Consider the following 72,089-nt stretch of genomic DNA (forward strand, 5'->3'; position numbering starts at 1 on the left):
GTCTCTGGGCTTTGTGCATTACACATACAAGTACTTTGTCTTATTTAAAGATTTTATTTATTCAGTTTTTTCCCCCCAAAGCCCCAGTAGATAGTTGTATGTCATAGGTTCACATCCTTCTAGTTGCTGTACGTGGGACTTGGCCTCACGTTGGACGGAGAAGTGGTGCCTCGGGGCGCTCCCGGGATCCGAACCCGGGCCGCCAGCATCAGAGCGCGCGCACTTAACCGCTAAGCCACGGAGCCGGCCCACAAGTACTTTGTCTTGTATTTTAACTTGATTTTCTTCCTGTGACTTAGCCTCTTATCAGATTTTGGCTACATGCTCACCTTTGATGACTAATAATCATACTCTAAGGAAAAATCTGGTCTCGTTCTCCAGAAAAGAGCTATAAGTGGATGAGTAGTGGTAAGTCTATACCAGTAGGGACTTGCTCTAAATTATGGCATTAGTCACATTATGCTGCATTCTACTAAATCCCTGTCCACAACCCCTGGTCACACATTAACGCTGCTCAGCCACATAATGATTGAGATGTTTTCTGGTGTCAGTTTGGAAAACAGAGGCTCTTTTTTGAAGTACTGTGACCATCCAGTCCCGTCTCTGAAATGATACCTGGTGGGAAATTTACATCGCATTATAAAGGTCCCATCCATGATGCTTTAGCTTATATTTGCCCCTCTCACCAGGACACTTCCAGGAGGTACTCTATTAACCCTAACCAGAATTATCTCCTGTTCCATTGTAAACCCAATTTTCTGGATAGTTGCATTCAAGTAGGTACTTCTGTGCATTACAAATATAGTACTTTTCTTCAAAGACACATATGTGTGCGTGTTAATCAATTTATTTAATCAGCTAGGAATCCAGTAACATCAAGCAGGGCATAGAAGGTGACTGGAAGTCAAGCCATGAGGCCACCATCATGACTTCCTAGGAAAGAAGAAATTACAGTTTGAAAGGAAAGGCTATTTTGTCTTCTTATCGATGATTCTGATGCATTGTAGATGATGATGTTGCTTATATTGTCTATGTCATTGTCTTCCTTAGGCGTGTAAAAAAACATTTAAAAACGTAGTTGAGCTGATATTAATATGATATTGGTGAGAGTGTAAAAGAAAAGATAAAAGCAATTGTTGTAGAAAATAGTGGAGGAATTCTCACACAGAACTCATGTCACAGAACTCCATCTGTGTATGTGCATGGGTGTGGTCTATATGGAATTAGTCCACAGGTTACAATTAATTGTGAGTGATCCTGTATCAGGACTTATGCTGAGAATTTCTAAGGTACATATTCATGGCTACAAGACATAGAAAATTATATACTGTGTAAGTCTGTATCACTCACATCTATTAATCTTATTTATAATTATAAAAGACTGTGACTGCAAGATAATTTATTCATACTGGAATTCACCATGGTTAATCATATTTCACAGTTCAGTGTCTCAAAAAATTTCCTTCCTTTGTCCTTAAAGTAAAGAATCCCACTGTTATAGTCTAGATTAGTGTTATTTTTTGGATGTTTTAAACCCACACACTTATATAAGTCATAGCCTTTGCCACCCTTGAAGTCAACTGTTTTGCTATGCGATACTTAAAGCCATAACACCAAGAACAAAAAGTCTTAACCTACTAAAGAAACCAGGAGGTGTATGTATCATGTTTCTACTCACCCAACCAATGTTCTTAGTTGGGACAGTCATCTGTGAAAGAGAATGAAGAGGGAAGAAAATGATCATTGAAGTTGCTCAATATTTCTAAGGATTATTTAGTAACAGCCTTTATAAAAGATGATTGTATGAATAGGAAATTTGAACCAAGCATCATAGTGCTATGTTTTCATTTCAGATAAGTTTTATCCTCTAGGAATTTACCTGTTGTGATGACGTCTTCTATATTTTCCTTTGGAATACCCTTGTCCTCAGTCAGTTCCTTGAACTTCTGATAATCTTCTTCACTAATACTACGTTCTCTTGCTGCATTTTGTAGCATAAGTCAGAAGAGATGTCCATTAGAACTCTTCATAATTTCTAAAGTATGGCCTAGGTCACAACTATACTGTCTGATAAATCTCACCATCTTCAGTCCCCCAGCACGTTAATGCTACTCAACCACATAATTTTCAAGTGAGATGCCTGAATATGCAGATCAGGTCTTCCTATGGTAGTGTGTAGTGAAGTCCAAATATTTCAGATTTTATCACTTTCCAGTTCTTAGGACTACTAAGAAAATTAAAGACCATTCCTCCAGTGAGCTCGAGAATCTCCATATTGAATACAGTCTCCAAAATTACATCCGGGGAAGGTAATAGTTACGCCTGAGAGTTCAGAAATCCCTCCAAACTCTAACTGTTCCTTTCAACTCTATCTACATTTCAGAATCCACACTTTGGTATTCTCTAACCCTAACCAAATGAATGGGAAAAAATGATTTGAACTTTCCACCAAGTGCACTAGCCCCATCACCCATGCTGATAGGAAAAAAAACTGAACCTTCATCATCGTCAAAGACAAGGTTCAACCCCCATCCACATCAAATGTGGATATAAAATCAGAAGGGCTCGAATGTAGCTATCAACGGCCCTGTAGAGTTAGCCAGAGGTCAAAATGGTTGACTTGCCTGAGAACACTGTATTTGAGGAATAGAATATGATTTCGTGCTTATTTGCTGAGCAATGTTTCAAGTGTTAGGCATTGTTTTAACAATTGTGATAAAATAAAGTGTTTGTGGTTGAGACAAATGCAGTCATGAATGGAGACTGGTTAATCTGCTGAACTAAAATTTTAAATCTTGGTTCACTTTAGAGACAGAACCAGGCTATACCAATGTGTGGTATTTGGCAATAACCTAATGAACCACCCTGGATGTGTATTTATTGGATCTTCAGAATAAGTGTGTATAACTTTTACAAAAGCCATCTGATAGAACCCCATAATGGATGCATTTCTTCATTACCAGTAGACAACCTTTCAGCATCTCTGACCCAGTCAACATGAAATCCTAATTCTCACGTGTTAACACATTTCTGCACCAGTGTGCTTAATAAAAAGTAATGCATATACTTACTTATACCCTTAATATAAATAATATAAGTAATATTAACATGTTTAATTTGTATAGAATAAGCTATAATACATACAGAAGAGTTCGGTCACAAGCGTGGTCTTGCTTTCTGCACCATCATTTTCAGCATAAATTACCAAGATGTTACTTAATTTAAAAATAAATTGGAAATGATATTCACCCGAGACTGTGATAGGAAAAAAAAAATCAATACTCAATGTGATTAACTTTCTTCATTTTAATTTTGATATGTCTTATTTTTAGCATACTGTTATCAACCCTTCCTTCAACAGTAATCTTGTCTCACTACTATTTCTTGCAATGTGTTATAACCAGTTAAGACAGCTACTGAAGAAGCTTTTTAAGTATCCCTATCTTCTTAAGACAGGAAAGATTTCCAGTCTTCCAAACTTACCTAAACATTAAAGGACTTGCCTAAACATGAATAGTTTGTTAATGATACAGAAGTTCCTTATTGTAGTATCTATAGCAGCCTTCTCATACCAGTTCACAAGAACTGATTGTTAAATTTTTGGGAATTTTGTGACCCAATTGTAGAGCACAGTCATTATTAAAAAGTATAAAAACTTATACTTAAATAAGTCATGTTAAAGTAAAAGTTATTACATAATCAAAACATATCATTTCCTAGTCCAATAGGTAATAAAAGAGAGGTACTAATGAGTTTCTTGGAAAATATTGGACACATATATTCTGTAATTGTATGCCAATTAGATCTTGTTGTTGCATATTCATATTTAAAATAAAAAAAATTTATCAAACCTAGATTAGAACACCACATTGTACATTTTTTTCCCATAACAATCAAACATTTAGGCATTTGATCACTTAATATTTCAGTTTTGATTTTTTTATTATTTACAGTTATTTTAAACTATACAGATAGAAGTCTGTCCTAATGCCCTCATTGCTTTCAACTAACACTCGAATGATGTAGAAATTGGTTTAAATTTTTTGTTTTTATTTTAACTTCTCATACTTACTTTTGGGAATTAAATTAATCATATCATGCTTCTTAAACACTTTAATAGGCAACTTTTAATATTTAAAGAATTTAGTTATAGACAAATTTGATCATGTTGGTCAAATAAGAGATAGAAAAGTTTCAAAAGAATTAGTATAATTTTAAGCAGCTTTAAACACTTTACCACGTCTGAGGAACATATGAAGTCAATGTTCTAGGACCTGTCCTCAGATATCAGCAATAGCAACTTTCCAAACTTGTACCTTAGCCTGACTCGGTGTGACAGAATGAATGCTTAGAATATTCAAGGTCTTCTCCAACATTGCTTTTGTAATTAGTAACAGAATCAGTTGTAGGATTCAGATGTGTAGATGTCTTGGATAGAGCTAGGACCATGAATTTGAACACTTTCCATGGTTTGAAAACCTGCACTCATCTGAAAAGATCATGTACTCACAGGCGACCGTGTAACTGTCTTTTTCCGTTCTCGTTCCCACTGCTGTGTGCTTTTGGCACACCCTGTTAATCCTTAAAAACAAAAAAATAACACATTCTTTATTTCCCATCTGGATATTCTTTGACACTTGGGGAACTGCAAAAGTTGCAATGCACTTTAATTGCCAAAAGTAATAGATGATTTTCGTCTTAGCCTCATTTAGTCACTCCACACTATTTGGTGCTTTGTTTACTCTATTGCAGGGTTTCTCAGCCTCAACACTTAGGGACACGTGCGATTAGATAGATAATTCTTTGTGGTGGGGGCAATGTCCTGTGCACTGCAGGATGTGGAGCAGCATCCCTGGTCACCACCCACTAGATTCCAGTACCCTCTGCCCCTAATTGTGGCAACCAAAATTGTCCCCAGATACTGCCACGAAGCCATGGAGAAGGGAAGGCAGGATCTCACCCTACGTTGAGGATTGCCACTCTAATCCCACCATCATAAACAATCCCACCTTTACCTCTTTCGCCATTCCAAAATCATATCTCTGCCTCTACCATTAATGTTGATGCTCCTATAGATTCTGAAGTTCTCATTCTCTCTAAGCTAACTCTTCAACTTTCATGAATTCAGATTATACTTATATAGCAAGAAGATTCAAATAGAGCTAGATAGTGGTAGAAATAGAGACACAGGTAGACACATACACAAACATAGACATAGAAATAAGTATAAATATATATTCACCCACCATGCACAGATCTGATGTTTATAAATCCATTGTTCACATCTCAAATTTATAGCTCACATTCAACATTTATTATTATTTTCAGTACTTGTTTTTCTCTTTCTTATAAGTTATTCTCTACTTTGGTTTAGCGGTATCACCATTTTTACAGACAGACAAGTTCAAACTTTAGCATTTAACTTCAGAATTAAACTCTCTCTTCATATTCTCAATTTTTCTTAAAATGTTGATTTTACTCATCATCATATCTACTTATTTCATTGCTAAAATTTCCCCAAATTATTTTCCTGAATACAGTCTCTACTATATGAGTTACTAGACGACAGATAGACAGAAAATGAATTTTATTATTCCCTTATTTTAAAGCTTCATCCATGCTGATTTCCCACATGATAAACATAAAATTAATATTTTGACAGGTGAAATTCTCCAGCACGAAGTCCGAGTTTTGTTTTCAGTTTAGTGTTCTACAATCCACTTCTCACAGATAGTACATGATCGTGCTGAAATCCAACCTCCCCTGAACTCACAGTGACCTTTAATAGATCTGTGCCTCTCTGCACACTAGTTCTGCTCTGTCCCTGATTTTTGGTTTAAAATTTCATTCAGTGTTCAGTGAATAAATGTCATCGCCTGTGAGAACCATTTCTCACTCCAACTGACATAGGTGTTCATTTCTCTATGCTTTAGTATGATCTTTACCATCGAGGTTTTTTAAAATTTTTTTTAACATAGATATCTGTGACCCTGATTAAATTTTGAACTGTTAAGGCGAGACATATTTTTTTCTTTGTCAATCTTTTAATCTCTTCTTTAGCACAATGCCTCTAGTTGAGTAAACATTCTATAAATGTTTACTTGTTGCATGAAAGTCTTAATTTATTGATGGAAACTTGCCATCAGAAATGTCAGGTGGATAATCTTTTGTGTATAGCCCTTCACACTGAAGTGTACTGAAAAAGGAACTTTATATAACCTGCTTCCAATATATGTAAAAACTGCAGAATCAAGCACACAGATCCTAGGGATGTGACTGTCATCGCCATAATTTTCAGGTTTCAAGACAAGATTCCTTCCTTACTGCCTTCATCACTCTATTAGTAATGATATAATTCAGACAGAGCTGCTCAATCACTATGCTCTCTAAGAGAAAGTTACGTGCTAATCTCCAGGGTGGGTCACGCTGATGGCCAAGGATACGACACCAAACTGACAACACTGTTCTATGAATAAAGTTCAGAGATGCAAATTTTCGAAAATAATCCAGACACTTCACTGCAAATTTGAGACTGGACCATGTCAGAAGTCAACAGTTTTATTGCTTTACGTTTAGGTAAATTTTGCTTACTTCTGATACAAAGTAATGTAGACTTGGTCGCAGTTGTTGCTACATTCAATCCGACGGACATAACCCATCAGTGAGCCATTTTCGCGTATCTTCTCTATGTCATTGGACGCTATGGAAATGGTGTACCACTCTCCTGTAATCTAAAAAGGAAAGCTCCCATAAGATGTGTTAGTCAATCTTTTTTCTGTTTTCTGACAACCACCCATCATAATCATTGCTTCTGATTTACCTCAGAAGAAAAGATAAATCTGACCCTGTTAAGCAAAGTCGGATTCTACTCCCTACCTAGTAGAATGTTATGAAATGAAATAACAATCCATATTCAAACATAAATCATGGAATGGGGAACTTCTTGAAATAGCTAAAACGATGACATTAAATATCATGACAACTCATAGTAGCGTTTTGGCACATTAGATTTTTTTATCTATAGAAAAATAAAAAGAAAAAATATAAAGACATGAAAGACAGAAGGATTATTTCATGTTTATGTAGATGCATAGACTGAGGTGTATATAAAATCTGATGCACCCATATGAACTAAAGTATGAGAAATGCACACACATACACACCCCACCAAGACCTTCTCCCAGATCAGCCGACCCCTGGTACCAGTGATTTGTCGTCCTCAGACTGAGGTTCCTGGTCAGCCCAAACCAGACCAAGTACAAGAGTCAGCAGCAGAATCTTCATCTCGTTGGTGCTTGTCCTTCTCCCAGAGGAGCTGAGAGTGTGCCAGTTGTTGGAGAGAATCTGAATTTGCACAACTTTTTATACTAGTGGTCTGTTGACATGACACATAATGAACCAACTGTTGTTAATCATAAGACCTGGGTTATGTATAAATCTTCTTATGGTATCCTGTTTGGCAGTGATGAGCTTTTATGGCATTCTGTTATTTCAATAATGAGATTGTCTTTAACACTAGCTTACGTTGATCTGCAAATTTGACCTTTAGAATAAGTAAGAGATCACAATACATCTGAGGTATTTCAAGGATGGTACTATTTAGCCTCTTATATCCTGAGTTCCAAAATGGGACAAGCAGTCCAAGATCTGTATCCCCAACTCCTGTATGATTTCTTTAACATTGAGGAGGTGTGTTTGAACTTATGTCTAAAGCTAAAGATGTTACTGTCTGGTTTAACAAAATTAAAATGTGATATCTATGCCATGAAGCAGTTATTAAAATGTTCCTCAGAGGAGTCTATATTTAAGATTAATGAAATATTTTCAACAAGAACAAATTCTTGTCTATTACCCTACCTAAGAATCCATCTCAAATCTGTCTCTACAATTTCATTTTGCCATGAGTGTACAGCCTAATCTTACCAAAATTTATGAGATTTCTGCCTTGTGTATGGCTGCTGATATTGATCTCTGTGTTCTTTCAAGCCATCCTCCTGAACTGTCCACACAGTAGCCAATCTAGTTTAGAGAAACTACAAGAAACCAATTTCTAAATAAGACTGAGTCAGACAATTTGCTGTCAGGTTGACACCAGCCCTAACTATGGTGATCATAATAATAATGAGAAATAAATGGGTGGATAATGATTAAGAAGATAAAAACACAGAAATTGACTGAACCTATGTATCTGAATTGAGTTTTGTAACTCTATAGCTGAACTGAAAGATGATTTCTTTTAAAATCTTAGTTGAGGTATAAATGACAGACAACAAAACTTCAGCTATTTCAAGTGTGCAATTGATCAGCTTTGACAGGTGAACACAGCTGTGTCACCTCCCCAACCACTATGATGAACATGTCTCTCAGCTTCAAAATTATCCCTGTGCTCCTTGGTAATCCCTCCTTCTGTCCGTCTCAGCCATCGCTAACTTGAGTTTCTGACACAATGGATTAGTTGATATTCTCTAGAATTTTACAAAAATTAAAACTTAGTGTATATATGTGTGTGTGTGTGTGTGTGTTTTCTGGCTTCTTTCACTCAGCATAATTATTTTGATATTTATCTATACTATGGCTTGTATAGTACCTTCCCATTTACCACTGAGTAGTAGTATCTAGATGTATCACAGTTTTGTCCACTCAAATATGGATGAATGCCTATCATGGACAAGTCTTTGTAAAGACTGTGCAGTCCTCTCTTTTGGGTAGATACTCATGAGTGGAATTCCTGGTTCAAAGTGATCAAACAACTTTACTTCAATGGTGGCAGAAAATTCCAGTTGCTTCAAATCTTCTCCAATATTTCATGTGGTCAGTCATTTTCATATTAGACATTGTAATAAGTATGTCATGGTATCTGATTGCAGTTTTAATTTACATTGCCTGAATAAATAAAGATATGGAACATTCTTTTTAAGTGTTTATTTGCCATGTGCATCTTTTCTTTACTCAGTGTCTCCCCAAGTCATTTATTTAATATTGATTGGGCTGTTTGTTTTCTTATTATTGAGATTGGAGATTTCTTTGTATATTCTAGATACAAGTCCTATTTCAGATAGAAGATTTGCAAATATTTTCTTCGAGTCTGTGGCTTCTCTTTCCATTCCCTTAAGGGCGTCCCTCAAAGACCCAAATATCTTCCTTTTCATAAAGGTCAGGTTATTTATTTATTGTTTTCACTCAAGGATCATGATTTGGAATCTTATCTCAGAAATAATGGTGTAACCCAAGGTCATGGAATTTCTCCTATATTTTCTTCCAGAATTTGTGTAGCTTTAGATCTTACATACAGTCTATGAATCACTTTGAGTTTACTCTATGGGGCAAAGTATGGGTTGAAGTTTCTTTTTTTTTCCTTATTGTTTGCATATGGATATCTAATATTTCCAGCAAGTTTTGTTGAAAAGACTATTCTTTTCCACTGAGTTTCTTCCGTATATTTTTGAAAATCCATTGTCTATATGTTCCTGTCCCTTCCCAGGAACAGGTTTGTTTTGTTTGGTTTTATTTCATTTTCGCCGTTCCCTTACACACATTTTGGAAAATATTAAACAAAAGACAGTTGGGACATGAGAGTCATATGACTTCCTTTAGGAATAAAATAAAATAATGCTTACGTTCCAAAGACCAAGCATTCATGACAATCTCTCAGAATAACTACTAATCCATTTTCTTTGGGTGACAGTTTACGCAGACTTCCTCAGATTTTAGGTTTCCTAAGAGACCCCAGGCAAGTCATCTATTCCTCTGAGCAGATCATATCAGCACAAAATGTTGATCACCTCCTTCTTCCCTGAAGCAGGCTCTTTCATCCTTTGTACTAAGAGGACTTTTCCTGTAAATGCCCAATAACCTCATTGGAAGAAAAGCATATGAACAATTCACTTTCATTGTGCCATTTTCCTAACAGCTTTGTAAGAATCTGGTCTTCAATATATTATTTAATCATTGAATCAATTGTTTCTACAGGGAAACAAGAAAGAGTTATAATAGTTCCCCAATTTTTAGAAATTTGAAAGGAAAACACAAATTTCCTCCTCCTTCTGTACAACTGGCTATTTTCAATGACATCGAATCAGCCAAAGAACCTCTTCTTTTGTTTTTTTCTCCTACTTTCATGTATCTTTATTTGTTTCCCATTAATGTCTCAGATAGATACCCTACAAATATATTTTGATCATACCGTAAAAATTAACAAACAATGGTGCTCTCATGATTTCCACGTCAGCTGAGTGAAAACACCCACCATATTGACGCGGGGCATCTACCTGCTCCAGGGGCACCTCAGAGCCTCAGAACACTTCTCTTTGTTTGTTGTCTGCCGTTTGAGGAGAACTTGGCTGGAAGGAGTCTTCCCCATATTTCTTTAATTGGCCACTTGCCTTCCTACTCAGAGTGGACAAAGACTATTTGTTCAATGTTATTGTCTTTCTCATTTTTGTTTTCTTTTTTCTTGGTTCCAAGATTTATTTTTCTCTTTGTATCACTTATTACTTTGTGTATTGTCCTATGTAACCTCCTATTGCAAAGACTATAAAATAGAAAGGTCTCATGTCTCACAATGTCCTCATAAATTTTCCCCATCACTTCCCTGATTTGGATAGTTTTTAGTACGGGTATAATCCCAGCTAACATACTATTCTACCTATTTTCACCCTCTATATCTTTTCTTATATAACTCTAACATTCCAAGCTTTTTCCACTGGAGTCCTAGCAACACGTGTTTCCTGGGAATATATCCTAAGAACACCCCTTCTTAAGAAAATCATTCTAACTGCCAATCAAGGGGAAAATAAAGACTCATTATTCTAAGAGATTATCACAACATCTTGGTCTTTAGATCCTCTTTATCCTTTTATTTTATCCTTAAAGGAAGTCATATGACCTTCAAGTCCCAACTATCTTTCATTAATATTGGTCAAAATGTGAGTAACAGAGTGATAAATAAAAACAGTGCCCTCTGACACAAACGTGAACACCTGTAATCCAATAAATAATGTTTAAGGTAACCGATGTAGATCTTCCTGGTCTTTCCTTCTCAACGTTGTCCAGGGTTCTGTATCTGTGTAGGATATTTCTCCACTTTACAAGTTTTTGTTTGTTTTTTCTGCTGTCTCTGTGATCTTTGTTTTCACCTTCCTAGATCCCATCTCTCCTTTCTACAGAGTGCAGGGAAGATCTGACCCTGGGTACCAGAAGCACCCTGTTTCTTCGACATTTCTGACCAATGATCCAATGTACTTAGACTCTAAGATGAGATCATTATCCACAAGACTACTTTCTGAGATTCTATCCTGTCGAAATTCTCCAACACAGTGCCTGTCAAATACAAACATGCTCAGTGATCGCCAGAGGGTGCATTTGAAAATGCTGGTTCTGATGGAGCATGTGTAGAGCTGTGCCTGGATGTCTGCTTTTCTAACAAGCACCCAAGAGATGTCATTCCTTCTGGTCTTAAAACCACACTTTTCAGTAGCAAGGTTTAGAGCCATCTTTCCAAAGCTTGTCTACTTTTAAGAGTCCTCTTGGGTTCTGCTTCCCCAGAATGTAGATTTCTAGGCTTTATCCAGGGGGTTTGGTTTGACTAGATCTGGGCAAGGCTTTCTAAAACTGTCTATAGGGTATTAGCTCTAACCAGGGGTCACTGTGCCATCCAAAGAGACAACTGGAAATGTCTGATGACAACTTTGGCTGTCACCATGGGAACGAGGGGTGATATACCTTCCATCTAGTGGGTAGAGATTAACTATGTTGCTAAACATCCTACAACGCACAGGACAGCCCCTAATAATAAATTATTCATCCCCAAGTGCCGATCAGGCCAAGGTTGACAAATCCTGGTTAACATGTATTAACCTGTAACCTTCACGTAGAATAAAACCCCAAACCCTATAACAGCCTGCAAGTCCCTCCATGATCTGCTCTTTTCCGAACCCATTGGCAGCTACTCGACTCCTCTGTTCCTCTCTTTCAGCTATACTGGATCCTTCTGACTCAGACGCTTGCCCATCCCTACAGTATGCAAATCCCCCAACCCTCCATGACTCCTCTCCCCTTTTAACTCTATTCATTTTTTTTTTTTCCCTATAAGCAGTCTCTAAAGAGTAATTCCACAGTGTCATGGTCTTTGAACTTTTGGTGTTGACTGCATCCTCAGTGCCTAGAACTGGTTGATGGATGAGTCAGTGTGTCCCCCAGGATATATACATATTTTTTGATTGGGCAAGTTTAGGCCATGCTGCTGTATAATAAGGATATTTCTTGGTGAAAAGAAATACTAAAGTAGCTGCTAAGAACCTAGAATCCAGGGCCATGTTCAAGAGTCTTTCAACCTAACTCACTAGATTATGGCTGAAATAGAAGGGGTTCTTGTCAGCACAGTTAGTTGGGCAATGAAGCAAGCAAGGCTCTAGAAGGCAGGAGTGGGCTGGCCAAGGTGTGTTTAGAAGGAAGTAGTTGTCTAGCAGCATCCCCACTGTATGACTAGTTGTACCTGAGACACAGGAAGAAAGGGAAAGAGAATCATGATGGGTTCAATAAGACAAATGGGAATGTTTTTTAAAGAAGGAAGAAAGACACGCATATTGGTATTTAGGGCAGTCCTCCCCGGAAACGGATGAACAGGGCATTATTGAACATGTTCCTATTTGACAGGAACTATTTTAAATTAACAGAAAATGGGGATGATTCTATTAAATAATTGCCCATGTTGTATATTTCAGCATATCTTCCAAGGGTGCCTCATGAGTCTGACTCAGGAAAGGACCACCATTTTCCCATTAAATGTCATTGTTGTTTGAAAACACTCTGAGGTGGCAAACAGCCCAGACAAAGAACAGATAAACATGAAATGTGAATGGAAGAACCAACATTGGTACCTTATCTCAAATTTTCTCACTGGAAATCCTCACTCCTTGGAGCTTCCTTTCAGGTCATGCTTGCCTTTGAGAATAGCTTAAGATATCCATGTGGAGAGAAAAAGAAACACACACGAAAATCTGATGTTCCATGATCTTCCTAATTTTTTGGGAAACTTCTGCAAACTTTTAGGCATACAAATAGATATGGAGAGGACTACCTATGATATCCCACAAATGTCAGAGAGGGCAGCATCCAGAAAGAAAGTTCCCATTGTCTCTTTCACTGTTTACTTTGGTTTCATGTTCCTGTGTGGGTGTTTTTCAGTTGGTTTCTGTTTGTTTGTTCTTTGTTTTAATTTCAGACTGTATATTTGTTTTACTAACTGATGGGCCCTCTATTCCTGTGGTGATATTTTAGTCAGTCAGCCCCTGGACATAGTCCTTTATCAAAACCTTTATTATCAATTAAATAGGAACTGCTTTTTTCCATGCTCTTCTTGAGTTTTAATTCCTATTTTGAAGCAAAAGCCTGTGTCAGCAGCACTGAATCGCGTACCGGCCCTTATCAGGTTGTATGCCCTCAATGACAGGACAGGACTCAGTTCTCTGCAGAGTGACTTGATTTTTCTTGTTCTCTTACCGTAATACCCTAGAAAATATATTACAGTCCAATATACCATAAACTTGTCCAAGGACACATTATGAAGAGTGTGTGTTCTGTAAGATTCCTACTGTCCCGGCTTGGTCTGTGTTCAATGAACACTGATGCAGCACATGTGATGTGTCCACAACAGCCTAACCTCAACGTTCAGCAGGGAACAGACAGACTCAGTGCATGATTCAGTGAGGGATCTTCCAGAGAAAGGAGGCAGAATACAAACAAGCTAGCCAGTAGTTGCCAAATACATCACCTGTTTCTAATTCTGAGATGAAAAATAATCCCAGGTAGGACATGGAGTGTACTGGGAGGGGAGTCCAATTTCGAAAGGGGCTCTGTCTCCATAGGGAAGGGTTCTGAGCAAAGCTCTGACGATAGTTGGAAAAGTGACTTAAATTTGTACCTCCAGGCAGAAGATGGTGAGAAGTGAGAACAGAAAATACAGAGAAGTTTTGAAAGGACAATCTGGTTGTATTTATCAAAATTCCAAAATGCATTCACAAAATGCATCAATTTTAAAATATTGATACATATAAAAATCATTCACTCATTTGTTTTTTGTAACATTGAAATGTTTAAATATAAATTTAACAGTCTGGTAGTTATGACACCTTCAAAATGGAAAATGTAAGAAATTAAAATAATAAATTAGATCTCCATAAATCAACATATGAATAATCTCTAAAAAGATTACTATGTGAGCAAAACAGCAATATGATTCTCTTTATATTTTATTTCTGATGTTATGTCTGTGTAAAACAAAGACTGCACTAATATGTTACTAGGTCTGTTTGATAATGAAATTGCATGCATATGTATAATGTAGAATTTATACCAAGCAGTTGGAGCTACCTACTGCTGCTCGGGGCATAAGGAGCAGGTTGGCATGGGTGATATTTTCATACGAACACATGTGGTCATGTATGCACAGATGTCTTTGTCAGATTTGGGGATTTAAATATGCCAACCGCATAAAAGGAGTAGGACGGGCTTCATTCACCTTGTCAATCTGGAAACTTTGTCTAAGTTTCATGCTGTATCTTTGCATGTTTGGAAGGATTCACTGGTGAAATCCTCTGGACTTACAACTTCTTCATGGAAAATTCTCTGAGAGCAGTTTCAATTTCTTTAATAGATAAAGGACTGTAGAAATGTTCCGTTTCATCTTGTGTCTATTTTGGTACCATATCTTTCAAGAAATGTGTCCGTTTCATCCAAAATGTCAAATTTGTTGACATACCTTTGTCTACAGTTTTCTCATACTATACTCTTTATTTCAGTAGGATTTGTGGTGATAACCTCTTTTTTATTACTTATATTGGTCACACATACACACACACACACACATATAAAATTTTACAATGTTTTAAGTCTTTATGCCAGTTCTTACCATTGAACATTCCTTAAGATATTCAGGTTACGTTCACCTCCCACACTTTCTATTCTGTGGACTATGTGTATATCCACCCACCCAATCCAGGATTTCCAGACACACTCTGATGACCACAGTCAGACCTCGGAATGCATACATTCTTTTATGCCAGAGGGAAAATTCAATTGTTGCCCTTGACATCTCCATTACTTCCAGCTAAAGCCATAAATATCTTCATTATTGATGCCATTGACATTTGCAAACTGTAGTCCATTTGGAGGCCACATCTGTTCCAGTAACTAACATTATTTGTTCTGTTAAATATTGCTTAGCTCTACTTCCATTTTCCCAGTGCATGGACCATATCTCAGGACTTTGGCCCCAACTTTGGAATAAGGTCGCCATTCAGCGTGCTAGATGTCTTAGATGATAAACACCTTGTGTATCATGGATAGTTGATCAATATGCTCTGCCGCTTATGGTGGGAATGGCCATTCCTTAGAACTCCTAGTGTCTTCTGTTTTTGGAAAATACTGGAATGGCACACCACTTTAGATGTTGCATACTGTGTTTGCAGCTGCAGCTCCCTAACTGAACTCTCAGTAGTATTGATCCTCTAAGCACTCCACTGACCTTATAACTCTATGACTGGACCATGTCTTGGCTGCTGCCCCATCTTTGATTACTACTGACCCATTGTAAAGAAATACCAGTTTTTAGCTCAACTTCACAGGTGATGCAGATGTCATAGTACTGTTGTCCCCTCAATTATGATACAAGGCATAGAGTATCTCTGTGTAGATCTCAGCGAGTTGCAAACGTGTCCCTTTCTCTGTGATGATAAGAAGCCTCCTAGGGACTTTTTTTTTGACCAGACGCCTCATCTCTTGACAATAAAAATATCCGTAACCCTTTCCCCTTCCCCATGTGGGTTTATGCGCTTTGTCCCTCTCACATTGATACCTGTAAGATTTCTGTATTTAATCCTAATCAGAATTGTCTCTTATGGGAGATCAATCCTATTGAAGGCACATCTTTCTGGATAGCTGTATTTAAAGTGGATATTTGTGTATTTTTAAAATTAAGTGACTTTCTGCACCAACATGTCTAGTGTGCATATTAAATCAATTTATTTAAACACTCAGAGATCCAGTAACACCATACAGGACGTGAATGGTGACTGGAAGAGATGAAATGGGAAGGAGAGTACGTTTATAGAGAGAGAAAGATGATGTTCAACAGGAACAAAGAATGTTTTCTTCAGATTGTTGGTCTTGATTCCATAGAGAAGATGATGCACCTGGTCCCCAGTCACAGGTTCTGTAGGTGAGGGAAACAGGAGACAAGGTTGAGTCGACCGTATGACAGCGTGCCAGGGGTGAGCCTCAGGAAGTAGAGTGTCAAAGGTTAGGGGAGCTTTCAGTTCACCCAGGGGACTAATTGCACGTAGAACTTAATGTTCTCCATCTCTGTGGTATAACAGGATCCATTTGGAATTTTTCCAGGATTACACATGGTGCATTTTTTGTGGTTAGGACACATCCCAGGGGTTTCATGATTACATGATGCATGTTCATGGGGATGGCACACCTAAGAATGATTTATAGGATCCGAGTTACACTCCTCTCCTCTAAATCCCAAGGGTCTGTGCCTTCAAGACATTATATTCACCCAGAAAGCTAATGGTTTTTGGGGATTTTTTCCCATCTCTTCCCAACAGATGAAAAAAAAAAACAACAACTCATGCTTTAGCCTACTTCATTGTCATCTTCTGAGGCTATGACATTTTAGGAAATTATAGATCATTCTTTAATGAAATCATCTTATGAAGGTAAAAATAAACCAATGCATGTTTCAGGGAATCTGGTTGGAAGGCCTCTAATGTGGCGGTTATGATTATACAAAATTCAACATTGTGATTGTAGGAATGGTGAGTTCTCTTGGAGCCCAGTTGTCATGAAGTAGTCATGTATATGGACAACCACTCAGGAACGAGTGGAGAACTAACTATTTTCCAGTGGTCACCACCAACCTCTGGCCATTCCTGCTTCTCTCTAAATGAGTAACATTTCCATGGTTCTTGCATGATGATGCTTTGTCACCAAAACTGCTTCAGCATCAATCCACTCAACCAGTTTGCAATTTAATAGGGGTCAGGAGAAGCAAAATAACCTAATATAACAGAATAAAGTTCTCTAGTGACATAATTTAAGTTATTGGGACAAAAATAATTACTGAATAAATATGGCCCATGTGAAGTCACAATGTGTGTTTATTGAATCACTTGATACAGCAGCGCTGTTAACACATCATTCTTACTTACTACATTTCGGAGTGTTCAGGTCCTTGTTTTCAGTCAATTGTAGGACAGTCATCTGAGGATGAGAAAAGTAAGGAACAGGAGAAAGAGAGTCACTGATCAACACCATTTGTGAGTATTCTAAGACTTTCTTTTTCTTAAATAACAGATTTTATAGAAGATAATTCATGGAAAAGGAAATTTATAATGAATCAACTTGTTTCCTGATAGTATGTTTACATACCAGGTGAATGATATATTCAGGAATAAAATAAAGTCACATTACCAATATTGATGATATTCAAAGTGTTTTCTTCTGGAATCCCCTTTTCTCTAGTCAACTCCTTGAACTTCTCAATATCTTCCTCATTATTATCATTTTCTCTGCCTGAAAATCACCATGTATAAAGCAGAAATTTGCCCATTAGAACTAAGAATTTCGGGATCCATGAATGAGAAAAATGAATATGCAAATCAGTTCCTCGTGTGGAATAATTTAACAGAGTCTCAGATAGTTAACTTCACCATGTCACAGTGTCAGCTGCCTGACTCAGGTCCACGGAGGAATGAATCCCAGCCCAACTCTCCCACATCAGCAGGACTCCAGGGACACATCAGGAGCTCCATGAATTTTGGGCCCAAGGATCCAGAATAGCTCATCTGCTGCCTCTCTGACAACCTCTTGGAACCCATACCTGACATTCTTGCCTTGTGCTGGACCCAAATAACCTGGAAACTCGATTCTCACCTACAGAGATACTTCAGCCCTGCCGCACGTAGTAATGGGAGACAACTTTTTCTTTTAGTAGACCACAGGTCTACCCATATATTTTCCAAATAGAAACCCATTATCCTCAATGTTAAGGCACGTCCTCCATGCCCCTCTGTGACTATTCAGGGGTTGAAATTCTCAATTTCATGAGGACAATGCATTGGAAGGACTAAACATGATCAACGGAAGGACTAAACACGATCAAGGTTCATTCTAAAAGCTCAGGTCCAAGGCTTACAATGTATTTGAAAAACTGTCATAAAAAGAAGGAATTGAGGTCCACTTTATTCGCCATGGCTTGAAATTAGTCTACCTGTTAATAAAGTAGTTCTCATAAAACTCAGTTGTTATGATTTTAACAGATTGAAATTATTTTTAAAGGCCTGATGATCTGATATCTCCCGCCCCTACCAGCTCTTCTTTTCACTTTTCTTTGTAGATTATGTTCCAGGGTCCTTAACTTAATGAACACATAGACCTAGTCCTTGTGCCGTTAGTAATGAATGATGTCAATACACACTGATTATCAGAATAAAATTGTTGGCAATGGAAATGTTCTATGACAATGACTCTGGGGATATGGTCAGGATATAATACATACCAAATAATGCAATTATTTCGGTGATCAGGCCTTCTTCATCTTCATTGACAAAACATACTATTATAGCATTTTCTGAAAATTCAAGAATTCGGAAAATGGTTTTCCCTGCATCTGTGAGAGAGAGAGAAGGTATGTATGTGTTTATATACAGGTAAATAATTTATTGCTGCTTAGATTTATCATGGCCTACTTAGCTTATTAGTAACAGTGATTACTATATTGATTTTTGTTTCACTCCAACAGTACAGTGAATGTTAAAATGGATTTTGACAGGAACAAAAGTAGGGAAGAATTTTCCTTATTGCCCACTTCTTATTGATTTAAACACTTCCCATCTTCTAGTCTACTGATGTGTTTTCTAAAACACGTGTTCTAATGAAGCCAACCTTTCTTTAAACAACATGAGCTTGTTATTATATGGCATATTATCAATTTCAAGTTTAAAAATCCTTTGTCATTTCCCTTATACACGAAACGAATTGGTTTCGCTTTAAGATTGAAATCAATTTACCATTGACAACACTGTGTAATTGTGTTGAGTACCTACCCTGTGCCAGACAACTTCTAAACATTTCATGTAAATTATTGAATTTCCTCTGCCCCTTAATCTAGTTGTATTACTTAACATATTTATCACTGCCACGAACATAACATAAAATAATTTGGAATGAAATCAATTGTACTTGTAAGGATAAGCAGGTGGTGACAATCTAAACACTTGACTCAGATCCGACTTGGAGGCTGCACCTCCATCTCTCAGTGATGCCCATCCACTCCTTATGTTTATAGGAAAAGAATAAGTACTGATCTACTTTGCATTATCAATGAACCCTCTAGCATTCATTCTGGTCTAGCCATAAGACAGCAACTTGTTTGAATCACTCATCAGGATTTGATTTAAAACTGCACCAATTTGAGTTTCCCACTGCAATATCCTTAGTCTACCACACCAAAGACTAAGTAGCAGTTGTAAGAACATCAAAGTTTCATAGATAAATCTCGCCCAAGCCCACTGTAAGTCCTTGAGTCTCGGGTTACGTCGGGACAATTAAATCCCATTTTATGCATATTTTCAGATTCTTAGTACCAAATACGTTATAACAATATATTTCCAAAGGAGGGTTTTACAGAAGGTCTTGCTGTATAGGTTTATAAAGGTAATGCACGTTATGGAGACAACGAAAATAAATCTATCTTCTGAGCCTCACATTGCTGTGAAGGCCACTGCTGCTATTGTGCTTGTTACGGTTACATGATATTTTCTACCAAGCAGAAGCTGGGGACATTGCAATGCCTCGTTCCACAGAGGCCTGCACAACAAGGCCAGGTCACTTCCCTTCTCTCCCTCCTTGAGTTGCCGTGTCAAATCCATGTAAAAAAGACTACAAGAACGGAGGAAATTTTAGGAGATGGTAGAAAACATTCATGATTCAGACAAAGGATCAAATAACATAGGGACAGGCAAAATAAAAACATAATTAAAAAAAAAAAACTACTGGCAATATAAAAGGATAATTATTCATGAAAGTGTAGGACAAAGCATCAGATGCATATTTTACTTATTTGTGTGTTCATTGCATAGCCATTGTGCATTTTTTATGTTTGTCAAGGGCTGGAACCACAGGTTTACGTACATTTAAATTTTAATCAAATATTTATATGTTAGGCCATTTAAAATTTTGGAATGTTGTTTGAGGTCATTAAAGAACTTACAGATAATCTTTTCAGCAACATCTCCATTGCTTCTAACAGAAGCTGTGTATACGAAGAAATGTGCTTGTCGTTTAAATTATTGTGACTTGTTTCAGATTTAAGCAAATCAAACCATACCTTGAATGGATTAAGATGTTTTAAGATTAGTTTTTAAAATGTTATGATAAAGGAAAATGACATTGATATTTAAACTCAAGAAAGACCCGTTAGACGTTAGTTCCACAGATCGTTTTAAATTATCTCGAAACACTTTCATATACCTGAGAATCTTATGAGATAAAAGTTCTCAGCACACGCCCTGAAAATGAAGTACTTGGAAAATTTAGGGACTTTGCCTGGTCACACTTTTAATTATGAGTAGAACTAGAATTCAGATATATAGAGTTCTGAAAAGAATTTGAGCCCAAGGTGTCAACCCTAATATAACTTTATCAGTAAAATACTCATACTTACAACTACAAACGTAAACATTTTCTTTTGCTTTTGTTGCCACGGTATTCATTTTTGTGCATTGTCCATCGACCCTTAAAAAGAAAACATCTTGAAGTTGATCATTAAAAATAATGAAACATTGATCTATAATTAGGACTTTCTTTGTTTCACCCTCATCTGACTCTGTGTCAGGTATGATTCTAGTGCCTATAAAGACTGACTTTCGAAAGAGAAGACATATGTTGTCCATGATCAAAGAACTCTAGGTGGTTAGAATATCTTTGTCGACACAAGGGGTCAGAGCAGCAGACCCAAAGACCAGGGGCGAGACAAAACAGGTCATGTGGAAAGCCCGGAAAACATGGAGAAAGGCAAAATTTTAGAGAAGAAGGAGGGAATATACAAGCCCTAGCTTGAAATGTTTTCTCGAAACTGAGGGGAATAGCTATCAAGACAGACCTTAGTGTTTCTCACAGCCCTGGCAAAGATTTCTTAGATAATATAACAGACAAAAATGCACGACAAACACGAGAAAAAAATTATGGGTTGAATGCAATCAAAACAGAAAGTTCTTATGTGAAAACACTTAAAGAAAATTAAATCAATGTCATTAATTTAAATAAATCATCCAATATTATTAAATATGCACAAATACTATGATGTCGCAATTCCACTCCTACCCAAGAAAAATGAAAATACATGTCAACACAAAGATAGTACAGAGCTATTCACATCAAAGTTATTCAAAATAACCACAACGTGGAAACAGCATTGTCTAACAACCGGAAAATGCACAGTTTTCGTATATCCAAACTGGCAATGGAAAAAATGACTACTTGTATATGCAGCCACATGGATAAATTTCTAAAGTGTTATGCTAAGTGAGAGAAGCGTGGAAAAAGAGAGAGAGTGGAGAAAGATGCATAGAGTATAATTCCATCTCGTGAAGTTCTAGAGCAGGTGAGAATAAGCAGATCAGTTGTTGTCTAAGTCTAGACGGTAGACATTTAAGGGGGGGAAAGAAAGGGACCTTTCTGCGGTGATGAAAAAGGTCTATACTTGACTGTGGCAGTAGTGACAAAAGCTCCCACATATGTCAAAACTCATTGAACTACACCCTTCAAAAGTGTGCGCATAATTCCATGGAAATACACTGCAATAAGGATGATTTCAAAAAGAGTGGCCACAGGTAAAGTCAATTAAACATAGCACACAAAAATTGTGAATAGGACAAACAAAAAGACAATCCTGTATTCTTAAAAAAAATGGCAGAAAACTCACAAGTATATCTACTGGGATAAGATATTTTGATTATATGTAAACAAGTAGTTATATATTATATATAATATAACCAATTATATATATTTATGAAGCAATCTCTCCAAGCATAATCTTCTTAGTTTTTTTCTTAATGTTTTTAATCTTCAAACTATGTGTCTGTGTTTGCATGAGTGTGTGTAAGTGAAGGGAGAGAGTGAGAGATTCTTGAATCCCACTTATATATTTAGAATTTAGGTCTTCAAAACAGACTTCCTTCAATTTCTTATAACAAACGATTTTTTGTGCCTGTGCTTAATTTTTTTCTCCATAGGAAGAGTTGTACCCCCTTTCACTTGAATTCCAATCTCTCCCAAATTCCTAATATTCTCTCTTTACTTTTGGCCCTTTTCTCGCAACTTTCTTCCAGACAGTAAGTTTGCTCGGGTATTTGTAAGTATAGAAACGTTCCCTTCAAATGTTCTGTTTCCTCCTCGAGTTGTTTCTTTGCGAATTTTCTCTTTATACTGCCAAACTATTTTGACACGTTAAGTTGTGCTTACTTCTCGATGTGATTATATCTGGATTTGAAGGACTGCAAAAAATAAAAATTAACATTTGACTTTCCACATAGAATATAAATACATATTTTAATTATATGCGCAATGGATCTCTTAGCACAAAATGATGCTTTTAGATACCCTACATTTCACTGATTCAATAATTTCTCCTGCTTCGTGTTTTTATCTTAGGATTCTTCTGCTTAAACTTAAATGTTAGTGTGGAAATAATTGTTTTTCTGGGCAATTTCATCAACATATGTGATTACAGGTGTTAGTAATTTAGCAGTAATTTCAAATGTGTGTGAGTGTGTGTGTGTGTGTGTGTGTGTGTGTCTTTGTATGTCTGAGAGAGAGAGAGAGAGAGAGAGATTGATCTAAAATTCCAAAAGTATTCTCATTCAGCTTAAGGGCATGTCCATGGATTTATATGGTCATTTTGAAACTTCAGAATGAAATTTGAGAATCAAAACCTTGTTTCTTCCTTATTTCACGCGTTTATACGGGAAGCATAATCAGAAAGAAGGAGACTTTGACTGCTTCTGCGTACTTCAGTACGTACCCATTTCTAGTGGGGAAAGTTAAAAACTAATACTTTGACATTTAACGTCCCTCAGAACTCACTCTAAGTTTCTTTCTAAATCTCAACTTCTATAATTACCTCCATATGTTTTTTGAGTAGTGTTCTGTCCCTATTCATTATTTCCTGCGCACATTTTGTTAAATAACTGGGTATCTCTGATTATGCCAATATTTCTCCCTTTCCTACTTTTTTGTCTGAGAAGCCCATTCCACCTTCAAAAACATCTTATATATATCATGTTTCTTGTGTAACTTTTTAGATTCTTTCACTGCCATCATTTTTCATTGTTTGAAGAAAATGCACTCTTTCCACCTTTTATCACTTAACATAGTATCCTCTAGTAATTTATAAATATCCTCCAGTAAATTATAAAGTAGTTTGTACTATTGTTATAGAACTTCACACACAGTATTGTTATTAGTTTAAAATCAATATACCTGACTCTATTTTGACCAATGAAGACCCCCCTCAAAAAAAGTTTCTTCATCTTCTCATATTCAGGTTCTTTTGTGAATTAAGAACTCTTATAAAAATGTAGAAGTACACGTGTTTACATAAAATGTGCCTAATTTTAAGTATACATAAGAAAAGGAACTAAGTAAACACATTAGAATACACATATTAGAATGTTGGAGTGACTAATGATTGCAGGCCACTTCTCAACCATATGCAAAAACAAACTCAAAATGGATTGTAGACTCCAATGTAAAGCCTGAAACCATAAAACTCCTAGAAGAAAACACACGTAGTAAAGCTCTTTGACATCAACCTGAGCAAAAAATTTTTTGGATGTGTCTCTTCAGACAAGGGCAACAAAAGAAAATATAAACAAATGAGACTACATCAAACTAAAAAGCTTTTGTGCAGTCAAGGAAACCACCAACAACATAAAGAGGCAACCTACTGAATGGGAGAAGATATTTGCAAATGTTATATTCCACAAGGGGTTAATATCCAAAGTATATAAAGAAGTTATGCAACTCTATCAAAAAGCAAACAATTTGATTAGAAATTGGGCAGAGGGCCTGAATAGACATTTTTGCAAAGAAGGCATACAGATGGCCAACAGACACAGGAAAAGATGCTCAACGTCACTAACCATCAAGTGAAAGCAAATCAAAACCATAAGGAATGCATAGAAATCTATATACAAAAAACAAAGAATCTGATTAAAAAATGGGCAGAGGATCTGAACAGACATTTTTCTAAAGAAGGCACAAAGATGGCCCACAGACACATAAAAAGATGCTCATTGTCGCTCATTGTAAGTGAAATGCAAATCCAACCACATTCACACACCTGTCAGAATACATCTTACCAAAAAGAAAACAAATAGCAAGTGTCCGTGAGGATGTAGAGAAAAGGGAACCCTCATACACTCTTGGTGGGAATGTAAATTGGTACAACCACTATGGAAAACAGTATGGAGGTTTTTTAAAAAATTGAAGAAATAAATACCAAATAATCCAGCAATTGCACTTCTGGGAATTCATCCAAAGAAAACGAAAACACTAATTTGAAAAGATATACGCATCTGTTTGTTCATGGCGGCATTATTTACTATAGCCAAGACACGGAGACAACCTAATTGTCCATCCGTAGATGAATGGATAAAGAAGATATGGTATATATATCCAAAGGAATATTAGTCAAACATAAAAAAGAAGGTAACTCTATCACTTGCAACAACATGGATGGCTGTACAGGGTATTATGCTTGGTGAAATAAGTCATTGGAGTCCTTAATAAAATGCCTGCACTATGGTGAGCATTTCATATATAATCCTCTAAGCAATGAAGGCTCTAACGAATTTAGTGATGGTTAAAAATTACTATCAGTAAGTTCTTCAGGGTAGAGATCATTTTGTGTTATCCACCTGCTCACACTCTTCAGGATCACAGTTCCCCTAAATGTGAACCACCCTTTACAAATTCTCCATGAAAGATTCAGGCTAGTGGTAGGAACTGTAGGGTTTGAGGAATCTATGCCCTCTTGGCTGCTTTTGTCTTCTTTTCTTTAATGAGATGATTCCAGTGGACCTTCTGTGACTCTTTGCGCTCCAAGCAAATGCTCTAGGACATTCTCTAGAGGATGGTACTGGAACTGATGCGACCCTTCCAAAGACCCTTCTAAGCACACAACTCAGAGAGTCATGCTCTTGAACATAATCCAGATATTTCAACACAAACATAGAAGTCAGACAGACCCTCTCTCAGGGTCGAGCACTTATATGTGTGTTTGTTCTGTGTTATTTTTACTTACTTGACAAAAAAAGTGAAGCAGATTGTGTTACCCTCACTGTCAAAATCAAGTCTTCGGACAAAAGCCCTCCACGGTCCGTTCTCACTGATCTTCTCGATGTTACTGGATGCGGCGTAAATGGTTTTCCATTCTCCTGAAAACTGAAAGCAAAGTTCCCATCAGAAATTGTAGTCATGTGTTCTTTTCTGGCATCATCCACCCTGAGTTTTCTTTCCCTTTTTCATCAGCACAAAACTGTCTTTGTTAAATGAAGCAGGATTTATAAAATAATGTGAAAACCCAAGTCAATGGTAAATCAAGAAAGGGAGATATTTCTGAAATAGCTCGAGGTCTGTTGTCAAAGTAGAACTCTAATCCAACTGTTCTCTGCCTGGTTCTTCTTGTCTTATACAAGTACAGTAGAAACGCCTAAGGAGCCAATTCATAGATAATATAGACACTATGGAGACAATAGAAGACAAGTACAGCAGACATGTGGAAGGAGCCAATTAATAGAGCAATTCAGAGTTGGAGGTAGATGGCTAGGCTTAGGTGTACACAAATTTGGATACACGTATAAATAATCCAAAACGGACGCGCACACACACACCCCCCACCAAGACCTCCTCCCAGATCAGCCGACCCCTGGTACCAGTGAGTAATCGATGTCCGGCTGAGGTTCCTGGGCAGCACAGACCAGACCAAGCACAAGGGTCAGCAGCAGAATCTTCATTCCGTTGGTGCTTGTGGACCTTCTTCTGGAGGAGCTGAGAGTGTGCCAGTTGTTGGAGAGAATCTGAATTTGTGCCCTTTTTTATACTAGTGGCCTGTTGACACGACACATAATGAACCAACAGTTGTTAATAACAAGACCTTAATTATGTGTAAATCTTCTTATAATATCCTGTTTGGCAGTGATGAGCTTTTATGGCATCCTGTTCTTTGAATAATGAGGTTGTCTTTAGGAGAAGCTTAAGTTGATCTGCAAATATGACCTTTAGAACAAGCGACGGATCACAATACGTGTGAGGCATTGCAATGACGGTAATATTTATCCTCTTATATCTCGAGTTCCAAAATGGGACAAGCAGTCCAAGATCTGCATCTCAACTCAGACACAATTTCTTTAACATTGAGGAGGTGTGTTTGAACTTATTTCTAAAACTAAAGAAGATTAATGAAATATTTTCAACAAGAACAAATTCTTGTCTATTACCCTACCTAAGAATCCATCTCAAATCTGTCTCTACAATTTCATTTTGCCATGGGTGTACAGCCTAATCTTACCAAAATTTATGAGATTTCTGCCTTGTGTATGGCTGCTGATATTGATCTCTGTGTTCTTTCAAGCCATCCTCCTGAACTGTCCACACAGTAGCCAATCTAGTTTAGAGACACCACAAGAAACCAATCTCTAAATAAGACTCAGTCAGACAATTTGCTATCAGGTTGACACCAGCCCTAACTATGATGATCATAATAATAATGAGAAATAAATGGGTGGATAATGATTAAGAAGATAAAAACACAGAAATTTACTGAACCTCTGTATCTGAATTGAGTTTTATAACTCTATAGCTGAACTAAAAGATAATTTCTTTTAAAATCTTAGTTGAGGTATAAATGACAGACAACAAAACTTCAGCTATTTCAAGTGTGCAATTGATCAGCTTTGACAGGTGAACACAGCTGTGAAACCTCCCCAGTCACTATGATGAACATGTCTCGCAGCTTCAAAAGTACCCCTGCGCTCCTTGGTAATCCCTTCTCCTGTCCGTCTCAGCCATCCCTATCCTGTCCTGAGAAAGCGCTTTTCAGTTTCTGACAGAAGACGTTAGTTGATATTCTCTAGAATTTTACAAAAATTAAATCTTTGTGTGTGTGTGTGTGTGTGTGTGCGTGTGTGTTTTCTGGCTTCTTTCACTCGGCATAATTACTTTGATATTTATCTATACTATGGCTTGTATAGTACATTCCCATTTACCACTGAGTAGTAATATCTAGATGTATCACAGTTTTGTCCACTCAAATATGGATGGATTCGTATCATGGGCAAGTCTTTGTAAAGACTGTGCTGTCCTGTCTCTTGGGTAGATACTCATGAGTGGAATTCCTAGCTGAAAGTGCCAAGACAATTTTACGTCAACGGTGGAGGAGAATTCCAGTTGCTTCAAATCTTCTCCAATACTTCATGTGGTCAGTCATTTTCATTTTAGACATTGTAATAAGTATGTCGTGGCATCTGATTACAATTTTAATTTACATTTCCCGAATAAATATGTATATGGAACATTCCTTTTAAGTGTTTATTTGCCATATGGGTATTTTCTTTTGTAAGTGTCTCCCCAAATCGTTTATTCAATATTGATTGGGCTGTTTGTTTTCTTATTATTGAGTTTGGAGATTTCTTTATATATTCTAGATACAAGTCCTAATTTAGATAGAAATATCTTCTTCAAGTCTGCGACTTCTCTTTCCATTCCCTTAATAGTGTTCCTCAAAACGCCAAATGTCTTCCTTTTCATAAAGGTCAGGTTATTTATTTATTGTTTTCACTCAAGGATCACTCTTTGGAGTCTTATCTAAGAAATAATGGCTTAACCCAACGTCACAGACTTTTCTCTTATTTCTTCCTTCAGAATTTGTGTAGCTTTAGATTCTACATGGTCTAAGAATCACTTTGAGTTTACTATACGGGGCCAAGCATGGGTTCAAGTTCCTTTTTTTCTTATTGTTTGCATATGGACATCCAATATTTCCAGCAAGTGTTGTTGAAAAGATTATTCTTCTCCACTGAATATCTTCTGTATTCTTATTGAAAATCCATGGTCTATATATTCCTGTCCCTTCCCAAGGAGCAGGTTTGTTTTGTTTGTGTTTTTTTCATTTTCCCAATTCCCTTACACACATTTTGGGCAATATTAAACAAAAGACGGGTAGGACATGAGAGTCATATGACTTCCTTTAGGAATAAAATAAAATAATACACACAAAAATCTGACATTCCATGATCTTCCTAATTTTTTGGGAAACTTCTGCAAACTTTTAGGCATACAAATAGATATGGAGAGGACTAGCTATGATATCCCACAAAAGTCAGAGAGGGCAGCTTCCAGAAAGAAAGTTCCCATGTCTCTTTCACTGTTTACTTTGGTTTCATGTTCCTGTGTGGGTGTTTTTCAGTTGGTTTCTGTTTGTTCTTTGTTTTAATTTCAGACTGTATATTTGTTTTACTAACTGATGGGCCGTCTTTTCTTGTGGTGATATTTTAGTCAGTCAGCCTCTAGACATAGTCCTTTATCAAAACCTTTATTATCAGTTAAATAGGAATTGCTTTTCTCATCACCCACTTGAGTTTTACCTCGTGCCATGTTTGAAGCAAAAGCCCGTGTCAGCAACGCTGAGTCACATACCAGCCCTCCTCAGGGTGTATGCACTCAACGACAGGACAAGACTCAGCACTCTGCAGAATGACCAGATTTTTCTTGTTCTCTTCCAGTAATATGCTAGAAAATATATTACAGTCCAATATACCATAAAATTGTCCAAGGATGCATTATGAAGAAAGTGTGTTCTGTAAGATTCTTACTATCCAGGCTTGGTCTGTGTTCAGTGAACATTGATTCAGTGCATGTGATGTGTCCACAATAGCCTAACCTCAACATTCAGCAGGGAACAGACAGACTCAGTGCACGAGCCAGTGAGGGATCTTCCAGGGGAAGGAGGCAGAATACAAACAAGCTAGCCAGCAGTTGCCAAATACATCACCTGTTTCTAATTCTGGGATGAAAAATCAACCAAGGTAAGAACATGGAGTGTACCAGGAGGGGAATCCTATTTCAGAAGGGGCACTGTCTCCATAGGGAAGGGTTCTGAGCAAATCTCTGACTATAGTTAGAAAAGTAACTTAAATATATATCTCTGGGAGGAAAATGGTGAGAATTGAGAACAGAAGATACAGAGATGTTTTGAAAGGACAATCTGGTTGTATTTATCAAAATTCCAAAATGCATTCACAGAATGCATCAATTTTAAAATATTGATACATATAAAAATCATTCACTCATTTGTTTTTTGTAACATTGAAATATTCTAAAATAAATTGAACAGGCTGGTAGTTATGAGATGTTAAAAATGGAAAATATAAGAAATTAAAATAATAAATTTGATCTCCATAAATCAACATAAAAATAATCTTTAAAAAGATTATTATGTGAGCAAAACAGAAACATGATTCTCTTTTGTTTCTAATGTTATGTCTGCATAAAACAAAGACTGTACTAATACATTACTAGGTCTGTGTGATAATGAAATTGTGTCCATATGTACAATGTAGAATTTATACCAAGCAGTTGGGAGTACCTGCTGCTGCTCAGGGGCATAAGGAGCAGGTTGGCATGGGAGATATTTTTATATGAACTCATGCGCTCATGTATGCACAGATGTCTTTGTCAGATTTGGGGATTTAAGTATGCCGACTGCATAAAAGGAGTAGGACAGGCTTCCTTCATCTTGTCTTTCTGTAAAATTTGTCTAAGTTTCATGCTCTTTTTTTGCATGTTTGGAAGGATTCACTGGTGAAATCCTCTGGACTTACAACTTCTTCATGGAGAATGCTCTGAGGGCAGATTCAATTTCTTTAATAGATAAAGGACTGTAGAAATGTTCTGTTTCATCTTGTGTCAATTTTGGTACCATATCTTTCAAGAAATGTGTCCATTTCATCAAAAGCGTCAAATTTGTTGACATACCTTTGTTTACAGTTTTCTCATACTATTCTCTTTATTTCAGTAGGATTTGTGGTGATAACCTCTCTTTTCTTACATTGGTCACACATACACACACGCACACACACATGCATATAAAATTTTACAATGTTTTAAGTCTTTATGCCACTTCTTACCTTTGAATATTCCTTAGGATATTCAGGTTATGTTCACCTCCTACACTTTCTATTCTGTGGCCCATGTGTATATCCACCCACCCAATCCAGGATTTCCAGACACTCTGATGACCACAGTCAGACCTCGGAATGCATAAACTCTTTTATGCCAGAGGGAGAATTCAATCATTGCCCTTGACATCTCCATTACTTCCAGCTAAAGCCATAAAAATCTTCATTATTGATGCCATTGACATTCACAAACTGTAGTCCATTGGGAGGCCACGTCTGTTCCAGTAACTAAAACATTATTTGTTCTGTTAAATATTGCTTAGCTCTTCTTCTATTTTCCCAGTGCATGGACCACATCTCTGGACTTTGGCCCCAACTTTGGAATAAGGTCTCCATTCAGCATGCTAGATGTCTTAGATGATAAACACCTTGTGTATCATGGATAGCTGATCAATATGCTCTGCCACTTACGGTGGGAATGGCCATTCCTTAGAACTCCTAGTGTCTTCTGCTTTTGGAAACCTAATGGAATGGCACACCACTTTAGATGTTGCATACTGTGTTTGCAGCTGCAGCTCCCTAACTGAACTCTCAGTAGTATTGATCCTCTAAGCACTCCACTGACCTTATAACTAACTCTATGATTGGACCATGTCTTGGATGCTGCCCCATCTTTGATTACTACTGACCCATTGTAAAGAAATACCAGTTTTTAACTCAACTTCACAGGTGATGCAGATGTCATAGTACTGATGTCCCCTCAATTATGATACAAGGCATAGAGTATCTCTGTGTAAATCTCAGCGAGTTGCAAATGTGTCCCTTTCCCTGTGATGATAAGAAGCTTCCTAGGGACATTTTTTTGACTAGACTGCCTCATCTCGTGACAATAAAAATATCCGTAATGCTTTCCCCCTCCCCATGTGGGTTTATGCCCTTCGTCCCTCTCACCTTGACACCTCTGAGACTTCTGTATTTAATCCTAATCAGAATTGTCTCTTATGGGAGATCAATCCTATTGAAGGCACATCTTCCAGTATAGCTGTATTTAAAGTGGATATTTGTGTATTTTTAAAATTAAGTGACTTTCTGCACAAACATGTCTAGTGTGCATATTAAATCAATTTATTTAAACACTCAGAAATCCAGTAACACCATAGAGGATGTGACTGGTGACTGGAAGAGATGAAATGGGAAGGAGAGTACGTTTATAGAGAGAGAAAGATGATGTTCAACAGGAACAAAGAATGTTTTCTTCAGATTGTTGGTCTTGATTCCATAGAGAAGATGATGCGCCTGGTCCCCAGTCACAGGTTCTGTAGGTGAGGGAAACAGAAGACAAGGTTGAGTTGACTGTATGACAGCATGCCAGGGGTGAGCCTCAGGAAGTAGAGTGTCAAAGGTTAGGGGAGCTTTCAGATCACCCAGGAGACTAATTGCACGTAGAACTTAATGTTCTCCATCTCTATGGTATCAGAGAATCCTCTTGGAATTTTTCCAGGATGTACACACGGTGCACTTTTTGTGGGTAGGACACATCCCAGGGGTTTCATGATTACATGATGCATGTTCATAGGGATGGCACACCTAAGAATGATTTATGGGATCCGAGTTACACTCCTCTCCTCTAAATCCCAAGGGTCTGGGCCTTCAAGACATTATATTCACCCAGAAAGCTAATGATTTTGGGGGCTTTTTTCCCATCTCTTCCCAACAGATGAAAAAAAAAAAACTACTCATGCTTTAGCCTATTTCATTGTCATCTTCTGAGGCTATGACATTTTAGGAAATTATAGATCATTCTTTAATGAAATCATCTTATGAAGGTAAAAATAACCAAATGCATGTTTCAGGGAATCTTGTTGGAAGGCCTCTAATGTGGCAGTTATGATGATATAAAATTCAACATTGTGATTGTAGGAATGGTGAGTTCTATGGAGCCCAGTTGTCATGAAGTAGTCATGTATATGGACAACCACTCAGGAATGAGTGGAAAACTAATTATTGTCCAGTGGTCCCCACCAACCTCTGGCCATTCCTGCTTCTCTCTAAATGAGTAACATTTCCATGGTTCTTGCATGATGATGCTTTGTCACTAAAACTGCTTTAGCATTAATCCACTCAACCAGTTTGCAATTTAATAGAGGTCAGGAGAAGCAAAATAACCTAATATAACAGAATAAAGTTCTCTAGTGACATAATTTAAGTTATTGAGACAAAAATAATTACTGAATAAATATGGCCCATGTGAAGTCACAATGTGTGCTTATTGAATCACTTGATAAAGCCATGCCGTTAACACATCATTCTTACTTACAACGTTTTGGAGTGTTCAGGTCCTTGTTTTTAGTCATTTGTAGGACAGTCATCTGAGGGTGAAAAAAAAAAAGAACAGGAGAAAGAGAGCCACTGATCAATACCATTTGTCCGTATTCTAAGACTTTCTTTTTCTTAAATAACAGATTTTATAGAAGATAATTCATGGAAAAAGAAATTTAAAATGAATCAATTTGTTTCCTGATAGTATGTTTACACACCAGGTGAATGATATATTCAGGAAGAAAATAAATTCACATTACCAATATTGATGATATTCACAATGTTTTCTTCTGGAATCCCCCTTTGTCTAGTCAACTCCTTGAACTTCTCAATATCTTCCTCATTGATATCATTTCCTTTGCCTGAAAATCACCATGCATAAACCAGAAATTTGCCTGTTAGAATTCCCAGGAATTTCGGGATCCATGAATGAGAAAAATGAATGTGCAAATCAGTTCTTCGTGTGGAATAATTTAACGGAGTGTCACATAGTTAATATTCACCATGTCACAGTGTCAGCTGCCTGACTTAAGTCCATAGGAGGAATGAATCCCAGCCCAACTCTCCCACATCAGCAGGACTCCAAGGACATATCAGGACCTTCATGAATTTTGGGCCCAAGGATCCAGAATAGCTCATCTGAAGCCTCTCTGACAACCTCTTGGAACCCATACCTGACATTCTTACCTTGTGCTGGACCCAAATAACCTGGAAACTCGATTCTCACCTACAGAGAAACATCAGCCCTGCCGCACGTAGCAATGGAGGATAATTTTTTCTTTTAGTAAACCATCGGTCTACCCATATATTTTCCAAATAGAAACCTATTATCCCCAAGGCTAAAGTGCACCCTCTGCTCCCCTCTGTGACTATTCTGGGGTTGAAATTCTCAATTTCATGAGGACAATGCATTGGAAGGACTAAACATGGTCAATGGAAGGACTAAACATGATCAAGGTTCATTCTGAAAGCTCAGGTCCAAGGCTTACAATGTATTTGAAAAACTGTCATAAAAAGAAGGAATTGAGGTCAATTTGAATATAACCATGGCTTGAAATTAGTTCACCTGTTAAGTAAGTACTTCTCAAAAAACTCAATTGTTATAATTTACAGATTAAAATTATTTTTAAAGGCCTGATGATCTGATACTTCCCCCCCCACAAGCTCTTCTTTTCACCTTTCTTTGTAAATTCCGTTCCAGGGTCCTTCCTCAATAAACACACAGACCTAGACCTGTATCATTACTAATGAATGCTATCAATACATACTGATTTTCAGAATAAAAATGCTGACAATCGAAATGTTCTATGACAATGACAATGGGAATATGGTCAGGATATAATACATACCAAGCAATGCAATTATTTTGGTGACCAGGCCTTCTTCATCCACATTCAGAATATATCCTATGATGGCATTTTCTGACAAATCGAGAATTTTGAAACCATTTATACCTGCATCTGTGAGAGAGAGAGAGAAAATATATATGTATAGCCTCAGGTAATTAATTAATTGTTGATTAGATTTATCATGGCCTACTTAGCTTATTGGTAACAATGATTACTATATTGATTTTTGTTTCACTCCAACAGTACAGTGAATGTTAAAATGGATTTTGACAGGAAGAAAAATAGGGAAGAATTTTCCTTATGGCCCCCTTTTCATACAATTAAACATTTCCTGTCTTCTAGTCTACTGATGTGATTTCTAAAATACGTGTTCTAATGAAGCCAACCTTTCTTTAAACAACATGAGCTTGTTATTATATGGCATATTATCAATTTCAAGTTTAAAAATCCTTTGTCATTTCCCTTATCCAAGAAATGAATTGGTTTCTCTTTAGGATTCAAATCAATTTACCGTTGAAAACAGTGTGTAACTGTGTACTGAGTACCTACTGTGCCTGCACCAAGCAACTTCTAAACACTTCATGTAAATTACTGAATTTCCTCTGCCCCTTGATCTAGGTGTATTACTTAACAAATGTATAGCTGTCACAAACGTAACATAACTTAATTTGGAATGAAATCAATTGTACTTGTGAGGATAAGCAGGTGGTGACAAGCTAGACAGTTGATTCAGATCCCCCCTGGAGGCTGCACCTCCATCTCTCAGTGATGCCCATCCACTCCTTATGTTTATAGGGAAAAGAATGAGTGCAGATCTACTTTGCATTATCAATGAGCCCTCTAGCATTCATTCTCTCTTCTAACCATAACATAGCACCTCATTTCAATCACTCACCAGGATTTGATTTAAAACTTCACCAATTTGAGTTTCCCACTGAAATATCCTTAGTCTACCACACCAAAGACTAAGTAGCAGTTGTAAGTACATCAAAGTTTCATAGATAAATCTTGCCCAAGCCCACTGTAAGTCCTTGAGTCTCGGGTTACGTCGGGACAATTAAATCCCATTTTATGCATCTCTTCAGATTCTTAGTACCAAGTATGTTATAACAATATATTTACAAAGGAGGGTTTTACAGAAAGTCTAGCTAAATAGGTTTATAAAGGTAATGCATGTTATGGAGGCTACGAAAATAAATCTATCTTCTGAGCCTCACATTGCTGTGAAGGCCACTGTTGCTATTGTGCTTGTTACGGTTACACAATATTTTCTACCAAGCAGAAGCTGGGGACATTGCAATGCCTCGTTCCCCAGAGGCCTGCACAACAAGGCCAGGTCACTTCCCTTCTCTCCCTCCTTGAGTTGCCGTGTCAAATCCATGTAAAAATGACTACAAGAACGGAGATGATTCAGACAAAGGAACAAATAATATAGGGACAGGCAAAATGAAAACATGATTTACAAAAAAACTACTGGCAATATAAAAAGGAACGTGTAGGATAAAATGTCAGGCTTAAATTTTACTTATTTGTGTGTTTATTGCATAGCCGCTGTGCATTTCTTATGTTAGTCAAAGGTTGGAACCCCAGGTTTATGTACTTTTAAATTTTAATCAAATATTTAAACATTAGGCCATTTAGAATTGGGAATGTTGCATGATATCATTAAAAAGAATTTAGAGACATAAATCTTGACCAACATTTCCTTTGCTTCTAACAGAAGCTGTGTTTACGAAGAAACGTCCTTGGTGTTGAAATTACTGTGACTTGTTTGGGATTTAAGTAAATCACACCGTACCTTGAAAGGATTAAGATGTTTTAAGATTAGTTTTAAAAATATTCTGATAAAGCAAAATGATATTGATATTTCAACTCAAGATACACCCATTAGACATTAATTCCTAAGACCCTTTTACATTATCTCGAAACACATTCATATACCTGAGAACCTTATGAGATAAAAGTTCTCAGCACATGCTCTCAGTTAGTCGTTGAATAACACTCACTATTGGAAGGAGTCATCCACATCCTACGACTTAACACTTTGCACGTGACAAAATGAAGTGCTTGGAAAACTTAGGGACTTTGCCTGGTCACACCTCTAATTATTAGTAGAACTAGAATTCAGATATATGGAGTTCTGAAAAGATTTTGAGGCCAAGGTTTCAACCCTAATATAACTTTATCAGTAAAACACTCATACTTACAATCACTAATGTAAACATTTCCTTCTATTTTTGTTGCCACGGAATGTATTATTGTGCATTGTCCGTTGACCCTTAAAAAGAAAACATCTTAAGTTGATTGATAAAAATAATAAAAAATTGATCTATAATTAGGACTTTGTTTCAACCTCATCTGACCCTGTGTCAGGTATGATTCTAGTGCCTATAAACACTGACTTTCAAAAGAGAAGACATATGTTGTCCACGATCAAAGAACTCTAGGTGGTTAGAATGTCTTTGTCAACACGTAGACAAAGTCAGAGCGGCAGATCCAAAGACCAGCTGCGAGACAAAACAGGTCATGTTTAAAGCCAGGAAAACATGGAGAAAGGCAAAATTTTAGAGAAGAAGTGGGGAAAATACAAGCCCTTGCTTGAAATGTTTTCTCAATACTGAGGGGCATAGGTATCAAGACAGACCTTAGTGCTTCTCATAGCCCTGGCAAAGATCTCTTAGATAATGTAATAGACAAAAAAGCACAACAAATATGAGAAAAATATTATGAGTGGTATTTAATCGAAATAGAACTTCTTATGTGAAAATATTTTAAAGAAAATTAGATACCAAGTCACATGTACGTATACAAGCACACTGCACACACAGACACACAAAAGCAAACACAGAAATACACATGATGAGCATATATAATGTATGGAAATTATATACACACGATATATATAATTACGTATATATGTCTCATATATAATCAAGTCCTTTTATATTTCTGTGTGTGTCTCTGTGTGTATCTACATGACAAAGAACGTGTATTTGGAATATATGGAGTATGTATTCAACACATATATTCTAAGGGGAAATACCCCAACTAAAATTGAATGAATTATTGAATATTATTAAATATGCACAAATACTATGATGCAGCAATTCCACTCCTATCCAAGAAAAATGAAAATACATGTCAACACAAAGATAGTACAGAGCTATTCACATCAAAGTTATTCAAAATAACCACAACATGGAAACAACATTGTCTAACAACCAGAAAATGTACAGTTTTCATATATCCAAACTGGCAATGGAAAAGATGACTACTTGTATATGCAGCCACATGGATAAATTTCTAAAGTGTTATGCTGAGTGAGAGAAACAGTGTAAAAAGATGCGTAAAGTATAATTCCAGTGTGTGGTGTTCTGTAACAGGCGAGAATAAGCAGATCAGTTGTTGTCTATGTCTAGATGGTAGACACATAATGGCGGGTGGGGAAAGACACAGACCTTTCTGCGGTGATGGAAAACGTCTGTACTTGACTGTGGCAGTAGTGACACAAACTCATACATACGTCAAAACTCATTAACTACACCCTTCAAAAGTGTGCACATAATTCTGTGGAAATACAGTTCAATAAGATCGATTTCAAAAAGAGTGGCCACAGGTAAAGTCAATTAAACATAGGACACAAAAATTATTAATATGACGAACTAAAAGATAATCCTGTAGTCTTAAAAAAATGGTGGAAACTCACAAGTGTATCTACTGGGATAAGATATTTTGATTATATGTAAACAAGTAGTTATATATTATATATAATATATAACCAATTATATATATTTATAAAGCAATCTATCCAAGCATGATCCTCTTAGTTTTTTCTTAATGTTTCTAATCTTCAAACTCTGTGTCTGTGTTTGCATGAGTGTGTGTAAGTGAAGGGAGAGAGAGAGAGATTCTTGAATCCCACTTATATCTTTAGAAATTAGGTCTTTGGAAATAGAGTTCATTCAATTTCTTATAACAAATTATTTTTTGTGTCTGTGCTTAATTTTTTTTCCATAGGAAAAATTGTATCCCCTTTCACTTCAGTTCCGATTTCTTCCAAATTCCTAATGTTCTTTCTTTAATTTTGGCCCTTTTCTCACAACTTTCTTCCAGCTAGTAAGTTTGCTCATGTATTTGTAAGGATAGAAATGTTTCCTTCAAATCTCCTTTTCCTCTTATAGTTGCTTTCTCGCACGATTTCACTTTATACTGCCAAACTTTTTTGACATGTTAAGCTATGCTTACTTCTCAATGTGACTATTTCTGGATTTGAAGGACTGCAAAAAATAAATATCAACATTTGACTTTCCACGTACAACATAAATACATGTTTTAATCTTATGGGCAACAGATCTCTTAGCACGAAATGATGCTCTTAGATACCCTACATTTCATTGATTCAATAATTTCTCCTGCTTCGTGTTTTTATCCTAGGATTCTTCTGCTTAAACTTAAATGTTAGTGTGGAAATAACTGTTTTTCTGGGCAATATCATCAACATATGTGATTACAGGTGTTACTAATTTAGCAGTAATTTCAAGTGTGTGTGTGTGTGTGTGTGTGTCTTTGTATGTCTGTGAGAGAGAGAGAGAGAGAGAGAGATTGATCTATAATTCCAAAAGTATTCTCATTTGGCTTAAGGGCATTTCCATGGATTTATATGGTTAATTTGAAATTTCAGAATGAAATTTGAGAATCAAAACCTTGTTTCTTCCGTATTTCACGTGTTCATACCTGAAGCATAATCAGAAAGGAGACTTTGACTGCTTCTGCGTACTTCAGTACATACCCATTTCTAGTGGAGAAAGTTAAAAACTAATACTTTGACATTTAACATCCCTCAGAACTCACTCTAAGTTTCTTTCTAAATCTCAACTTCTATAATTACCTCCATATGTTTTTTGTGTAGTGTTCTGTCCCTATTCATTATTTCCTGAGCACATTTTGTTAAATAACTGGGTGTCTCTGATTATACCAATATTTCTCCCTTTCCTACTTCTTTGTCTGAGAAGCCCATTCCACCTTCAAAAGCATCTTATATATATCATGTTTCTTGTGTAACTTTTTAGATTCTTTCACTGCCATCATTTTTCATTGTTTGAAGAAAATGCCCTCTTTCCACCTTTTATCACTTAACTTAATATCCTCTAGTAATTTATAAATATCCTCTAGTAAATTCTAAAATTATTTATACCATTGTTATGGAATGTCACACACAGTATTGTTATTAGTTTAAAATCAATATACCTAACTCTATTTTGACCAATGAAGACCCTCCAACAAAAAAAGTTTCTTCATCTTCTCTTATTCAAGTTCTTTTTTTTAAATTAAGAATGTTTATAAGAATGTAGTAATACATATGTTTATATAAAATGTGCCTAATTTTAAGAATACATAAAAAAAGGAACTAAGTAAACACATTAGAATAAACACATTAGAATGTTGGAGCGACTAATGATTGTGAACCACTTCTTAACCATATATAAAAACAAACTCAAAATGGATTGAAGGCTCCAATGTAAAGCCTGAAACCATAAAACTCCTAGAAGAAAACACACGTAGTAAAGCTCTTTGACATCAATCTGAGCAAAACATTTTGGATATGTCTCTTCAGACAAGGGCAATGAAGGAAAAAATAAATGAGACTACATCAAACTAGAAAGCTTTTGTGAAGTGAAGGAAAGCATCAACAAAATAAAGAGGCTACCTACTCAATGGGAGAAGATATTTGCAAATGTTATATTCCTTAAGGGGTTAATATCCAAAGTATATAAAGAACTTATGCAACTCAGTACCAAAAAGCAAACAATTCAATTAGAAAATGGGCAGAGGGTCTGAATAGATATTTTTCCAAAGAAGGCATACAGATGGCCAACAGACACAGTAAAAGATGCTCAACATCACTAATCATCAAGTGAATGCAAACCAAAACCATAAGGCACTCATAGAAATCCATATAGAAAAAAAGAAAACAATCATTAAAAAATGGACAGAGGACCTGAATAGACACTTTTCCAAAGAAGGCATACAGATGGCCAACAGGCCCATAAAAAGATGCTTATTGTCGCTCATGGTAAACCAAATGGAAATCAAAACCAGATTCTCACACCTGTCAGAATACGTCTTACCAAAAAGAAAACAAATAGCAAGTGTCCGTGAGGACGTAGAGAAAAGGGAACCCCTGTACGCTCTTGGTGGGAATGTAAATTGGTACGGCCACTATGGAAAACAGTATGGAGCTTTTTTAAAAAATTGAAGAAATAAATACCAAATAATCCAGCAATTGCACTTCTGGGTATTCATCCTAAGAAAACAAAAACACTAATTTGAAAAGATATATGCGCCCGTTTGTTCATGGCAGCATTATTTACTATAGCCAAGACATGGAGATAACCCAGGTGTCCACCTGTAGATCAATGGATAAAGAAGATGTGGGGTATATAGGCAGTGGAATATTAGGCAATCATGAGAAAGAATGAAACCTTGCCATTTAACAACATGGATGGATCTAGAGGGTATTATGCTAAGTGAAATAAGTCATCAGAGTTCTTAATAAAATGCCTGCACTATGGTGAGCTTTCCATAAATAAGCTTTGAAACAACGAAGGCTTTAATGAATTTAGTAAGGGTTAAAAATTGCTATGAATAAGTTCTTCAGGGTAGAGATCATTTTGTGTTACCCACCTACTCATACTCTTGAGGATTACAGTTCCCCTAAATGTGAACCACCCTTTACAAATTCTCCGTGAAAGATTCAGGCTAGTGGAAGGAACTGTAGGGTTTGAGGAATCTATGCACTCGTGGCTGCTTTTGTCCTCTTTTCTTTAATGAGATGATTCCAGTGGACCTTCTGTGACTCTTTGCGCTCCAAGCAAATGCTCCAGGGCATTCCCTAGAGGGTGGTACTGGAACTAACATGACCCCTCCAAAGACCCTTCTAAGCACACAACTCAGACAGCCATGCTCTTGAACATAATCCAGATATTTCAACACAAACGTGGAAGTCAGACAGACCCTCTCTCAGGGTCGAGCACTTATATGTGTGTTTGTTCTGTGTTATTTTTACTTACTTGACCAAAAATGTGAAGGCGATTGTGTCACCCTCACTGTCAAAATCAAGTCTACGGACAAAAGCCCTGAACGGTCCGTTCTCACTGATCTTCTCGATGTTACTGGATGCGACGTAAAGGGTTTTCCATTCTCCTGAAACCTAAAAGCAAAGTTCCCATCAGAAATTTTAGTCATGCTCTTTTTTTCTGGCGTCATCCACCGTGAGTTTTCTTTCCTTTTTCATGAGCGCAAAACTGTCTTTGTTGAACAAAGCAGGATTTATAAAATAATGTGAAAACCCAAGTCAATGGTAAAACAAGAAAAGGATATATTTCTGAAATAGCTTCTGTTCTGTTATCAAATGCAGAACTCCAATCCAACAGTTCTCTGGCTGGTTCTCCTTGTCTTATACAAGTATAGTAGAAACACATAAGGATCCAATGAATGGACAATATAGACAATACAGAGACAATATAGGACAAGTACATTAGAAATGTGTAAGGAGCCAATTAATAGAGTGATTGTGAGTTTGAGGTAGATAGCTAGGCTTAGGTGCACATAAATTTGCATACATATGTAAATAGTCCAAAAGGGACACACACACACGCAGACACACACCCACACCCACACCCCACCAAGACCTCCTCCCAGATCAGCCGACCCCTAGTACCAGTGAGAAATTGGTTTCCGACTGAGGTTCCTGGGCAGCACAGACCAGACCAAGCACAAGAGTCAGCAGCAGAATCTTCATTTCGTTGGTGCTTGTCGACCTTCTTCTGGAGGAGCTGAGAGTGTGCCAGTTGTTGGAGAGAATCTGAATTTGTGCCCTTTTTTATACTAGTGGTCTGTTGACATGACACATAATGAACCAATGGTTGTTAATCATAAGACCTTGCTTACGTGTAAGTCTTATAATATCCTGATTGGCAGCGATGAGCTTTTATGGTATCCTGTTGTTTCAATAATGAGATTATCTTTAAGAGAAGCTTAAATTGATCTGCAAATTTGACCTTTAGAATAAGTGAGAGATCACAATACATCTGAGGTATTTCAAGGGCGGTAATATTTATCCTCTTTTATCCTGGGTTATAAAATGGGATGTGTGGTCCAAGATCTGTATCCCCAACTCGCGTATGATTTCTTTAACATTGGGGAGGTGTGTTTGCAATTATTTCTGAAACTAAAGATGTTACTGTGTGGTTTAACAATATTAAAATGTGGCATCTAGGCCATGAATCAGTTATCAAAACATTCTCCAGAGGAGTCTATATTTCAGATTAATGAAATATTTTCCAGAAGAACAAATTCTTGTCTATTGCCCTACTTAAGAATCCTTCCAAATCTAGCTCTACAATTTCATTTTGCCGTGAGTGTACAACCTAATCTCACTAAAATTTATGAGATTTCTGCCTTGTCTATGTCTGGTGTTATTGATCTCTGTGTTCTTTCAAGCCATCCTCTTGAACTGTCCACACAGTAGCCAACGGAGATTAGAGATAAAAAAGGAAACCAATTTCTAAATGACAATCAATTATTTGCCATGTGCATATTTTCTTTGTTAAGTGTCTCTGCAAACCATTTGTTCAATATCGATTGGGCTGTTTTTTTCTTATTATTGAGTTTGGAGATTTCTTTATATATTCTGGATACAAGTCCTATTTCAGATAGAAGATTTGCAAATATTTTCTCCCAGTTTGTGGCTTCTCTTTCCATTCCCTTAATAGTGTCCCTCAAATTCCCAAATATCTTCCTTTTGCTAAAGGTCAGGTTATATATTTATTGTTTGCACTCGAGGGTCGTGCTTTGGAGTCGTATCTAAGAAATAATGGCGTAACCCAAGGTCGTAGAGTTTTCTTCTATTTCTTCTTCTGGAATTTGTGTAGCTTTAGATTTTACATATAGTCCATGAATCACTTTGAGTTTACTATATAGGGAAAAGTATAGGTTGAAGTTCCTTTTTCTTTTTTGCATATGGACACCCAATATTTTCAGGAAATTTTGTTGAAAAGACTATTCTCTTCTACTGAATTTCTCTTGTACATTTATTGAAAATCCATTGTTTTTGTATTCTTGTCACTTTCCCAGGAGTAGGTTTTGTTTTGTTTGGTTTTATTTTATTATCCCCATTCTCTTACAGGTATTTTGGGCAATATTAAACAAAAGCTCTAACATGTTCTAACATAGGACGTGAAGGTCATATGACTCCCTTTAGGAATTAACTAAAATAAGATTTAGGCTCCAAACACCAATCATTCATGACAATCTTGCAGAATAACTACTAATCCGTTTTCCTTTGGATGACAGTTCAGCCAAACTTCTTCAGGTTTTAGGTTTCCTAAGAGACCCTAGGCAAGTCACCTATTCCTCTGAGGAGAAGATCATATCAGCACAAAACATTAATCGCCTCCTTCTTCCCTGAAGCAGGCTCTTTCATCCTTTGTACTAAGAGGACCTTCCATGTAAATGCCCAATAACCTCATCGGAATAAAAGCACATGAACAATTACTTTCATTGTTCCATTTTCCTAACAACTTTATGAGAAGCTGATCTTCAAGATATTATTTATTCATTGACTCAATAGTTTCTCCAAGGAAGCAAGAAAGAGTGATAGTAGTTCCCCAATTTTTAGAAATTTGATAGGAAAAAACAAGTTTCCTCCTATTTCTGTACAACTGGCTATTTTCAAGGACATTGATCAGCCAAAGATCCTCTTCTTTTGTTTTTTTTTCCTCTAATTTCCATGTATTTTTATTTTCTTTCCCAGTAATTTATTAGATAGATACCCTAAACGTGTATTTTGATCGTCCTGTAAAAATGAACAAACAATGATACTCTCAGGATTTCCACGTTAGCTGAGTGAAAACACCCACCGTACTCACACAGGGCATCTATCTGCTTCAGGGGCACCCCAGAGCCTCAGAACCCTTCTCTTTGTTTGGTGTCTGACCTTTAAGGAGAGTTTGGCTGGAAGGAGTCTTCCGCCTGTGTTTTCAATTGGCCACTTGTCTTCTTTCTCAGAAGGGACCAACACTGTTTGTTCTATGTTCTTGTCTTTCTTACTTTCTGTTTTCTTTTTTCTTGGTTCCAAGATTTTTTTTCTCTTTGTTTCACTGATTCCTCTGTGTATTGTGCTATTTAACTTCCTATTGCGAAAGCTGTGAAATGGAAAGTTTTCAAGTCTCATGATGTTCTCACAAATTTTCCCCATCACCTCCTTGATTTGGATAATTTTGAGCAGGTGTATAATCCCCACTAACACAGTGTTCTACTCATTTTCACCTGCTCCATCTCTTTTTACAGAACTCTAACATTCCCAGTTTTTCTACTGGAGTCCTAGCAACATGTGTTTCCTGGGAATGTATCCTAAGATCATTCCTTCTTAGGAAGATAATTCTAACTTCCAATCAAGTGAAAATTTCCAACCAACACTTGTTTCCTGGGAATGCATCCTAAAATCATTCTTAGGAGGAACATTCTAACTGATGATCAAGGGGAAATTAAAGAGTCATTATTCTAAGAGATTATCACAACAGCCTGGTCTTTAGATCCTGTTAATCCTTTTATTTTATTCTTAAAGGAAGTCAAATGACTTCAAATCCCAACTCTTTTTCATTAATCTTGGTCAAAATGTGGGTAAGAGAATGACAAATAAAAGCAAAGCCTTCTGACACAAACATGAACACCTGTAATCCAACAAATAATGCTTAATGTATCCAATGTATATCTTCCCGGTCTTTCCTCCTCCAAGTTGTCCAGGGTTCTGTATCTACGTAGGATATCTCTCCACTTTGCAGGTTTCTGTTTGGTTTTTCTGCTTTTTCTGTGATCTTTGTTTTCACTTTCCTAGATTCCACCACTGCCTTGTACATAGTGCAGGGTAGATCTGACGCTGGTCACCACAAGTTCCCTCTCCCCTCAATGATTCCTGACCAAAGATTCAATGACTTAGAATCTAAGATAAGATAATTAATCTCAAGACTATTTTTTGAGATCTTATCCTATTGAAATTCTCTAACACAGTGCTGTCAAATAGGAAAATATTCAGTGATCCCCAGAGGGCTTTGTTGAAAATGCTGTTCTGGTTCAGCATGGCTAGTATGGTGCCTGGAACTCTGCATTTCTTTCTTTTTTTTTAATTTTTTTGTTTATTGCAGTAACATTGGTTTATAACATTGTAAAAATTTCAGGTGTACATCATTATACTTCTATTTCTGCATAGATTACATCATGTTCACCACCAAAATACTAATTACAACCCATCACCACACACATGTACCGAATTATCCCTTTCACCCTCCTCCCTCCCACCTTTCCCTCTGGTAACCACCAATCCAATCTCTGTCTCTATGTGTTTGTTTATTGTTGTTATTATCTACTACTTAATGAAGGAAATCATACGGTATTTGACCTTGTCCCTCTGACTTATTTCACTTTGCATTATATCCTCAATGTCCATCCACGTTGTCACAAATGCCTGGATTTCATCATTTCTTATGGCTGAGTAGTATTCCATTGTGTATATATACCACAGCTTCTTTATCCATTCGTCCCTTGACAGGCACTAGGGTTGCTTCCAAGTCTTGGCTATTGTGAATAACACTGCAATGAACACAGGGGTGCATGTACCTTTACAAATTGGTGTTTTCAAGTTCTTTGGATAAATACAAAACAGTGGAATAGCTGGATCATATGGCAGTTCTATCCTTGATTTTTTGAGGAATCTCCATACTGTTTTCCATAGTGGCTGCACCAGTTTGCACTCCCACCAGTAGTGTATGAGAATTCCCTTCTCTCCACGTCCTCTCCAACACATGTTGTTTCCTGTCTTGTTAATTATAGCCATTCTGACGGGTGTGAGGTGATATCTCATTGTAGTTTTGATTTGCATTTCCCTGATAGTTAGTGATTTTGAACATCTTTTCATGTGTTTGTTGGCCATCTGTATATCTTCTTTGGAGAAATGTCTGTTCAGGTCTTTTGCCCATTTTTTAATTGGGTTGGTAGTTTTTTTGTTGTTGAGATGTATCAGTTCTTTATATATTTTGGAGATTAAGCTCTTATCAGATGTATGGTTTGCAAATATCTTCTCCCAATTGTTAGGTTGTCTTTTCGTTTTGTTGATGGTTTCCTTTGCTGTGGAGAAGCTTTTTAGTTTGATGTAGTCCCATTTGTTTATTTTTTCTATTGTTTCTCTTGCCCGGTCAGACATGGTGCTTGAAAAGATGTTGCTAAGACCGATGTTGAAGAGCGTACTGCCTATGTTTTCTTCTAGAAGTTTCATAGTTTCAGGTCTTACATTCAAGTCTTTAATCCATTTTGAGTTAATTTTTGTGTATGGTGTAAGGTAAGGGTCTACTTTCATTTTTTTGCATGTGGCTATCCAGTTTTCCCAACACCATTTGTTGAAGAGACTTTCTTTTCCCCATTGTATGTTCTTGGCTCCTTTGTCAAAGATTAGCTGTCCATAGATGTGTGGGCTTATTTCTGGGTTTTCGATTCTATGCCATTGATCTGTGTGTCTGTTTTTGTGCCAGTACCATGCTGTTTTGGTGACTATAGCTTTGTAGTATATTTTGAAATCAGGGAATGTGTTACCTCCAGCTTTGTTCTTTTTTCTCAGGATTCCTTTAGTTATTCGGGGTCTTTTGTTGTTCCATATAAATTTTAGGATTCTTTGTTCTATTTCTGTGAAAAATGTTGTTGCAACTTTGATAGGGATTGCACTGAATCTATAGATGGCTTTAGGAAGTGTGGACATCTTAACTATGTTAATTCTTCCAATCCAAGAGCACGGAATATCTTTCCATTTCTTTATGTCTTCTTCAATTTCTTTCAGAAATGTTTTATAATTTTCGATGTACAGATCTTTCACCTCTTTAAGTTTATTCCTAGGTATTTTATTCTTTTTGTTGCAATTGTAAATGGGATTGTATTCTTAATTTCTCTTTCTGCTACTTAGTTGTTAGTGTACAGAAATGCAACTGATTTTTGTATGTTGATTTTGTATCCTGCAACATTACCATATTCGTTTATTACTTCTAAAAGTTTTCTGGTGGATTCTTTACGGTTTTCTATATATAAAATCATGTCATCTGCAAATAGTGACAGTTTCACTTCTTTCTTTCCAATTTGGATCCCTTTTATTTTTTTTTTCTTGCCTGATTGCTCTGGCTAGGACTTCCAGTACTATGTTAAATAGGAGTGGTGACAGTGGGCATCCTTGTCTGGTTCCTGTTCTTAGAGGGATGGCTTTCAGTTTTTCACCATTGAGGATGATATTAGCTGTGGGTTTGTCATATATGGTCTTTATTACGTTGAGGTACTTTCCTTCTATACCCATTTTATTCAGAGTTTTTATCATAAATGGATGCTGTATCTTGTCAAATGTTTTCTCTGCATCTATTGAGATGATCATGTGATTTTTATTCTTCATTTTATTAATGTGGTGTATCACATTGATTGATTTGTGAATGTTAAACCATCCCTGCATACCTGGAATAAATACCACTTGATCATGGTATATAATCTTTTTAACATATTGTTGTATGCGATTTGCTAGTATTTTGTTGAGGATTTTTGCATCGATGTCTGATATGAGTACTGCTACCCCAGCTTTCTTTTCATTGCCATTTGCGTGGAGTATCTTTTTCCATCCCTTCACTTTCAGTTTGTGAGTGTCTTTAGGTCTGAAGTGTCTCTTGTATGCAGCATATATATAGGTCTTGTTTTTTTATCCAATCAGCCACCCTATGCCTTTTAATTGGAGCATTTAGTCCATTGACGTTTAAAGTAGCTATTGATAAGTATGTACTTACTGCCACTTTTTAACTTTTTTTTTTCTCAGTGTTTTAGTAGTCCTTCTCTGTTCTTTTCTTCTTCTATACAGAATTGATGGTCACTTTAGTTTGACCTCTGTCTGAAAGCTGTACTCTTTAACTCCCCTCCTCCCTCTTGTTTTTGATATCATATCTAATCTCTTTTTTGTGCATTTGTATCCATTATGTTCTTATCATGGAAATAGATAATTTTTCCTATTTGTGGTCTTCTCTGTTCCCCTTAAATCGGTCCCTTTAACATTTCTTGTAGCACTGGTTTCTTGGTGACAAACTCCTTTAATTTTTGCTTGTTTGGGAAATTTTGGATCTCTCCTTCCATTTTGAATGATAAACTTGCTGGGTAGAGTATTCTTGGCTGTAAGTTTTTTCCTTTTAGCACTTTAAATATATCATGCCATCCTCTTCTAGCCTGTAAGGTTTCTGCAGAGAAGTCAGCTGATAGCCTTATGGGGTTTCCTTTGTATGTAACTTGACATTCTCTTGTGGCTTTTAGGATTCTCTCTTTATCTTTAATTCTGGACATTTTGATTATGATGTGTCTTGGTGTGGGCCTCTTTGGGTTTATCTTGTTTGGGCTCTCTGTGCTTCCTGTACCTGGATGTCTGTTTCCTTCCTTAGGTTAGGGAACTTTTCATCTATTATTTCTTGAAATAGATTCTCTGCCCATTTGTCTCGCTCTTCTCCTTCCGGGACACCTATAACACGGATGTTATTGCTCTTGATGTTGTCCCAGAGGTCCCTTAGACTGTCCTCACTCTTTCTAATTCTTTTCTCTTTTACCTGTTCACCTTGGGTAATTTCTTCTAGTTTTTTGTCCAGCTCACAGATCCGTTCTTCTGTATCCTCTACTCTGCTTTTGAGTCCCTCTAATGAATTTTTCATTTCCAGTATTGCATTCTTCATTTCTGATTGATTATGTTTTATATCTTCCATTTCTTTGTTGACATTCTCACTGAGTTCATCTATTCTTCTCCCCAGATCAGTGAGCATCCTTAACACTCTTTGTTTGAACTCTCTGTCAGGTAGGTTGCTCATTTCTGTTTCACTTAGTTCCTTTTCTGGGGTTTTGTCCTGTTCCCTTACTTGGAATGTATTTTTTGCCTCCTCATTTTGCCTCTTTCCCTGTGTTTGTGTCTATGTTTTAGGTAGGTCAGCTACGTCTCCTGCTCTTGGATAGGTGACCTTATGTAAGTGATGCTTTAGGAGGCTTCCAGTGTGCTTCCCTCAGTTCTCAATGTTCCAGGGGTGACTCCTATGTGGGCTACGTGTGTCCTTCTGTTGTGGCCTGTTTGCTCTCCCTGTAGGTGCCCAGGGAGGCTGAGTTATGCTCCTGGCCAGCTGTTGTAATGCTCAGCTGCTTGTAGTTGTTGTGGGCCCTTCAGTCTCTTTATCAGGTGTAGGGAGCCCCAGCACAGTTGGCTGCAAGTTCTAATACCACATTTGTGTTGCAGTATTTCTTTTAAGTGAGTAGGCCCCCAGCGTGGCAGGTTGTTAGACTCAGGGCCTTACAATTGCTGTAAACCTCTAGCCTATTAGGTCTCTTGTCAGCTCTCTGAGGATTGCAGCTGGGTGGGGCTGGCCTCAGGCACAGGAGCACCCAATTGTTTCAGGCTTTAGAAGGTGGGGCAAACCCCCTATGTGGGTCTTTGAGAAACACCAGTCTTCTGCAGCTGACAAGCCCTGCCGCCCACAGGTCCACACACACAGTCAACACAGTCCTGCCCCATGTGTGCGCCCCGACCTCCCGAAGCTGACCCAGTCTCTCCACGGCGGGAGCCCCACACACTCCGCCACCACCCCACACTCTCCACCGGCTCCTTGTGCACACCCTGCCCCGCTAGAGTCGGCTCAGTTGCCAGGCTGCAGAGAATCCAGTCACCAATATATGCAGGCCCACACATTGCCTGAGGGCATGTTGTTGGGTGGGGCCAGTCTCTAGGGTGGGCTGCCTGCCCTGGCTGAGCTGGATTAAATCGGTGCTTTAGTGGGTGGGGCAGACCCCGGCCAGCAGGCCCCAGGGAGAACTCCAATGGCATCCGTGTCAGCACGCCCACACCGGGCCACAACAATGGCTGCCACCAATGTCCCAGTCCCTGGAGAGGTCTCACCCCTCACCGAGATGCACTCAGGGCCTATTAGGTGAGTCTCCTTTCACCACAGCTCTGTGCACCTTTCTTTCTGGTGATTTTAGGATGCTTTCTGAAACGGGTGAGTTTGGAGTGGGCTCTTTAAGAGCCGGTTTTAGTTTCTTTGTGAACCAGCTTTTCTGGGGGTACTCCCCAGTGTTTTAGTAGCAGGCAAAGTCAGATATTATGCCACTGGTCTTGACTGTACTGCGTCCACAAAATGCCCACAGCGGGGGCGTTCCCTGGCTCAGGGCCCCGCATCTCCAGGGAGGCTGCATACCTGTGGGCTGCTCCTGGCGGCCGTGCAGCTGGTGGCTTGTGAAGGCAGCGTTTTTCCTCTCCAGAAGGGAGTCTCTGCCTCTTCCACCTCAATCAGGATTGTCCGTTGTTGCAGGAGCTCCTCCCATCCAGTTTTCAGTTCTGTCTCAGGGGTAATTTTTCCACAAGTAGTTGCAAATTGGCTGTGTCCACGGGAGGAGGCGAGTTCCGAGTCTGCCTCCGCCACCATGTTGAGTTCGCCCCCCGAACTCTGCATTTCTAACAAGCACCCAAGAGATGTCGTTGCTTCTGGTCTTAAAAGCGCATTTTCAGTAGCAAGGATTAAAGCAGTCTTTCCAAAGCTTGTCCTGTTTTAAGAGTCCCTGGGGGTGCTGATTTCCCATGCAGATTTCTAGGTTTTAAGCAGAAACTTCAGTTTGACCAGATCTAGGAAAGGCTACCTAACACAGTTTATAGGGTCTTGGTTCCTAACCAGGGGTCATTGTGACACCCAAAAGAGACACTTGGACATGTCTGGTGACATTTTTGGCTGTCACTATGGCAGGGTGGGGTGGTATGCCTTCCATTCAGTGGGTAGAGCTTAAGTATGCTGCTAAACATCCTACAATGCACAGGACAGCCCCTAATAATAAATTATTCATCCCCAAGTGTCAATCAGGCCAAGGTTGAGAAATCCTGGTTAACGTATATTAACCTGTTCCCTTCACGTAGAATAAAGCTCCAATCCCCATAATAGCCTGCAGGTCCCTCCATGATATGCTTGTTTTCCTAGCCTGTCTGCAACTACTTTACCTCTCTGTTACTCTGTTCCAGCCACACTGGATTGCTTCTGACTCAGATGCTTGCCCATCCCTAAAGTGTGCTACTCCACAACCCTGCACGACTCCTCTCTCCTTCCACCTTCATATTCATTTTTTCCTCTTATACCCAGTCACCATGCACTAAAGAGTCAATTCCACAGTGTCATAATGTTTGAACTTTTGGTTTTGGCTGCATCCCCAGTGCCTAGAATTTGGTTAATGAATTAGTCAGTGTGTGTCTCAGGTGAATTTTTTTTTTTTGATTGGGCAAATTTGGGCAATGCTGCTGTATAATAAGGATATTTCTTGGTGAAAAGAAATACCAAAGTAGCTGCTAATAACCAGAACTGTAGCACTATGTTCAAGAGTCATTCCAATAAACTCAATGGAGTATGGCTGAAATACAAGGGGTTCTTGTCAGCACAGTCAGGTGGGCAAGGAAGCCAGGCTCTAGAAGGCAAGGGTGGGCTGAACCAGATGTTTTGAGAAGGAGGAAGAGCCAAGCAGCATGTCCTGCTTGACTAGTTGTACCTGAGACACGTGAAGAAAGGGAAAGAGAGCCAAGATGGGTTCAATAAGACGAACAAGACTGTTTTATGAAGAAGAAAGGAAGATATGCAAATTGGTATTTAGGGAAGACCCCCCGCCCCCTGGAAACAGATTATCATAAAATAGCGCTGCTTCTATTAAATAATTACCCACATTGTACATTTCAGCATATCTTCCAAGGGTGCCTCAGCAGTCTGACTCAGGAAAGGAACACCATTTTCCCACTAAATGGCATGGTGTTTGGAAACTCTCTGAGGTGGCAAACAGCCCAGACAAAGAACAGATAAACAGGAAATGTGAATAGAAGAGTCAATGCTGCACATTATCTCAAATTTTCTCACTAGAAATTCTTCCCCCTTGGAGCTTCCTTTCAGCCCGTGCTTGCCTTTGAGAATCCTTTAAACACGTCCATGTGGAGAGAAAAAGAAACATATTTTAAAAACCTGACCTATTGCTTGACCTTCCTAATCCTTCTGGCAACTTCTGGAAACATTTAGGCATGCAAATAGATATGGACAGGACTAGCTGTGATATCCTACAAATGTCAGAGAGGGGACCTTCCAGAAAGAAAGGTCCACTGTTTCTTTTGCTGTTTACCTTTGGTTTCTTGTTCCTGTGTTGGTGTTTTCCAGTTGGGTTCTGTTTGTTCTTTGTTTCAATTTCAGACTGTATATTTGTCTTACTAACTGATGGACCCACTATTCCTGTGGTGATATTTTAGTCAGTCAGCCTCTGGACATAGTCCTTTATCAAAACCTTTATTATCAATTAAATAGGAATTGCTTTTTTCATCACTCTCTTGAGTTTTACCTCTTGCCATGTTTGAAGCAAAAGCCCGTGTCGGCAACGCTGAATCATATGCCAGCCCTCCTCAGGTTGTATGCACTCAATGACAGGACAAGACTCAGCACTCTGCAGAATGACCTGATTTTTCTTGTTCTCTTACAGTAATACACTAGAAAATATATTACACTCCAATATACCATGAACTTGTCCAAGGATGCATTATGAAGAAAGTGTGTTCTATAAGATTCCTACTATCCAGGCTTGGTCTGTGTTCAATGAACATTGATTCAGCGCATGTGATGTGTCCACAACAGCCTAACCTCAACGTTTAGCAGGGAACAGACAGACTCAGTGCATGATCCAGGGAGGGATCTTCCAGAGAAAAGAGGCAGAATACAAACAAGCTAGCCAGTAGCTGCCATATGTATCACCTGTTTCTAAATCTAGGATGAAAAATCAATCAAGATGAGAACGTGCAGCGTACTGGCAGGGGAATCCGATTTCAGAGGGGGCACTGTATCTATAAGGAAGGGTTCTGAGCAAAGCTCCGATAATAGTTGGAAGAGTGACTTACATATGTATCTCCGGGAGGAACATGGTAGGAAGTAAGAACAGAAAAAACAAAGATGTTTTGAAAGGTCAATTTGGTTGTATCTATCAAAATTCTAACCGTGTGTTCACTTTGATGAGGCATTTCTATATATCAAAATTTTAAAATAAGTGACACATATAAAAATCATTCACTGGTTTGTTTACAATGTTGGGATACTTAAAAGATAAATTTAACAATCTGGTAGCTATGGCACATTCAAAATGGAAAAGGTAAGAAATTAAAACAGTATGTTAGAGCTCTATGAATTAAGGTATGAATAATTTCTAAAAAGATCACTATGTGAGAAAAACAGAAATACGATTCTCTTTATATTTTGTTTCTGATGTTATGACTGTGAAAATCAAAGACTGAAATCTAATATGTTACTAGGTCTGTGTGTTAATGAAAATGCGTGTTATGTATGATGTAGAATTTATACCAAGCTGTTGGGAGTACCTAATGTGGGTCAGGGGCAGAAAGGAGCCAGTTGGCATGGGAAATATTTTCATATGAACTCATATGCTCGTGTATGTACAGATGTCTTTGTCACATTTGGGGATTTAGGTTATGCTGACCCCATAAAATGAGTAGGACAGTCTTCCCTCCTCATCTCTTTCTGAAAACTTTGTCTAAGGTTTGTGGTCTTTGCATGTTTGAAAGAATTCACTAGTCAAATCCTCTGGACCTGCAACTTCTTGATGGAAAATTCTATGATGGCAGATTCAATTTTTTTAATAGATAGAACACTATGGAAATTTTTCGTTTCATCTTATGTCAATTTTGGTACCATATTTTCAAGAAATGTGGCCAATCATGCAAAGTGTTCAATTTATTGACATAATTTTGTTTCTATTATTCTCTTACAAATCCCTTCATTTCAGTAGGATTTGTGGTCATAATCCCTTTTTCCTTCACACACACACATATGCCCATATTTCGCAATGTTCAACTATTTATGCCAGGTCTCGCCTTTCAACATTTTTTAAGATATTCAGGTTATATTCATCTCCCACACTTTCTATTCGGTAGCCTATGTGTATATCCACCCACTCAATCCAGCATTTCCAGACACAATCTGATGACCAGATTCAGAACTCCGAATGCATACACTCTTTTATGCCAGAGGGAGAATTCAAACACTGCACTTGACATCTCCATTACTTCCAGCTAAAGCCATAGAAGTCTTCATTATTGATGCCATTGACATTTGCAAACTGTAGCCCATTTGGAGGCCATGTCTGTTTCAGTAACTAAAACATTATTTGTTCTGTTAAATATTGCTTAGCTTTACTTTATTTTCCCACTGTATGGACCATATCTCTGGATTTTGGCCCAAAGGTTGGAATAAAGTCTATATTCAGAGTGCTAGATGTCTTAGATGATAAACACCTCGTGTATCATAGATAGCTGATCAATATGCTCTACCTGCTACAGTGGGAATGGCCATTTTTTAGAACTCCTAGTATCTTCTGCTTTTGGAAGCACAATGCAATGGCACATGTTGTGTAGCTCTTGTGTTCTGTGTTTGCAGCTGCAGCTCCCTAACTGAATTCTCAATGGTATTGTTTCTCTAAGCACTCCACTCACGTTATAACACTGGGGGTTGACTATGTCTTAGATGCTGCCCCATCTTTGATTACTATTGGTCCTACAATAAGGAAATATCAGTTTTTCCACTCAACTTCACAGGTGATGGTGGTGTGATAGTACTGATTTTCCCTCAGTTTATGGCATTTTAGACTATCTCTGTGTAAATCCTACTGAGGTGCACACATGTTCCTTTCCCTGTGAGTATAAGATGCTTCCCAGGGACTTTTTTCTTGACCAGACTCCCTCATCCCATGACAGTAATATATCCATAACCCTCCCTTCCTCCCCATGCTGGTTTAGACCCTTTGTCCCTCTCCTCTTGACACAATGAGGGCTTCTCTATTTAATCTTGATCAGAATTCTCTCTGATAGGACATCAGTTCTATTAAATGCACATCTTCCTGGATAGCTGTATTTAAAGTGAATATTTGCTGTTGTTGTTTTAAATTAAGCAACTTTCTGCATAGACATAGATGTATGAAGTACATAGTAAATCAATTTATTTAAACACTGAGAAATCCAATAACATCATACAGGACAGGAATGGTGACTGGGAGAGATGAAACGGAAAGGCAAATATGTTCATGAAGTGAGAAGGGTGAAGTTAGACAGGAACAAGAAATGTTTTCTTCAGATTTTTGGTCTTGATTCCACAGAAGAGATGATAGGCCTGGTCCCCAATGACACGTTCTGTAGGTGAGGGAAACAGGAAAAAGGTTGAGTTGACTGTATGACAGCCTGAGAGGAGTGAGTCTCATGAAGTAGGATGTCGAGGATTGGAGGAGATTTCAGTTAACCCAGTGGACAAACTGTATGTGGAACTTAATGTTCTCCATCTCTATGGTATGAGAGGATCCATTTGGAATTTTCCCAGGATGGACACATGGTGGGAACGTTCATGGTTAGGACACATTCCAGGGGATTCATGATTCAGGATGCATTTCATGGGGAAGGCCTATTTAAAAATGATTTACAGGATCCATGATTCAGTTAGATTCCTCTTCTCTAATTCCAAAGGGTCTGTGTCTTCAAGACATTATATACACCCTGGAAGCTAAAGTTTTCTTTGATTTTCTGCTTCATTTCTTCTCAACAGACAAAAATAAGTCATGTTGGATCATAGATCAATTTCATTTTCTGAGGCTACGTCATTTTGGTTAGTTAAAGATCACACTTTAAGGAAACCATCTTCTGAAGGAGAATATAATTGAATGCATGTTTCAAGAGTGTGGTTGGAAGGCTTCCAATGTGACTGTCATGATTATGTAAAATTCACCTTGTGATTGCAGGAGTGGTGAGTTCTCTTTAAGCCCAATTCTCCTGGAGAGGTGACATGTGTGGACAACCACAATCTCAGGACTAAGTGGAAAACTAATTATTTTTCCAGTTATCCCCACCAATTTCTGGCAATTCTTGCTTCTTTCTAAATGTGTTTCACTTGCATGGTTCTTGCTTGATAAAGTTTTGTCACCAAAATAGCCTCAGCGTTAATCAACTCAACTAACCGGCAATTTAAGAGGGCTCAGAAGAAGCAAAATATCCTTATGTAACAGAAAAAATGTGCTCTGGTGACATAACAAGTTATCGGGACAAAAAGAGTTACTCAAAAAATTTGGCCCATTTGAAGTCACAACGTGTGGTTATAGAATAACCTGACATAACAGCCCTAATAATGGGTCAGTTTTACTTACAACATTTAGGAGATGTTCAAGTCCCTGTTTTCAGTAACGTGAAGGACAGTGGTCTGAGGATGAAAAAAAAGAAAACAGGAGAAAGAGTGCCAGTGGTCAGTACTATTTGTCAATATTTTTAAGCATTATTTTTTTCTTATATAAAAGATTTTATAAAAGATAATTTATGGAAGAGGAAATTTAAAATGAAACAATTTGTTTCCCAATAGTATATTTACATAACAGGTAAATGATGTATTCAGGAAAAAAATATAGTCACATTACCAACTGTGAGGAGATTCACAATATTGTCCTCTGGAATCCCCTTTTCTCTAGTCGCCTTCTTGAACTTCTCAATGTCGTTCCATTCAACGTAGTATCCTTTGCCTGAAAATCACCGTGCATAAAGCAGAAATTCGCCCATTAGAACTCCCAGGAATTTCTGGATCCATGAGTGAGAAAAATGAATGTGCAAATCAGTTCTTCATGTGGAATAATTTAACAGAGTCTCAGATAGTTAGCATTCACCATGTCACAGTGACAGCTGCCTGACCTAGGTCGATAGGAGGAATGAATTCCAGCCCAACTCTCCCACATCAGCAGGACTCCAAGGACACATCAGGAGCTCCATGAATTTTGAGCCCAAGGATCCAGAATAGCTCATCTGCTGCCTCTCTGTCAACTTCTTGGAACCCATACCTGACATTCTTGCCTTGTGCTGGACCCAAATAACCTGGAAACTTGATTCTCACCTCCAGAGATACTTTAGCCCTGCTGCACGTAGTAATGGGAGACAACATTTTCCTTTAGTAAACCACAGGTCTACCCATACATTTTCCAAATAGAAACCTATTATCCCCAACGCTAAAACACACCCTCCGTGCCCCTCTGTGGCTATTCTGGGGTTGAAATTCTCAATTTCATGAGGACAATGCATTGGAAGGGCTAAACATGATCAATGGAAGGACTAAACATGATGAAGGTTCATTCTAAAACCTTCAGGTTCAGGCTTAGGTTGTATTTGAAAAACTGTCATAAAAAGAAGGAATTGAGGTCAACTTCAATACAGACATGGCTTAAAATTAGGTGACACGTTAAGAAATTATTTCTAGTAAATCTCAGTTGTTATGGGAATTATTTTTAAAGGCCTGATGATCTGGTACCTCCCATCCCTACCAGCTCTTCTTTTCACCTTTCTTTGTAGATTATATTCCAGAGTCCTAAATGCAATGAACACAAAGACCTAGACCTTGTATACTTAGCAATGAATGATGTCAATACATACTGAGTTTCTTTTTTTTTTTTTTTAATTTTTTGTTTATTGCAGTAACATTGGTTTATGACATTGTAAAAATTTCAGGTGTACATCATTGTACATCTATTTCTGCATAGATTACATCATGTTCACCACCAAAATACTAATTACAACCCATCACCACACACATGTACCGAAATATCCCTTTCACCCTCCTCCCTCCCCGCTTCCCCTCTGGTAACCACCAATCCAATCTCTGTCCCTATGTGTTTGTTTACTACTCAGCCATAAGAAACGATGAAATCCAGCCATTTGTGACAACATGGATGGACATTGAGGGTATAATGCAAAGTGAAATAAGTCAGAGGGAGAAGGTCAAATACCGTATAATTTCCTTCATACTGAGTTTCTGAATAAACATACTGACAATGGAAATGTTCTATGACAGTGACGATGGAAATATGGTCAGGATGTGACACATACCAAGCAACGTTGTTATGTGAGTGACCTTGCCATTTGTGTCCACGTTGGTAAGGGATCCTACCAGAGCGTGGTCTGAGGCGTGAAGGATGTGGAGTTCAACTTTACCTGCATCTATGAGAGGGAGAGAAGACATATATGTATGTAGCCTTAGCTTCACTAATTTCTTGTTGATGAGCTTCATCAAGGCTTACTTAACATTGATAATAATAAACACTAAATTGATCTCTGTCTCACTCCAACAGTACAGCAAATGTTAACATGGATTTTTACAGCAGGAAAGTAGGGAAGGATTTGCCTTACTGCTATCATTTTATCCAACTAAACATTGCCCATGTTCTAGCCTTACTGAAATGTTTTCTAAAACGTGTTCTAATGGAGCCAACGTTGCTTTAAATAGCATGAGCCTGTTGTTATATGGCATATTATCAAACAAAGTTTAAAAATTCTTTGTATTTCCCTGATCCAAAAACTGAATTGGTTTCTCTTTAGGACTGAAATCAATTTATCATTGAAAACATTGTGTAACTCTGTACTGAGTACCTACTCTGTACCAGGCAACTTTCTAAACATTTCATACCAACTATTGCATTTCCTCTGCCCCTTGATCTAGGTGTATTACTTAACAAATTTATAGCTGTCACGTACTTAACAAAACATAATTTGGAATGAAATCAATTGTACTTGTGAGGATAAGTAGGCGGTGACAATCTAAACACTTAATTCAGATCCCACCTGGAGACCACACCTCCATCTCTCTGGATGTGCCCATCCACTCCGCCATGTTTATAGGGAAAAGAATAAGTGCCGATCTACTTTGCGTTATCAATGAACCCTCTAACATTCATTCTCTCTTCTAGCCGTAACATAGCACCTTGCTTGAATCGCTCATTGGGATTTGATTTAAAACTGTGCCAATTTGTGTTTCCACTGAAATATCATTAGTCTGCCATGCCAAAGATAAGCGGCAGCTGAAGCAACTTCAAAGTTTCATATATATTTGCAAAGGAGGGTTTTGCAGAAAGTCGCGCTAAATAGGTTTATAAAGGTAATGCAGGTTATGGAGACAACGAAAATAAATCTATGTTCTGAGCCTCACATTGCTGTGAAGGCCACTGCTGCTATTGTGCTTGTTATGGTTACATGATATTTTCTACAAAGCGGAAGCTGGGGAGATTGCAATTCCTCGTTCCCAAGAGGCCTGTACAATAAGGCCAGGTCACTTCCCTTCTCTCCCTCCTTAAATTGCCATATCAAATCCAAGTAAAAAGGACTACAAGAATGGAGAAAATTATAGGAAAGATGGTAGAAAACATTGATGATTCAGACAAAGGAACAAATAACATAGGGATAACCAAAATGAAAACACACTTTTCCAAAAAATTTGTTGATAATGTAAAAGGAGAGATAGTGATGAATGTATAGGACAAAATGTCAGGCATATGTTTAACTTATTTGTGTATTCATGGCATAGCCACTCTGCTAGTTCTTACGTTAGGCAAAGGTTGAAACCACAGATTTACTACATTTAAATTTTCATCAAATATTAAGGCACTGGGCCATTCAAAATTCGTAATGTTGTTTGGGGTCATTAAAAAGAACTTAGAAGGGCCAGCCCTGTGGTGTAGTGGTGAAGTTGGCACGCTCTGCTTTGGCGGCCTGAGGTTTGCCCATTTGGATACCAGGCATGGACCTAGTCACCGCTCATCAAGCCATGCTGAGGAGGCATCCCACATAGATGAGGTACAACTCTACAACTATGATACACCACTGTGTACTGGGGCTTTGGGGAGAAAAAGGAAAAAAGAGAAAGATGGGCAACAGATGTTAGCACAGAGCCAATCTTCCTCAACAAAAAGAAAAAAAGAACTTAGAGATATAAATCTTAACCAACATCTCCATTGCTTTTAAGAGAAGCTGTGGTTATGAAGAAATGTGCTTGGTGTTGAAATTACTGTGACTTGTTTGGGATTTAAGTAAAACAAACCATACCTTGAATGATTAAGATCTTTTAAGATTAGTTTTGAAAATGTTCTTTTAAAGCAAAATGACATTGATATTTAAACTCAAGAAAGACCATTAAGTGTTAGTTCCTAAGATCATTTTAAATTATCTCGAAACACTTGCACATACCTAAGAACTTTATGAGATAAAAGTTCTCAGCACATGCTGTCAGTCAGTCATTGAATAACACTCAAAATTGGAAGGAGTCATCCACATCCTATGATTTAACCCTTAGCATGTGACAAAATAAAGTGCTTGGAAAATTTAGGGACTTTGCCTGGTTACACTTCTAATTATTAGTAGACTAGAATTCAGATATATGGAGTTCTGAAAAGAATTTGAGGCCAAGGTTTCAACCCTTCAGTAAAATGCTCATACTTACAATCACTAGTGTAAACATTTTCTGCTATTTTTGTTGCCACGGAAGTTTTTTCTATGCATTGTCCATTGACCCTTAAAAAGAAAACATCTTGAAGTTGATCAAGAAAAATAATAAAAATTTGATCTATAATTAGGACTTTCTTTGTTTCACCCTCATCTGACCCTGCGTAAGCTATGATTCTAGTGCCTATAAACACTGACTTTCAAAAGAGAAGACATAAGTTGTCCAAGATCAAAGAACTCTAGGTGGTTAGAATGTCTTTGTTGACACACGGGGTCAGAGCAGCAGATCCAAAGACCAGCTGTGAGACAAAACAGGTCATGTTGAAAGCCAGGGAATATGGAGAAAGGCAGAATTTTAGAGAAGAAGGAGGAAAAATACAAGCCCTTACTTGAAATGTTTTCTCGAAACTGAGAGAAATAGCTATCAAGACAGACGTTAGTGCTTCTTGCAGCCCTGGCAAAGATCTCTTAGGTAATATAATAGACAAAAAAGCACAACAAATATGAGAAAAAAAAATATGAGTTGTATGAAATCAAAACAGAAACTTCTTATGTGAAAACACTTTAAAGAAAATTAAATAGCAACTCACAGGTATGTATTCAAACACTACACACACACAAGAGCAAACACACAAACACACGTGATGTGCAGATTTTATATATGGAAATTATATACACACAATATATATTATGATTACATGTATATGTCACATATACAACAAGTCTTTGTGCATCTCTGTGTGTATGTACATGACAATGAACATGTATTTGAAATATATGAAGAATGCATACAACACAAATGTTACAAGGGGAAATAACGCAATCAAAATTGAATAAATTATTGAATATTATTAAATATGCATAAATACTATGATGTATCAATTCCACTCCTACCCAAGAGAAATGAAAATACATGTCAACACAAAGACAGTACAGAGCTATTTACATGAAACTTATTGAAAATAACCACAATTTGGAAACAACATTGTCCAGCAACTGGAATACGTACGGTTTTCATATATGCAAAAAAGAACTTTCACTTGGCAATGAAAAAAGTGAATACTTGTATATGCAGCCACAGGGATGAACTTGTAAGGCATTATGCTGAGTGAGAGAAGCAGCGGAAAAAGATACATAGTTTATAATTCCATTGTATGAAGATCTAGAACAGGCGAGAAAAAGCAGATCAGTTGTTGTCTATTAATTCACAGTGGACATTTATGGCCAGGGAAAGAAAGGGAAGTTTCTGCTGTGATGGAAAAAGGTCTATATCCTGACTGTGGCAGTAGTGACACAAGGGCAAACCTACGTCAAAACTCATTGAACTACACCTTTCAAAACGGTGCATGTGATTCAATGGAAATACACTTCGATCAAGTCAACCTCAATAAGAATGGCCACAGGTAAAGTGAATTAAACATAGGACACAAAAATTGTAACTATGACAAATAAGATAATCCGATATTCTTTAAAAAGTTACTGAAAGCTGACAGGTGTCACTATTGGGATAAGATATGCACGTGTGTGTGTATAATTTGATTATCTGTAAACAATCAGTCGTATATTATATATGATATATAATCAATTATCTCTATTTTATCAAGCATAACCCTCTTATTCTTGTTTCTTAATATTTGATTCCTTCAAAATATGTGTCTGTATTTGCATGAGTGTTTGTAAGTGATGCGAGAGAGAGAGATTCTTGAATCCCACTTATGTCTTTGAAAATTAGGTCTTTGGAAATAGAGTTCATTCAATTTCTCCTAATAAATGATTTCTTATATCTGTGCTTTCTTTATTTTCATGGGAAAAATTGTACCCCTTTCACATTATTTCCACTTTCTTCCCATTCCCAACAGATTAATAACTTTCTCTCCTTACTTTCGGCCCACTTCTTGCAACTTTCTTCCAGCCAGTAAGTGTGCTCGGGTATTTATAAGTATGGAAATGTTTCCTTCAAATCTTCTGTTTCCTCCTCAAGTTGCTTCTCTGCAAATTTCCTCTGTCTTCATAATACCCATCTTTTTGAAATCTTAAGCTATCCTTACCTCTCAATGTGATTATATTTGGATTTAAAAGACAGCACAAAGTAAAAATTAACATTTTAATTTCTACCTGCAATATAAATATGCATTTTAATCTTATGGGGAAGAGATCTCTTATTAGCATGTGATGCTTTTGGACACCCTACATTTCACTGATATAAATAATTTCTCCTCCTTCATTTCTTTACCCTAGGAATCTTCTACTTAAACTTAAATGGTAGTATTTAAACAACTGTTGTTTCTGGGAAATATCATCAACATAAGTGACTACATATGGTATTACTAATTAGCAATAATTTCAAATATGTGTCTGTGAGAGAGAGAGATATTGATCTGTAATTCCTAAAATATTTTCTTTTGGCTTAAGGCCATTTCTCTGGATCTATATGGTCAAGTTGAAACCTCAGACTGAGATTTGAGAATCAAAGCCTTGTTTCTTCCATATTTCCTGAGTTCATAGGGAAAGCACAATCAGAAAGAAGGAGACTTTCACTGCTTCTGCATACTTCAGTACATACCCATTTCTAGTGGGGAAAGTTAAAACTAATACTTTCACATTTAAGATTCCTCAGAATTCACTCCGATTTTCTTTCTCAATCTCAACTTGTACAATCACCTCCATATATCTTTTACACAGTTCCCCAGCCCTATTCATTATTTCCTGAACACATTTTTTTTAATAACTGGATGTCTCTGATTATGCCAATATTTCTCCCTTTTCCTACTTCTTTGTCTGAGAAGCCCATTCCACCATTCCACCTTCAAAAGCATGCTATACATGTCATGTCCCTTGTGTAACTGTTTAGATTCCTGCATTGCCATCATTTTTCATTTTTTCGTGTTCTCTTTCCACCTCATCCATACCGTTATTATAGAATTTCATACACAGTATTGTTATTAGTTTAAAATCAGTATCCCTGACACTATTTTGACCAATAAAGGCAAAAAATAAGAGACAATTTCTTCATTTTTTTTTGGATGAGGAAGATTGGTCGTGAGTTAACATCTGTTGCCAATCTTCCTCCTTTTTTCAGTTGTTCTTGCTTGAGGAAGATTAGCCCTGAGCTAACATCTGTGCCAATATGCCGCCACAGCATGGCTTGATGAGTGGTGTATAGGTCCGCGCCCTGGATCTGAACCAGTGAAACCCCGGGCCACCAAAGCGGAGTGCGCGAACTTAACCACTATGACACTGGGCCGGCCCCTTCATCTTTTTTTTATATTAGTGACTTTTATAAAAATTTAAAAATACATGTATTTATGTAAAATATACCTAATTACAAGAATACATAAAAACAAAAAAAAGAAACTCAGTAGAAACATTAGAATAGTTACCCTAATTGGGAAGAATGATGGTTGTGGAGTTTGAAAGAAAATAGTATGAAAATTGCATAAAATAAAAATGAATTTATAATGGAGCAAACCATATTGGAGATAATAGTTGAATATTTGAAAAACAAATGCCATAAATTACCTTAACCATAAAATTCCTAGAAGAAAACATAGGTAAGAAGCTCCTTGACATCAGGCTTAGCAATATTTTTTGGATCTGTGTCTTCAGGCAAAGGCAATAGAAGAAAAAAAATAAACAAATGAGACTACATCCAACTAAAAACCTTTTGCACAGAGAAGGAAAACATCAGTAGAACAAAAGGGCGACCTATGGAATGGGAAAAGATATTTGCAAATGATATATTTAATAAGGGGTTAATACCCAAAATATGTAAAGATCGTTTACAACTCAGCACCAAGAATCAGACAATCCAATTAAAAACTGGGCAGAAGGCCCGAATAGACATTTTTCCAAAGAAGACATATAGATGGCCAAAACACACGTGAAAAGATGCACACCATCACTAACCTACAAGGAAACGTAAGTGCAAACCATAAGAAACTCATCGAAATCAATATCAAAAAAGTAAACAATCCAATTTGTTGCTTTGGGCAGGGGCCTTGAACACACATTTTTCCTAAAAAGACATACAGATGGCCAACAGACACATGAAAGGATGCTCAACGTCACTCATCCTCAGGGAAATGCAAATCAAAAGCACATTCTCACACCTGTCAGAATGGCTGTTAGCAAAAAGACAACAAATAATAAGTGTTGGTGAGGCTGTAGAGAAAAGGGAACCCTCGTGCACTCTTGGTGGGAATGTAAACTGGTACAGCCACTAGGGAATACAGTATGGAAGTTTCTCAAAAAATTAAAGAGAGAACTACCAAATGATCCAGCAGTTCCACTTCTGGGTATTTATCTGAAGAAAATGAAAACACCAGTTTGAAAATATATATGCACCCGTTTGTTCATGGCAGCATTATTTACAATAACCAAGATGTGGAAACAACCCAAGTGTCCACGTGTAGATCAGTGGATAAAGAAGATGTGGTATATATATGCAGTGGAATATTAGTCAATCATAAGAAAGAATGAAACGCTGTCATTTGTAACAATATGGATGGATCTAGAGGGTATTATGCTAAGTGAAATTAGTCATTTGAGGTCTTCATAAAATGCCTGTAATATTATGAGCAATCCATAAATAATCTTTGAAGCAACGAAGGCTTTTAATTTAGTAAAGATTGCAATTTACTATGAGTAAGATCTTCAAGGTAGAGATCATTTTGTGTTCTACACCTGCTCACACTCTTTGGGATCACAGTTCCCCTAAATCCCCTAAGTGAACGACCTTTTTCAAATTCTCCGTGAAAGATTCAAGCTTAAGGTAGGAACTATAGGGTTTGAGGAGTCTATGCCCTCTTGGCTGCTTTTGTCCTCTTTTTTTTAATGAGATGATTTCAATGGAGTTTCTGTGACTCTTTGCCCGCCAAGCAATGCTCCAGGACATTCTCTAGAGGATGGTAGTAGAACTGACACGACCCCTCCAAAGACCCTTCTAAGCACAGAGCTCAGAGAGCCACGCTCTTGAACATAATCCAGATATTTCAACACAAACATGGAATTCAGACAGACCCTCTCTCACGGTCAAGCATTTATATTTATATTTTTTTGTTCTGTGTTATTTTTACTTACACGACAAAAAACTTGAAGGTGATTTTGTTATATGCATTCTCAAAATCAATTCTACGGAGAAAAGCCTTGAATGGCGCGTTGTCACTCATCTTCGCTCTGTCACTGGATGCCATATAAATGGATTTCCACTCTCCTGAAACCTAAAAGCAAAGTTCCCATTATAAATTTTAGTTATTCTTTCTTTTAATTTTCTCTGACATCATCCATCATGAGTTTTCCTTCCATTTTACATCAGCACAAAACTATCTATCTCTACTAAACGAAGCAGGATTTATAAAACAATGTGAAAACCCAAGTCAATGGTAAAAAAGAAAGGGGGATATTTGCGAAATAGATGAAGGTCTGTTTTCAAAGCAGAACTCCAACCCAACGGTTCTCTGCCTGGTTCTTCTTGCCTTATACAAGTACACTACAAAAGCATGAATATCTAATTAATAAATAATATAGACAGTACAGAGACAATATACGACCAGTACTGTAGAAATGTGTCAAGAGCCAATTAAAAGCGTGATTCTGGGTTGGAGGTAGGCTTAGGTGCATAGAAATTTGAATACACATCTAACAACCCAAAAGGGACACACACACACACACACACCACCAAGACCTCCTCCCAGATCAGCCGACCCCTCGTACCAGTGCTGGGATCCACTTTGACTGGGCAGCACAAACGAGACCAAGTACAAGGCTCACCGGCAGAATCTTCATCTCGCTGGCCCTTGTCTCTCCTCTGGAGAAGCTGAGAGCGTGCTGGTTGTTGGAGAGAATTTGAGTATGTGTCACTTTGTATAGTATTGGTCAGTTGGCACAACAAGTAATGAACCAATGGTTATTAATCTTAAGATCTTGGTTACATATGACTCATAAAGTCTTGGTTGGCAATGATGAAATTGATGGCATTCTATTATTTTAATAATGGGATTAGCTTTAAGAGAAGCTTGAGTTGAGCTGGACATTTGATCTTAGAATAAGCGAGAGATCACAAGATATCTGAGGTATTTCAAGGACGGTAATATTTATTCTCTTATATCCTGAGTTCCAAAATGGGATAAGCAGTCCAAGACATGTATCCCCAACTCCTGTATGATTTCTTTAACATTTTGGAGGTATATTTAAACTTAGTTTCTAAAACTAAAGATGTTGCTGTCTGGTTTAACAATATTAAAATGTGACACCTATGCCATGAATCAGTTATCAAGACGTTCCTCAGAGGAGTCTATATTTAAGATTAATGAAATATTTTCAACAAGAACAAATTCTTGTCTATTACCCTACCAAAGAATCCATCCCAAATCTGTCTCTATAATTTCATTTTGCCATGAGTGTACAGCCTAATCTTACTAAAATTTGTGAGCTTTCTGCCTTGTGTATGGCTGCTGATATTGATCTCTGTGTTATTTCAAGCCATCCTTCTGAACTGTCCACACAGTAGCCAATCTAGTTTAGAGAAACCAATCTCTAAATAAGACTGAGTCAGACAATTTGCTATCAGGTTGACACCAGCCCTAACTATGGTGATCATAATAATAATGAGAAATTAATGGGTGGATAACGAATAAGAAAATAAAAACACGGAAATTGACTGAACCTCTGTATCTGAATTGAGTTTTGTAACTCTATAGCTGAACTGAAAGATGATTTCTTTTAAAATCTTAGTTGAGGTATAAATGATAGACAACAAAACTTCAGCTATTTCAAGTGTACAATTGATCTGCTTTGACAGGTGAACACAGCTGTGAAACCTCCCCAGTAACTATGATGAACATGTCCCTCAGCTTCAAAATTATCCCTAAGCTCCTTGGTAATCCCTCCTCCTGTCCATCTCAACCATCCCTATCCTGTCCTAAGAAAGCGCTCTTCAGTTTCTGAAACAGATTAGTTGATATTCTCTAGAATTTTACAAAAATTAACTCTTAGTGTATATACGTCTGTGTGTGTGTGTGTGTGTCTGTGTGTGTGTGTGTGTGTGTGTGTGTTTTCTGGCTTCTTTCACTTGGCGTAATTATTTTGATATTTATCTATACTACAGCTTGTAGAGTACATTTCCATTTACCACTGAGTAGTAGTATCTAGATGTATCAGTTTTGTCCACTCGAATACGAATGGATGCATATCATAGGCCTGTGCTGTCCTATCTCTTGTGTAGATATTTATGAGTGGAATTGCTGCCTCAAAGTGCCCATACAATTTTAGATCAACCATTCAGGATCCTGGTTACTTCAAATTTTCCCCAATACTTGGTGTGGTCAGTCATTTTCATTTTAGGCATTATGATATGTATGTCATGGTATCTGGTTGCAGTTTTAATTTACATTTCTTAAATGAGTAAAGATGTTCCACATCTTTTGTAAGTGCTTATTTGCCATGTGTATATTTTCTTTGGTAAGTGTCTCTCCAAATCATTTGTTCAATGTTGATTGGGCTGTTTGTTTTCTTATTATTGAATTTGGAAATGTCTTTATATATTCTGGATACAAGTCCTAATTCAGATAGAAGATTTGCAAATATTTTCTCCCAGTCTGTGGCCTCTCTTTGCATTCCTATAATAGTGTCCTTCAAAGACCCAAATATCTTTACTTTAATAAAGGTCAGGTTATTTATTGATTGTTTGCACTCAAGGATCATGCTTTGAAGTCTTATTTAAGAAATAATGGCATAACCCAAGGCCACAGAGTTTACTCCTCTTTCTTCTTCCAAGTGCGTGTAGCTTTATATCTTACGTATAGTCTATGAGTCACTTTTCTTTCTATTGAGGTAACATTGGTTTATAACATTATATGAAGTTCAGATGTCCATCATTATATTTCGATTTCTGTGTAGACTACTATCATGTTCACCACCCAAAGACTAGCTACCCCCCATCACCGCACACAAATGTCCTGTCACCCTTTTGCCCTCCATCCTCCCCCTTCCCCTCTGGTGACCACCAATCCAAAATCTGTGTCTACGTGTTTGGTTGTTGTTGTTGTTTTTATGTTCTATTTATGAGTGAGTTGATACCGTATTTGACTTCCCCTCTGACTAATCTCACTTATCATAATACTCTCAAGGTCCATCCACGTTTTGCCAATGGCAAGATTTCAATTTTTAATAGCTCTTTTATATGTTCTTGGCTCCCTTCTCAAAAGTTATCTGTCCATACATGTGTGGGTTTATTTCTGGGCTTTTGTTTCTGTTCCATTGATCTGTATATCTCATTTCTGCCAGTACCATGCTGTTTTGATTATTATGGGTTTGTAGTATATTTTGAAATCAGGGATACCTCTATCTTTGTTCTTTTCTCTCATTATTCCTTTGGCTATTGATGGTCTTTTGTTACTCCATATAAATTTTAGGATTCTTTGTTCTGTTTCTGTGAAAAATGTCATTGGAACTTTGATAGTGATTGCATTGAATCTGTAGATTGCTTTATGTAATATGGACATTTTAACTATGTTAATTCTTCCAATCTGAGAGCAAGGGATATCTGTCCATTTCTTTGTGTCTTCTTCAATTTCTTTCCACAATGTTTTCCAGTTTTCAGTGTACAGATCTTTCACCTCTTTGGTTAAATTTATTCCTAGTTATTTTATGCTTTTTCTTGTGATTATAAATCGGATTGTATTCTTAATTTCTCTTTCTGCTACTTCATTGTTTTTGTATAGAAACACAACATGTTGATTTTGTATCCTGCAACTTTGCTGTATTCATTTACTATTTCTAGAAGTTTTTTGCTGGATTCTCTAGGGTTTTCTATATATCAAATCTTGTCATCTGCAAATAGTGACAGTTATACTTCTTTCTTTCCAATTTGGATCCCTGTATTTCTTTTTCTCGCCTGAGTGCTCTGGCTAGGACTTCCACTACTATGGTAAAGTATGTGGCAAAAGTGGATATCTATGTCTGCTTCCTGTTCTTAAAGGAATGGCTTTCAGTTTTTCACCATTGAGTAGGCTACTAGCTGTGAGTTTGTCATACATGGCCTTTATTATGTTGAGGAACTTTCCTTCTACACCCATTTTATTCAGAGATTTTATCATAGATGGATGCTGTATCTTGTGGAATTTTTTCTCTGCATCTATTTAGATGATTATGTGATTTTTATTCTTCATTCTGTTAATGTGGTGTATCATGTTGATTGATTTGTAGATGTTGAGTCATCCCCGAGTCGCTGGAATAAATCACACATGATCATGGTGTATGATCTTTTTAATATATTTTGGTATTCGATTTGCTAGCATTTTGGTGAAGATTTTTGCATCACTGTTCATCTGTGATGCTGGCCTGTAATTTTCCTTTTTTTGTTTTGTCCTTGTCTGGTTTTGGTATCAGGATAATGTTGGCCTCATAGAACAAGTTGAGGAGTTTCTCCTCCTCTTCAATCTTTTGGAAGAGTTTGAGAAGGATAGGTATTAAGTCTTCTGTGAATGTTTGGTAGAACTCACCAGGAAAGCTGTCTAGTCCTGGAGTTTTGATTTTTTGGAGGTGTTCGGTTATTGTTTCGATCTCCTTACTGGTGATTGGTCTATTCAAATTCTCTATTTCTTCTTGATTCAGTTTTTTAAGGTTGTATGAGTCTAAGAATTTATCCATTTCTTCTAGATTATCCAATTTCTTGGTGTATAGCTTTTCATAGTATTCTCTTATAATCCTTTGTATTTCTGAGATGTCAATTGTAATTTCTCCTCTTTTGTTTCTAATTTTATTCAGTTGAGCCTTCTCTCTTTTGTATTCTGAGTCTAGCTAAAGGTTTGCCAATTTTGTTTATATAGTCAAAGAACCATCTCTTAGTTTCATTGATTTTTTCCTATTATTTTTTTAGTCTCTATTTAATTTATTTCTGCTCTGAGTTTTATTCTTTCCTTCTTCCTACTGATTTGGGGCTTTGTTCTTTTTTCTAGTTCCTTTAGCTGCACTTTAGATTGTTTATTTGAGCTTTTTCTTCTTTCTTGAGGTAGGCCTATATTGCTGTAAACTTCCCTCTTAGTTCTGCTTTTGCTGTACCCCATAAATTTTGGCATGTCATGTTTTCATTTTCATTTGCCTCCAGGTAGGTTTTGATTTCTCCTTTGATTTCTTCATTGACTCAATAGTTGTTCAGTAGCATTTTGTTGGATCTCCTCATATTTATGGCTTTTCTAGTTTTGTTCTTATAGTTGATTTCTAGCTTCATACCATTGTGGTCAGAAAAGATGCTTGGTATTTTTTCAGTCTTCTTAAATGTATTGAGATGTTTTGCAGCCTAATATGTGATCTATCCTGGAGAATGTTTCATGTGCATTCAAAAAGAATGTGTATTCTGTGGTTTGGGGATAGAATGTTCTATATATATCTACTAAGTCCACTGATCTAAAGTGTCATTTCAGGCCAATATTTCCTTGTTGATCTTCTGTTTGGATGATCCATCCATTGATGTAAGTGGAGTGTTAAAATCCTCTACTATTGTTGTGTTACTGTCTATTTCTCCTTTTATGTCTGGTACTGATGGCTTTATATGTTTAGGTGCTCCTATGTTGTGTGCATAGATATTTACAAGTGTTTTATCCTCTTGTTGGATTGTTCCCTTTATCATTATGTAGAGCCCTTTTTTGCCTCTTGTTACAGTTTTTGTTTTAAAGTCTATTTTTTCTGATACAAGTATTGTTAACCCCAGCTTTCTTTTCACTGCCATTTGTATGGAGTATCTTTTTCCAGCCCTTCACTTTCAGTTTGTGAGTGTCTTTTCGTCTGAAATGTGTCTCTTGTATGCAGCATATGTATGAGACCTGTTATTTTGTCCCTTCAGCCACCCTATGTCTTTTGATTGAAGCATTTATCCATTGACATGTAAAGTAGATATTGATAAGTATGTACTTATTGCCATTCTGTGAGGTTTTTTTTAGGTATTTTAGTAGTTCTTCTCTGTTCCTTTCTTCTTCCCTTGCTCTCTTCCCTTGTGATTTGATGGCTTTCTTTTGTATTATGCTTGGGTTCCTTCCTCCTAAATTTGTGTATTTATTATAGGTTTCTGGTTTGTGATTACCATGTTGTTCATATACAATAATATATGTAAATAGCAATCTATATTAAGTTGATGGTCTGTTAAGTTTGACCTCAAACTAGAAGCTCTCCTCTTTTACGTGCCTCCACCAATAGTTTCTGGTTTTGGTGTCATATTTAACCTCTTTTGTGTGTGTGTGTGTATCCCTTAACCTCTCGTCATGGAAATAATTTTAGTATTTTTATCTTTTGACCTTAATATTAGCTTCAAAGTTGGTTGATTTGCTACCTTTATTGTGTATTTGCCTTTACCAGTGATTTTTTTTCTTTGATAATTTTGTTATTCGTATTTGTGGCCTTTTCTTTTCCACTTAAACAAGTCTCTTTAACATTTCTTGTAAGGCTGGTGTCTTGGTGATAAACTCCTCTAATTTTTGCTTGTCTGGAAATCTCTTTACCTCTCCTTCTATTCTGAATGATAACCTTGCTGGGTAGAGTATTCTTGGCTGTAGGTATTTCCTTTAAGCACTTTAAATATATCATGCCACTCTCTTCTAGCCTCTAAGGTTTCTGCTGAGAAGTCAGCTGAGAGCCTTATGGGGTTTCCTTTGTATGAAACTTGTTGCCTGTCTCTTGCAACTTTTAGGATTCACTCTTTATCTTAATTCTTGACATTTTAATTATAACGTGTCTTGGTGTGGGCCTCTTTGGGTTCATCTTGTTTGGTGCTGTCTGTGCTCCCTG

At 37.2% G+C, this 72,089-nt stretch overlaps 3 protein-coding genes across 3 annotated transcripts; all 3 read right to left on the reverse strand.

The window, feature by feature from the left end:
* Window positions 1-16,008: 16,008 nt before the first annotated feature.
* Window positions 16,009-26,081, reverse strand: LOC147912031 (odorant-binding protein-like). The gene is made up of 8 exons (XM_087427524.1): window positions 26,001-26,081; window positions 25,370-25,509; window positions 21,840-21,860; window positions 20,729-20,799; window positions 18,563-18,673; window positions 17,476-17,577; window positions 17,214-17,265; window positions 16,009-16,210 (listed from the first exon to the last, which is right to left on the reverse strand). The coding sequence occupies exons 1-7, from the start codon at window positions 26,079-26,081 to the stop codon at window positions 17,243-17,245; spliced, it is 549 nt and encodes a 182-aa protein (XP_087283650.1). The 3' UTR covers window positions 16,009-16,210; window positions 17,214-17,242.
* A 6,714-nt stretch (window positions 26,082-32,795) lies between these two features.
* On the reverse strand, window positions 32,796-50,599 carry LOC101405291 (odorant-binding protein-like). Its single transcript, XM_087426452.1, has 5 exons — window positions 50,203-50,599; window positions 40,981-41,120; window positions 36,118-36,188; window positions 33,911-34,021; window positions 32,796-32,923 (listed from the first exon to the last, which is right to left on the reverse strand). The coding sequence occupies exons 1-5, from the start codon at window positions 50,455-50,457 to the stop codon at window positions 32,796-32,798; spliced, it is 705 nt and encodes a 234-aa protein (XP_087282578.1). The 5' UTR covers window positions 50,458-50,599.
* Window positions 50,600-55,001: 4,402 nt separating this feature from the next.
* LOC147912032 (odorant-binding protein-like) lies at window positions 55,002-65,529 on the reverse strand. The gene is made up of 6 exons (XM_087427517.1): window positions 65,391-65,529; window positions 60,310-60,380; window positions 57,927-58,037; window positions 56,474-56,575; window positions 56,210-56,262; window positions 55,002-55,208 (listed from the first exon to the last, which is right to left on the reverse strand). Exons 1-5 carry the CDS (start codon window positions 65,501-65,503, stop codon window positions 56,240-56,242), a joined length of 420 nt encoding a protein of 139 aa, XP_087283643.1. The 5' UTR covers window positions 65,504-65,529; the 3' UTR covers window positions 55,002-55,208; window positions 56,210-56,239.
* Between the last annotated feature and the right edge of the window lie 6,560 nt (window positions 65,530-72,089).

This window comes from Ceratotherium simum, chromosome X, assembly GCF_057802395.1.
Source record: "Ceratotherium simum simum isolate JZ-2026a chromosome X, ASM5780239v1, whole genome shotgun sequence".
NCBI classification, from domain to species: Eukaryota; Metazoa; Chordata; class Mammalia; order Perissodactyla; family Rhinocerotidae; genus Ceratotherium; species Ceratotherium simum.

What these genes read in the sequence shown, in the direction of transcription:
- LOC147912031 (XM_087427524.1), bottom strand. Translation starts at nt 26,081, where the DNA reads ATGAAGATTCTGCTGCTGACCCTTGTGCTTGGTCTGGTCTGTGCTGCC. An exon ending in CGGACATCGATTACTCACTG is followed by an intron (nt 25,510 to 26,000) that starts GTACCAGGGGTC and finishes CTTTGCTTTCAG; the next exon opens with TTTTCAGGAGAATGGAAAAC. An exon ending in TGCTTCACTTTTTTTGTCAA is followed by an intron (nt 21,861 to 25,369) that starts GTAAGTAAAAAT and finishes TCCTTATTGCAG; the next exon opens with TGTATTTCCATGGAATTATG.
- LOC101405291 (XM_087426452.1), bottom strand. Translation starts at nt 50,457, where the DNA reads ATGCAGAGTTCGGGGGGCGAACTCAACATGGTGGCGGAGGCAGACTCG. An exon ending in CCGCCAGGAGCAGCCCACAG is followed by an intron (nt 41,121 to 50,202) that starts GTATGCAGCCTC and finishes CTTTGCTTTTAG; the next exon opens with GTTTCAGGAGAATGGAAAAC. An exon ending in GCCTTCACATTTTTGGTCAA is followed by an intron (nt 36,189 to 40,980) that starts GTAAGTAAAAAT and finishes TTTCTTTTTAAG; the next exon opens with GGTCAACGGACAATGCACAA.
- LOC147912032 (XM_087427517.1), bottom strand. Translation starts at nt 65,503, where the DNA reads ATGGCATCCAGTGACAGAGCGAAGATGAGTGACAACGCGCCATTCAAG. An exon ending in AAATGTTTACACTAGTGATT is followed by an intron (nt 58,038 to 60,309) that starts GTAAGTATGAGC and finishes TCCCTCTCATAG; the next exon opens with ATGCAGGTAAAGTTGAACTC. An exon ending in TGTGAATCTCCTCACAGTTG is followed by an intron (nt 56,263 to 56,473) that starts GTAATGTGACTA and finishes TTTCATCCTCAG; the next exon opens with ACCACTGTCCTTCACGTTAC.